The sequence below is a fragment of the Dasypus novemcinctus genome, chromosome X, assembly GCF_030445035.2.
Source record: "Dasypus novemcinctus isolate mDasNov1 chromosome X, mDasNov1.1.hap2, whole genome shotgun sequence".
NCBI lineage: Eukaryota > Metazoa > Chordata > Mammalia > Cingulata > Dasypodidae > Dasypus > Dasypus novemcinctus.
The window spans coordinates 145,857,562-145,929,650 of record NC_080704.1 but is presented as its reverse complement, the minus strand read 5'-3'; the positions used below and the strand labels follow the sequence as shown (position 1 = coordinate 145,929,650).

At 39.4% G+C, this 72,089-nt stretch overlaps 1 pseudogene; it reads left to right on the top strand.

The window, feature by feature from the left end:
* The first annotated feature begins 31,084 nt into the window (after positions 1 to 31,084).
* On the top strand, positions 31,085 to 32,517 carry LOC105745313 (bcl-2-like protein 13 pseudogene; annotated as a pseudogene).
* The last annotated feature ends 39,572 nt before the right edge of the window (positions 32,518 to 72,089 follow it).

The window sequence follows — 72,089 nt, the reverse complement described above, 5'->3', positions numbered from 1 at the left end:
GAAAGGAAAGAGGTCCCGAATAGTCAAAGACATATTGAAAAAGAAAAAAGAAATTGGAGGAATCACACTACCTGACTTCAAAACATACTACAAAGCTACAGTAGTGAAAATAGCATCATATTGGCATAAGGAGAGACACACAGACAAATGGAATTGAATTGAAAGTTCTGATATAGATCCTCATATATATAGCCATATAATATTTGATAAAGTCACTAAACCCTCTCAACTGGAAGAGAATGGCCTATTCAACAAATGGTGCCTGGAGAACTGGATATCCATATGTAGAAGAATGAAAGAGGATTACCATCTCACACCTTATACAAAGATCAACTCAAGATGGATCAAAGACCTAAATAGAAGAGCCAAGACCATAAAAACCTTGGAAAGCAGTGTAGGGAAACATCTACAAGACCTCGTAAAAGGAAATGGCTTCATGAATATCACACCAAAAGCATGAGCAGCAATGGAACAAATAGATAAATGGGACTTCCTCAAAATTAAAGCCTTCTGCACTTCAAAGGAGTTTGTCAAGAAAGTAAAACGGGAACCCACACAATGGGAGAAAATATTTGGCAACCATATATCTGATAATAGGCTTATAACTTGCATATATAAAGAACTCCTATATCTTGAAAATAAAAATATAAACAACCCATTTAAAAATGGGGAAAAGATTTAAGCAGACACTTCTCCAAAGAAGAAATACAAATGGTTGAAAAGCACATGAAAAATGCTCCAAATCTCTAGCTATGAGGGAAATGCAAATCAAAACTACAATGAGATACCATCTTACTCCCATAAGATTGGCAGCTATGAAAAAAACAGAAGAATACAAATGCTGGAGAGGATGTGAAGAAATGGGAACACTCATGCACTGCTGTTGGGAATGCAGAAGGAGCCAACCATTCTGGAAGACAGTTTGGCAGTTTCTCAAAAAACTAACCATAGATTTGCCATATGACCCAGCAATACCACTGCTTGGTATATATCCAGCAGAACTGAAAACAAGGACACAAACCGATATATGCACACCAATGTTCATAGCAGCATTGTTCACTATCGCCAAAAGTTGGAATCAACCCAAATGCCCATCAACAGATGAGTGGATCAATAAAATGTGGTATATACATACAATGGAATACTACTCAGCTTTAAGAAGAAATACACTACAAACACACGTGATAACATGGATAAATCTTGAGAACCTTATACTGAGTGAAGGAACCCAGGCATTGAAGGACAAATACTACATGACCTCAATGATATGAAATAAGAAAGCTGCCTCTGAGAGCTAGAGACTGGAAGATAGGCTTACAGGAAATTGGGGGGTGGAGGAAGGATGTGAGCTGACATCTGCAGGGGTGGAATCTATGATGAGCTGGCGGTAAGTATGAGCACAAAGAAGAGATAAAATGGGGCCAAGGGGTTACCTTTGGGTGGGGCTTTGTGGGTTTGAGGGGGGCTGGGGATGACAGATGGGTAATATTGCCCAAAAAATTGGGGGGAGGGAGGGGCAACATACGAATATAGGAGATTGTTAGGTGTTGGTTGAGAGTAAAATGCTGAGAAAACCATATCAAAATATAATTAGGAGGGTTACCTGTTTAGGATGCTTGGAGGGGATGGTCTGAAATGGGACGGACTCCTGGGGAGTTTCTGAGTGCTCATTTTGCCAGGGTGGGTTGTACCATTGGGTAGAGACCCAAGTAGTGAGAGTTGGGGTGGACACACGTCCTGGGGAGGGCTAATGCCATCAAATAGAAGGAACTGTATCTCTCAAGAGACAGGGTGGCTCCCAGGGCATTAAGGCAGTTGAGCAAGTCAGGACCTGAACACTGTTGCAAGTATCTCTGGATGTGGCTCCTCGGGAAATGGAGATTGGCTGTCACTGTGGGCCCCAATGGGAGGGGAAAATGGATGTTGAATGGATAAATGTGGGGGCAAGAGAGGAGTTTAGCGAAAGTACAAAAGGATGGATATAAAACATGTAATATTACACCAAAAACATATAGGGGATGACAGACTAATAATGTAAACCATAATGTAAAACATAGGATAACTAAAAAATTTAGAAAACTGTATAGCCTAAAGTATGGACCACACTGTAAGCACAGATGTCACTTTGTTTGAAAGCTATTGTCTCGGAGTCTGTACATCAGTTTCAGTAAATATGATATGAATAAGTTAAAAGATTATCACTGTGGAAGGGAAAAGGTTTTATGGTGGATGTGTGGGAGTACTGTATATTGTATATATGAATTACTGTGATCTAGGGCTCTTGCAAAGAGAATCTCAATAATTAGGAAAAAAAGAAAAGAAAAAGATAGGAAGTAGAATTTTTCCAAATCAATATGTATTCTATATCTAACCTTTAAACTCATCACTATATTCCATTTTCCTAGTAAGGGAACCTGGCATTATATTGGGCTTCACTTTTCAGGAAGTTTTGGATCACAGAGTGGTTCAACAATGGCAGCGGAGGAATACTGGTATGGGATGTTATTGACAGGCGATATATGGTTGACAGGGAGTTATACAGGGCATATGTCCAGGGTGCATGGAAATGTTTGGGTGTACTCATAGTGGAAACAGTTAAAAACAACAGCTGGGGGGGGAACTGGGTTACTGCCCGGTGGGGGGGACTCTGTCGTGGTCCCTAAGGGAGCAGTGGCAGTCCCCCAGGTGCAATGGTAAGGACCAGGAAGGAATGAGGGTCCAACAGTGAGCCCCTGATACTAATGACTATGCTTGTGAGCCTATACACCTGAAATAAGAACAAGGCCTAGAGCAGCACTGTGCCTAAGAGTTCCCTCCTGACAGCCTCCGCGTTACTCAAATGTGGCCAGTCTCCAAGCCAAACTCAGCATGTAAATGCAATGCTTTCCCCCCAGCATGGGACTTGACACCTGGGGATGAGCCTCCCTGGCACTGAGGGATCACTACCAAGTACCAGCTGATGACGTAACTAGAAAATGACCTTGAATTAAAGGTTCAACATGGACCAGCAGAATATCCCTGTCTCCATATAAAAGCAGGAGTTAAAGATGCTGTTTGACCTAAAGTAACTGGGAAATGGAAAAGACAAATGAGTTCATATGGCTATGAGTTTCTAAAAAAAGTTTCTGGAGGTTTTCAGAAGGATTGCCCTTATGCACACCTGAGCAGAGTCTCAGAGATAGATAAAGTAGATACAACCCCAGGTATTGGTCCTTTTGAGGGCTAAAGAGACCCACAGATTCTATGGTCATGACAGATGGGGTTCACTGCCATACCAGTTGGCCCTTCTTTGGTGTTGGTGTTTCTGCATGATGGAGCTGGACTCAGATGGGATCTCTTTTCACAAGAGTTTCATGCTACATTACTGGAATTGTAGTTGATGCTGGGGCTTAAGGTATATCTAGGGGATTTGAATCTCTGGACTGACAATATGGTAGCCAGACCCTGAGCCTCAACAGACTTCAGCTCCTACACTCTGATTTATTGGACTTACCCCACTCAGCTAACATGGAGTTGAAGAGTGTCAACCACCACACCATGGAGCCTAGAGTGCCTACAACTGAAAGCAGGAGGATTGCATCTAATATCCATGTGGAATCTAAACCCCCTCTTGACATAGATGTGGAATGGACTCAACCAAGCCAAGGTCCACAGGAAGGAGGAATACAGTAAGGATGCAGAGTGAACTTAATGATATTCTATTCATGAACTATTGTTAAAAATCGAGAAAATGTGGCATTGATGAGGAAAAAGTGGCCATGGTGGCTGCTGGGTGTGGGGAATGGGAGGAAGAGAAGAGATGTGGAGGCATTCTCGGGACTTGGATTTTTCCTGGGTGGTGCCCCAGGGACAATTGCCGGATGTTGTATGTCCTCCCATGGCCCACTGAATGGAACATGGGAAAGTGTGGGCTATGGTGTGGAACACTGTACATGGGGTGCAGCGAAGCCCAGAGATGAACTCACAAGACGCAATGGATGTGACATGATGATGGCGGAGAGTGTTACTGTGGGGGGAGTGGTGGGGTGGGGGTGGTGGGGGAGAATGGGGACCTCATATTTTTTTTAATGTAATATCTTTTAAAAAAATGAATAAATTGAGTAGAATTTGGAAAAATAAAATACTAAAAAAAAAGAAAAAAAGAAAAAGAGTGGTCTATTGAAGTCTCCAAATATTATTGTAGAGATATCTATTTCTCCCTTCAGTTTTTCCAGTGCATGCCTCATGTAATTCAGGGCATCCTGGTTAGGTGCATATGTATTTATGATTGCTCTTTCTTCCAGGTGAATTGTCGTTTTATTAATATATAATGTTCTTCCTTGTCTCTGATAACAGTTTTGCTTTTTATGTCTATGTCATCCAATATATTTATAGCTACTCCAACTTTTTTGGTTTCTGAAAGTATGGAACATCTGTTTCCAGGCTTTCGTTTTCAATGTTTCTGTATCCTTGGGTCTAAGATGAGTCTCCTCTAGACAGTATGTAGATGGCTCATATTTTCTTATCTATTTAGCCAGTCTGTGTCTTTTGGTTTGGGAGTTTAATCTATTAACATTCAATGTTATTAATGTAAAGGCAGTTTTACTTCACCCTTTTTGACCTTTGAGTTTTATCTGTCATATTTTGTTTTCACTATTTTTAAATACTTTTAGTTATTTTTACTAATAATCATTTCTAGACTCTCTTCTAAGCTTCTCTCTCCTGTCTTTTATTTTTAGACTGTAGCACTCCCTTTAGTATTTCCTGCAAAGGTGGTCTCTTGGGTACAAATTCTTTCAGTTTCTGTTTATTTGTGAATATTCTAAACTTGCCCTTATTTTTGAAAGAGAATGTTGTCAGATATAAGTTTCTTGGCTGGCAGTTTTTCTCTGTAGTATCTTAAATATATCATTCCACTGCCTTCTGGCCTCCATGGTTTCTGATGAGAAGTCAGCACTTAATCTATTAAGTACTCCTTGTATGTGATGCATTGTTTTTCTCTTGCTGCTCTCAAAATTTCCTCTTTGTCCTTGGCATCTGATGTTCTAATTAGTATGTCTCTCAGGGTAGGTCTATTTGGATTTATTTGGAAGTGAGTATGTTGTGCTTTTTGGAAATGGATATCTATGTCCTTCAATAGCGTGGGGACATTTTCTAACATTATTTCTTCAAATAATCCCTCTGCCCCTTTTCCCTTCTCTTCTCCTTCTGCACCACCCATGACCTGTATGTTTGCACATCTGCTGCCATCATTTAGTCTCCTGAGACACTGTTCAATTTTTTCCATTATTTCCTGTTCTTTTGTATGTTTGCTTTTGGAGGCTGTGCCTTCAAACTCACTGATCCTTTCTTCTGCTTTCTCATGCTGCTATTATATGCCCCCAGTGTATTTTTTATTTTATTTATTGTGTCTTTCATTTCCATAAGATCTGCTAATTTCTTATGTATGCTTTCAAATTCTTCTGTGTGCTCATCCAGTGTCTTCTAAATATCCAAAAACTCTTTTGCCATCTCATTGAATGTATTAAGGCAATTTGTTTGAATATTTATGATTAGTTGTCTCAACTCTTTTATGTCATCTAGAAGCTTCTCTTGTTCCTTTGACTGGACCATATTTTCCTGTTTCTTGGTATGTATTGTAATTTTTTGTTGGTAATTTGGTATCTTGCTTACAAGATGTATTCTTTCTAGGTGCATTTTCTCTCTTTTGTTTAGGAATTTCTTGTCTTTTCTCCCTTGCTGGTTGTATAGCAGTAAGGGAGCTCAGGATGTAGTTGGTACTGTAAGCTGTGGTGTCTGAAGCTGCCTGCATTGCCTCAGGAACCAATGAAGCTTCTGCCACTTCTTTACCAGTGGTAGGGATGGAACTGCAACAATGTGTAGAAATATAAGCCATGCATGCCAAGACTGTCTGTAGTTGCTTGGAGAGACTGAAGAAGATTTATGTCCCTTCCTCCCCTGCCTGGGATAGGAATGGAGATGCAGCTGTGGGCAGGAAACTAAGCCATGCAGTTCAAACCTGACCAAAGTTGCTCAAGTAGAGTGACCTAGCACTGGCCACCCTACTGCACTGGCATGGGTCGGGATGGACCCTCTTGAGTTTCCACAATCTAATCCATGTAGCTGAAAGTACCTTCAGTTGCTCTGAGAGGCTGATGGAGTACTGTCCCTTCTGCCTTTTAAGGAGAAGGAAATGGAACCAGAAGTGTCCAACAACCATCCCATGTGTGCTGAAACCACATGCAGTTGCTCAGAGAGGCTGAGGTAACACCAAGCCCCTCCTATCCTATGGAGGTCAAGCCACAGGTGCACTAAATCCTATCTATATAAGCCAAAAGTACCTGCCATTGCCTATAGAAGTTGAGGAAAGACCAGCCTCCTCGTATCCTATTGGGAGGTGGGTGTGTATCCACAGGTACATAACAGTCTAGTCTATGCAGGCAAAAATGTATGCTGTTGCCTCAGAGGCTAAGGAAACACAGCTCCCCTTCTATCCTATTAGGGGGGCAGGGATGGAGCCACAGGTGTCTGACTATTCAGTCTGCATGGGGCAAAAGCACCTGCAGTTGTCCAGAGAGACTGGGAAAACACTGCCCCCCTCTTGTCCTATTGGAGGTGGGGATGGATCTACTGGCACCCAAAAGTCCAGATCATGCAGGATAATTGTCTGCAGTTAAACAGAGAGGCTGAGGAAACACCAGCCTCCTCCTATCCTATGGGGGGAAAGGTGGCAATGAAATTAAAAGCACTAAAAGAATCATTCCATATTGTAGAAAACTGGCTTACCTATTTGTTGCTTCCTGTTATTGTAGATGATGTTGCAATTGCTTCCTGTTACTGTAGGTGTTACCTTATTGTAGATGTTGCAGTTGCTTCCTGTTATTGTAGATTATGTTACAGTTCTGATAGCAAATAGCAGATTGTTAGTTTCTAAATAAATACGATGTGGAAACTAGTGTTGAGGCTCTCAGTTCCAGAACCTGTGAGTCCCGTGGTCCCATCTTTACCTCCTCTCTTGTGTGTGTGTCTCTCTGTCCTTTATTTCTTTAAGTTATACTCTACCTTCCCTTCGTGCAGACCTATTGTGAGCTGATCGCAGAAATTCCATGTGGGCTGAAAGCATCTGGCATTGTCCAGAGAGGCTGAGGGAACACAGCTCCCCTTCTAGCCTATTGGGGTGCAGGAATGGAGCCCCAGGTGTCTGACTTATCCAGTCTGTGTTGTCCAAAAGTGCCCACAGTTGCCCAGAGAGGATTGTGCAGATACCCCTGCCTTCCTCCATGCCAGAGGTATGCCTGGGGTCTAGGCTAAAGCTGCAATCTGACCTGATTGGAAAAAAGCTAGTCCTTACCTCACTGTTATTTTCAATCAGCCCTACTTCCCCTTATGCCACAGGTGGAGTTTAAATGGCAGCTACCAGCCTCTTTCCAACTTGGACAGTTTCAAACTTTAACTGTCCTTATGATTATACTTTAGTCAGATGAGTCCATTAATAAGAAGCTGAAGTCAGTGCCCAACTGATTCTTCCTCCCCCAATTTTGGGGAATGGAGCTTCCAGCTCCAGCCATGGAATAGCTACTAAGGTGGCTTGTGAGGCCTTTGGTGGATGGGCACCTGCTTCCATTGTGGAGTGCTCTACTCATGAATCTTCAGTTGGGCATTTGGGCAGTTTCCTCCTTCCATTCTTTCAAGGATATTGCAGGGTGCTGTTCTGGTCTCCTAGCCTCCTAAACAGATGTTTTAGATAGCTCTGGATCAGTACTAACTGCCTCATAGGACAAGCTAACTCTTGGAGTGCCTTACTGTGCTGCCATTTTGCTCCACCCCACATCCTAATTTCCTGTTATCCATTTGATGATCTAGCCCTTCCTTTTAAATACTGTCCTAGATTCCCAAGACCCCCAAACTTTTTTCTGTCTCACCTCTGTCAAATCCTTCTCCGGAAGGTGCAGACCATTGGGAACTGCACCATCATAAAGAAAAAAAAGAATTGTGGTAGCTCTGAGAGCCACTGTTAGAAAGAGACCTCACTCAGTTAAAGGGATGAATCTCCACAGGAAAAATTTGGTTTCTACCAGTTAGTTAGAGCTTGGGGTGGAGTCAGGTGTGTGAGGAGACAGGATGGGGACATTTTGCTTCATTTCTGATGTACCTTGAGTTTGAATCTCAGCACATAAGAGGTATTTCTTTGCTTAGCACAATGTAAAGCACAGAGGCTTTGAAATCAAACAGACCTGGCTTATATACCAGATTTGTCACTTAATAGTTGTGAGACTTTAAACAAGTTCTGTAACCACTCTGTGCTACAATTTCCTGATCTATAAAATGTAAAAGAAAATACCCAGATCATCAGTTATTAGGATTAAATGAAATAATGTATATAAAGCTCTTTTCATGGGTGTTAGCACATAAGAGTGATCATTTAAGTATTTAGTATTTCACATCCAGCCTTATTCATGTCACCCATTTACTCAGAAAATGTCCATGATTCTCTACTGTTCTATAAAATCAAGTTCCCAGCTCTTACCTTGGCATTTACAGCTCTATGATATTGGACCTTAAGTTAAAATACTCAGAGTGCTTCAGACATTCTCTTGTCCATTCCATCTTCTTTTATTAGAGAAGCTGTGAGTTTAGGTAACAGTCATGCATAAAATATAGGATTCCTGTGTACCACCCCAACTCAACACCTTTCACTGATGTAGAATATTTGTTAATATTGATGATAGCACTTTAAAAAATAATTGTACTGTTTTAAACAGTTACCTATGTTACAATTGATGAAGATTATTAAAATAATTCTATCTATCATCCATTATGTATATTATGTATATTTTCCCCACATACCACCCTATTATTACTACCTTGTATTAGTATCATACATTTGTTATAATTCATGAAAGAAGATTTTTATACTTGTACTATTGATATAGTCCATTGTCTACCACAGGGTTCACTGTATTTTAGAGTCTTATGTTTTATCTTTTAATTTTTTTTTTGTTTTTGTTTTTTTTTTTAAAGATTTATTTTATTTATTTATTTAATTCCCCTCCCCTACCCCGGTTGTCTGTTCTCTGTGTGTATTTGCTGCGTCTTGTTTCTTTGTCCGCTTCTGTTGTCATCAGCGGCACGGGAAGTGTGGGCGGCGCCATTCCTGGGCAGGCTGCTCCCTCCTTCGCGCTGGGCGGCTCTCCTTATGGGCGCACTCCTTGCGCGTGGGGCTCCCCTACGCGGGGGACACCCCTGTGTAGCAGGGCACTCCTTGCGCGCATCAGCACTGCGCATGGGCCAGCTCCACACGGGTCAAGGAGGCCCGAGGCTTGAACCACGGACCTCCCATGTGGTAGACGGACGCCCTAACCACTGGGCCAAAGTCCGTTTCCCTCTTTTAATTTTTGTTCTAATAATATTTATATCCTAAAGTGATCCCTTCTACCCACATTCACCTATGCAGTTTAGTGCTGTTGATTACACCCACAATAATGTGCTTGCCATCACCACCACCCATCCCCAAACATTTACCATCAGACTAAACAGAAAATCTGTACAAGATAAGCATCAATTTCCCCTTCTCTAAATGCAATCTATCTCCTGGTAACCTATATTCTAGATTCTAAGTCTGAGTTTGATTGTTATAGTTAATTCATTACAGTGAATTTGCATATTTGTCCCTTTGTGTCTGGTTTATTTCACTCAACATAATGCCCTCAAGTTTCTTCCATGTTGTCACATGCATCAGGACTTCATTCCTTTTTACACCTGAATAATATTAAATTGTAAGTATATACCACATTTTATTTATCCATTCATTGGTTGGGGGACAGTTGGGTTGCTACCATCTTTTGGTAATTGTGCCTACTCTGCTATGAACATATATGTGAAAATATCTGTTGAAGTTCCTGCTTTCCATTCTTCTGAGTATATACCTAGTATTGGGGCTACTGGATCATATGGTAATTCTATACTTAATTTCCTGGGGAACTGGCAAAAAGCCTTCTAGAGGGGTGGCACCATTTTACATTACCATTAGAAATAAAGGAGTGTTCTTATTTCTCCACATCCTCTCCAACACTTGTAGTTTTCTGTTTGTTTTTTTGTAATAGTGGCCATTCTAGTAAGTATGAAATGAAATCTCATTGTGATTTTGAATTGCATTTCCCCAATAGCTAGTGATGTTGAGCATCTCTTCATGTGCTTTTTAGGCATTTGTATTTTCTCTTTGGAAAAATGTCTATTCAAGTCTTTTGCCCATTTTAAAATTTGGTTGTTTATCTTTTCATTGTTGAATTGTAAGATTTCTTTATATGTTCTGTATATTAAACCTTTAACAGATACATGGTTTCCAAATATTTTCTCCCACTAAGTAAGTTGAATTTCATTTTCTGGACAAATTTGTTTGCTCAAAAGTTTTCAGTTTTGAATAGGTCACATGTACAAAATTTTCTTTTGTTGCTTGTGCACTGGGTGTAAAGTCTAAGAAATCATTGCCTATCACAAGATCTTAAAGATCCTCCCCAAATTTTCTTCTAGGAATTTTATAATCCTGGCTCTTATAATTAGGTCTTTCATTCATTTTGAGTTCATTTTTTGTATATGGTGTGTGATAGGTGTCCTCGATCATTCTTTTGCATATAGATATTTGGTTTTCCCAGCACCATTTTTGGAAGAAAGTTTTCTCTCCCAGTTGAGTGGACTTTTATGCATTAGCAAATATCAATTGGCCATAGATGTGAGGGTCTATACCTGAAATTTCAATTCTATTATTTGGTCAGTATATCTATCTTTATTCCAGTTCCATGCTGTTTTCACCACTATAGCTAAGTAATACACTTTATAGTCAGGAAGTGTGAGACTTCCAATTTTGTTCTTCTTGTTCAAGATGTTTTTGGCTATTCTGGGCCCCTTACTAACCCAAATAAATTTGAAATTGGCTTTTCTTTTTCTGCAAAGTAGGCTGTTGAAATTTTGATAGGTATTGCATTGAATTTGTAAATCAATTTGGGTTGGGTGGAATTGACATATTAATGATATTTAGTCTTCCAATCCATGAACATGAAATATCCTTCTATTTATTTAGGACCTCTTTGGGTTCTTTTAGCAAAGTTTCATAGACTTCTGTGTATGAGCACTTTACATCCTTGGTTAAATTTATTCCTTGATATGTAATTATTTTAATTGCTATTGTAAATTAAATTTTTTTCTTGACTTCCTCCTCAGATTGCTCCTTACTAGTATAAAGAAATACTACTAATTTTAAGGGTTGATCTTGTATCTTGCCATTTTTTTGAACTCATGTATCAGTTCTATCAGCAATGTTGTAGATATTTTGGATTATATATATATATATCATTATATCATCTGCAAATAGGTAATATTTTACTTCTTTTCCAATTTGGATGCCTTTTGCTTAATTTTCTTGCCTTACTGCTTTAGCTACAACTTCTAGCACAATGTTAAATAACAGTGGTGACAGTGGGCATCTCTGTGTTGTTCTAGATATTAGAGTGAAAGCTATCTGTCTTTTACCATTGATTATTATTTTAGTTGTGGATTTTCAAATATGCCCTTTATCATGTTGAGGAAGTTTCCTTCTATTCCTATTTTTCTAAATTTGTTTTTATCAAAAATGTATGCTGATTTTGTCAAATACCTTTTTTCTGTCAATTGAGATGATCACATGGTTTTTCCACTTTAGTTTGTCAATGTGGTGTATTTTATTAATTTATTTTTAAATTTTAAACACCCTTCCATACCTGGGACAAAACCCACTTGATTATGGTATATAATACTTTTAATATGCTGTTAGATTCAAACTGAAAATATTTTGGTGAGGATGTTTGTATCTATAATCATTAGAGAAATTGGTTTGTAATTTTTTATCTGGCTTCAAATTTAGGGTGATGTTGGCCTGATAGAATGACTTAGGTAGGGTTCCCTCCTCTTTTATTTTTTGGAGAGTTGGAGGAAGATTGTTATTAATAAATCTTGGAATGACTGGTAGAATTCCCCCTGTGAAGCCATCTGGTTCTTGGCTTTTCTTTGATGGGAGGTTTTTTGTACTGATTCAATCTACTTTTAATTGGTCTAGTGAGGTCTACTATTTCTTCTAGAGACAATGTAGGTAGTATGTGTGTTCTAGGAATTTGTCCAATTCATCTTCATTGTCTAATTAGTTGGCAAAAATTCTTCATAGGATCCTCTTATGATTCTTTCATTTCTGTGTGGTTGGTAGTAATGTACCTGCTCTCATTTCTGATTTTATTTATATGCATCTTTTCTCTTATTCTTTTTGTCAGTCTAGTTAAAATTTTGTCAATTTTATTGGTATTCTCAAAGAACTAATTTTTGGTATTGTTAATTGCCTCTATAGCAATTCTCAGTTCTTTTATTTATGCTCTAATCTTTGTTATTTCTATCTTCTGCTTGATTTGGGATTAGTTTGCTGTTCTTTTTCTAGTTCTTCCAGGTGTACAGTTAGGTGTTTTATTTTAACTCTATCTTCTTTTGAAATGTAAGCTTTTAGGGTCATAAATTTCCCTCTCAGCACTGCCTTTGCTGCATCCCATAAGTTTTGATATATTGTCTTCATGTTTTCATTTATCTCAAGATATTTACTGATTTCTCTTGCAATTTCCTCTTTGATTCACTGATATTTTAGAGTATGCTGTTTAATCTCTATATATTTGTGAATGTTCCAGTTCACCTGTTATTGTTTTCCACCTTCATCCCTTTATGGTCAGAGAAAGTGGTTTGTATAATTTCAATCTTCTTAAATTTATTGAGTCTTGTTTTGTGACCCAACATGTGGTCTATCCAGGAGAATAATCTGTGCACACTTGAGAAGTATATATGTCGTGCTGTTTTGGGGTGCAGAATTCTGTTATGTCTGTTAGGTCTAGTTCACTTATCATATAAATCAAGTTCTCTGTTTCCTTGTCAGTCCTCAGTCTAGATCTCCTATCCAATGATGAGAGTTGTGTATTGAAATCTCCAACTATTGTTGTAGAGACATTTCTTTCTCCTTCAGTTTTGCTATTGTGTGACTCATATATTTTGGGGCAGCCTGGCTAGGTGGATAAATATTTATGATTGATATTTATTCCTAACAGACTGCCACTTTTATTAATATATGGTACCCTAATTTGTCTCTTATAACAGTTTTGCCTTTGAAGTCTATTTTGCCCAATATTAGTATAGCCACCTCAGCTCTTTTTTGGTGTCTGAATGCAATGAATATCTTTTTCCAACTTTTCACTTTCAATCTATTTTTGTCTTTGGGCCTGAGGTGTCTTTACAAACAGAACATAATTGGATCATATGTTTTTATCCATTTTGCTAATCTGTGTCTTTTCATCGTGGTGCTTAATCCATTAACATTCAATGTTATTACTGTAAAGGCATGTACTTCAGCCATTTTTTCCTTTTTTTTTTATATTTCAGCTTTTAATTACCTTTACTGATAATCTTCATTTCTATACTCTACTCCAAGCCTCTTTCTCTTATTTTTTCCTTTCATCCTGCAGAACTCCCTTTACTCTTTCTTGTATGACAGATCTCTCTTTCACAAACCCTCTCAGTTGCTGCGTACCTGTGAACACTTAAAACTCCCCCTCACTTTTTTAGCATTTATTTTTTATTGTATTTTTTTGAAGATACATAGATCACAAAAAATATTACATTAAAACATATAAGAGGTTCCCACACACCACACACCCTACTACCAAACTCCTCCTAAATCAACAGCTTCTTCATCATTGTGGCACATTCATAGCATTTGGTGAATATATTTTGGAGCACTGCTGCACCACATGGATTATAGTTTACTTTGTAGTTTAAACTCTCCCACAGTGCATTCAGTGGGTTGTAGCAGGAAATATAATGTCCAGCATCTATTCCTGCACTATCATTTAGGACAAATCCAAGTCCCCAAAACGCACCCATATCCCATCTCTTCTTCCCTCCCCCTTCCCTCAGCAAATACTGTTGCCATTTTCTACATATCAATGCTACAGTTTTTTCGATTACTAGTCACAATAATTCTATAGTAGAATAACATTAAGTCCACTATAATCCCTATTTTATTCCTCCATCCTGTGGACCCTGTGATGGTAATGTCTACTCCACATTCATTGAGAGGGATCTTAGATCTCATATGGCTGAAGGATGTGATTCTCCTGCTTAGAGTTGTAGGAATTCTTGGTTCGCTGGTATGGTGGTTGACATCTTCACCTCCCTGTTAGATGACCTGGGAAAGTCCAATGAATTGGAGAGTAGGAATTGCAACTCTTTTGAGGCTCAGGACCCGGGTGGAACATAGCCAGTCCAGAGATTTGAGTCTCTTGAGTATAAACAAACCCCAGTGCCAACCCATAGGTTCAGTAAAAGTGACAGAAGAGGCATATGTAGAAAGATTAAATCTGAGTCCAACTCCATTACACTCAGGAGCACAAATTCCAAAGTGGTACCATTGAAAAGGCACTGAACTCCAGAGACAACTGCCATGACCATAGAACTTGTGTGTCTACATTGCCCTCAGCAGCACCAGTAGTTGGGGTTGTATCTACTTTGGCTGTCTCTGGAATCCTGCTGAGGAGTGTGTAAGTGTGTCCTCTCTGATGACCTCCTGACACTTTTTTGAAGACTCTTAGCCATATAAACTAATTGTGTTTACCATTTCCCCCTTTTATTCAAGGCCTTCTTCTAGTTGCATCACCAATTAGTGATTGGTAGTAATCCCTTTGTGCCAGGGAGGCTCATCCCCAGAGGACATGTCCCATGCTTGGGGGAAGGTAATGCATTTACATGCTGAGTTTGTCTTAGAGATTGGCCACATTTAACCAACATGGAGGCTCTCAGGAGGTAACTCTTAGGCATCCTGCAGCTATAGGTCTAGTTGAAATTTCAGGCAAACAGACTCATAAGCATAGTCATCAGTATCAAGGTCTCATCATTGGATCATCTGTCTTCACTGGTCTTTGCTCTTGAATTTGGGGGATTGTTGCTGTTCCATTGGTGAATGTGAAACAGTTCCCCTGGCTAGGGACTCAGCACTCCCTCAGTTATCATTTGTAACTGTAACTACTATGAAAATACCCAATGACTATCTGAATATTTTTATCTACCCTATATATATGCCTTGGAGAACTCCCTCCCAACCATGTGTCACCCATCAATAACACTTCACATCAGCATTCTTCCCCTGCCATAGTTGAACCCCTCTGTGGTTTAAAACTTCTTAAAAAATGGAGCCTATTATATCACAAAATTCAATTAATGGGAAAATGAAATAGTAATGGTAGTTTTAAAGATTAGAAATAGAATACATAATAATTTAGAAAAAGTAAAATAAAGTAAAAATAAATTGGGGATATTGAAAAATGAAAAATATCATAATAATTTGTTTTTGGCATTTTGCCTTTCATCACTGTAATAGGTGTTGCCCTGTATGTACAGTGGCAGGGCAAATGCTTTCATTTCTTCCTCAGTATCTACATCCTTTTTTTTCTTCTAATTTTGAATTTTGTCTTCAAATAGTTTTAGATCACAGAGAAGTAACATATACAATATAAGGAACTTACAGTTATCCAACATCAAACACTTTTCCCCCTTCCCCAGAAATGATCTTTTTATAAGTTCTTGTTATTTTGCTGCAGCTGAAGTACAGATATTGAAACATAGCTATCAAACAAGTTTCCATTTTCATTTACATTATGGTTTGTATTTTAGGCTGTACAATTTTCTAAATTTTTAGGTACACTATGATTTACATTATGGTTTACATTTTAGCCTATAGACTTTTATACATATTTGGCGAAATTTTACATGTCATATATCCATCATTGTATGATCTTGTGGAACACTTCCATTGCTCGCCAGTTACCCCTGCTTTCAGCTATTCTATTCCTCACTACCCCTCCACTCAGGCTCTTTAGTGACAACCAATCTTCACTGCTTGAAGGACCATATTCAGAGATACTTGCAACAATGCTGAGGGCTTGACCTACTAGACCTACTAGACTGTCTTCCCACATTGGGAGAGAAACAATTCTCTCTGAGAACATCAGTCCTCCCCAGGATGTAGGTACACCTTCCCACTCATTGTATGGGTCTCCACCCAATGATATAACACACTATGAAAAGGTGAGCACTCATACACTCCCTAGAAGACTGCTCCTGGGCCAGGTGCTCATCTGTAAGTACCTTAAACAGGTAATCCTTCCTTATTATATTTTCTACAGTGTTTTCTCAACATTATAGTTTCAACCACATACATGACAATCTCCCATTTCAACTGTTCCCCACAACCCTACCCCCAATTTCTTCAGCCATCTGACCCATCCTCCAAACACTAGCCCCCCCTCAAGCCTGCAAAGCCCAACCTGATAGAATCCCTATACCCCTGGTTTATCCCTTCCCTGTACAAATACTCATCTCCACTTTATCATAGATTTCACTGATATAGGCATCAGCTCCCAAACTTCCTCTCCCCCACCCCATTTTCCTGTGAGCCTATCATCCAGTGTCTAACTCTCTGAGACAGTTTTGTTTGTTTATTACATAATAGTGAGGTCATGTTGTATTTGTCCTTCAATGCCTGACTTGCTTCATTCAACATAAGATCCTCAAGATTCATCCATGTTATCCCATGTGTATATATTGTGTTACTTCTTGTAACTGAGTAGTATTCCATTGCATGAATATACCACATTTTGTTTATCCCTTCATCTGTTGATGGGTAATTAGGTGGATTCCAACTTTTGGCAATAGTGAATAATACCACTATGAACATTTGTGTACATACATCGGTTTAGGTCTTTTTTTTCAGTTCTTTGGTGTATACACCCAGCAGTGGAATTTTTGGGTCATATGGCATATCTATAGCTCATTTTTTGAGATAACTGCTAAACTGTCCTCCAGAATGACTGGATACTTCTGCATTCCTACCAGCAGTGCATGAGTGTACCCATTCCTGCACATTCTCTCCAACACTTGTAGTTTCTGTTTTTTTCTTTTTTTTATAGCTGCCAGTCTTATGGGAATAAGATGGTATATCATCATAGTTTTGATTTGCATTTCCCTAATAGCTAGTGATTTTGAGCAACTTTTCTTGTGCTTTTTAGGCATTTGTGTTTCTTTGGAGGAGCATCTGTTCAAATCTATTGCCAATTTTTTAAATGGGTTTTTTTTTTTCTTTTTCTTTTTGAGATATAGGAGTTCTTTATATATGCAGGACATTTGTCTCCTATCAGATATATGGTTAACAAATATTTTCTCCCATTGGGTAGGCTCTCTTTTCACTTTCTTGACAAAGTCTGTTGAGGTGCAAAAGGCTTTAATTTTGAGGAGGTCCCATTTATCTATTTGTTCTTTTGCTGCTCGTGGTCTGGTTGTAAAGTTCTTTTTTTTTTTTTTAAAGATTTATTTATTTATTTAATTTCCCCCCCCTCCCCTGGTTGTTCTTGGTGTCTATTTGCTGCGTCTTGTTTCTTTGTCTGCTTTTGTTTCTTTGTCCGCTTCTGTTGTCGTCAGCGGCACAGGAAGTGTGGGCGGCGCCATTCCTGGGCAGGCTGCACTTTCTTTTCACGCTGGGCGGCTTTCCTCACAGGCGCACTCCTTGCGCGTGGGGGCTCCCCCACGCGGGGGACACCCTTGCGTGGCACGGCACTCCTTGCGCGCATCAGCACTGCGCATGGCCAGCTCCACACGGGTCAAGGAGGCCTGGGGTTTGAACCACGGACCTCCCATATGGTAGACGGACGCCCTAACCACTGGGCCAAAGTCTGTTTCCCTGGTTGTGAAGTTCTTTAAGCCATTTCCTACTACAAGTTCCTATAGATGTTTCCCTACATTGTTTTCCAAGGTCTTTGTCATCTTGACCCTTATATTTAGGGCATTGATCCATCTTGATTTGATTTTTGTATAAGGTGTGAGATAGTAATCCTCTTTCATTCTTTTGCATACGTATATCCAGTTCTCCAAGCTCCATTTGTTGAAAAGGCCATTCTCTACCAGTTGTGTATGCTTGGTGGCCTTGTCTTATATCAGATGACTGTATATATGAGGATCTGTATAACAACTCTCAGTTTGGTTCCACTGGTCAGTGTCTCTATCCTTGTGCCAATACCATGCCATTTTCACAATAGTAGCTTTGTAGTATGTTTGGAAGTCAGGTAGTGTGATTCCTCCAATTTCATCTTTCTTTTTCTATACATCTTTTGTCTATTTGGGACCTCTTTCATTTCCAAATAAATTTCATAATTATTTTTTCTAGCTCATTAAAAAATGTGTTGATTTTTATTGGGATTGCATTGAATCTGTAGATCTTTTTGGGTAGGGTAGACATTTAAATGATATTTAATCTTCCTATCCTTGAACAGGGAATATCCTTCCATTTATGTATGTCTTCCTTGAATTCCTTGAACAGTGTTGTGTAGTTTTCTGTGTATAAGTCTTTTGCATCTTTAGTTAAATTTATTCCTAGGTAATTGCTTTTTGTATTTACAATTGTAAATGGTATTTTTTTGAAGTCCATAACTTTTTTTCTCCTTCATTATTATTTTTAAATGTTACATTAAAAAATATGAGGTTCTCTTGTATCCCCACTCCTCCCACATCAACAATCCTGCCCACCACCTTGGCACACTCATTGACCTTGGCAAGTACACTCTGGAGCACTGCTGCACCACATGAATAACAGTCTACATTGTACTCTGCCCTCTCCCCAGTCCCCTCAGTGGGTTATGGCAGGATATATAATGTCCAGCATCTGTCCCTGCAACAACATTCAGGGCAACTCCAAGTCCCCAAAACACCCCCCCCCACACACACACACACATCTCTTCTTCCCTCTCCCTGCCCCCAGGCCATGGTGCCACTTTCTCCAAATCAATGCTACAATTTCTTCCATTACTAGTCAAAATAGTTCCATAGTAAAGTATCTGTAAGTCCACTCTAATCCATATTTTGTCCCTCCATTCTGTGAACCCTGGGATGGTGATGTCCACTCCACCTCTATATCAGGAGGGGACTTAGATTCCACATGGATGATGAATGCAATTCTCCTGCTTGCAGTTGTAGGCACTCTGGGTTCCCTACTGTGGTGGTGGACCATCTTCACCTCCCTGTTACCTGGCCTGGGTAAGTCCAATGAACCAGAGGGTAGGAGTTGCAAGACTGCTGAAGCTCAGGGCCCAGCTGGCACAGGGACGATCCAGAGATTCAAGTCTCCTGAGTATACACCAATCCTAGTGCCAACCACAGGTTCAATAAAAGTGACAGAAGAAGTAAGTGTAGGAAGGTCACCTTTGAGTCCAACTCAATCATACTCAGGAACGCAAATTCCCAAGTAGGGCCCACTAATATGGCACTGAATTCCAGAGTCATTTGCCATGACCATAGAACCTGTGTGTCTCCATAGCCCTCAGGAGGACCAGTACCTGAAGTTGTATCTACTTTGGCTGTCTCTGGGATGCTGCGAGATGTGTGTAAATGCAATCCCTCTAATGACCTCTTGATTGTTCTTTTGTTTTTGTCTTCTTGTGGCCTTTTTCCTTTCCAAATATATTTCATAGTTAGTTTTTCTAGTTAATTAAAAAATGAAGTGTTGATTTTTATTGAGATTGCATTGAATGTGCAGATCAATTTGGGTAGGATAGACATTTTAATGATATCTAGCCTCCCTGTCATGCACAGAGATTATTCTTCTATTTATTCAATTCTTCTTTGATTTCCTCTAACAGTGTTGTGTAGTTTTCTGTGTATAAGTCTTTTACATCTTTAGTTAAATTTATTCCTGGATATTTGATTTTTTAATTTACTATTGTAAATGTTATTTTTTCTTGATTTCCCCCTTAGATTGATCATTATTGATGTACAGAAATGCTACTGATTTTTATGCATTAAGTACCTCTTACCACTGCCTTCTCACTACATGGTTTCTGGTGAGAAATCGGTACTTAGTCTTATTGTGGTTCCTTTGTATGTGATGATTTGCTTTACTATTGCTGCTTTCGGGATTCTGTCTTTATCTTTGGCACTTGACATTCTTATTTCTTTGCACCCCAGAAATTTTCTATAGGGTATTTTCACATTGCAATACATTATGCTTCTTGGACATGTGTATTTTTTTCTTTCATAAAAAATGTCTGGCCATTAATTCCTCAAATATATTTTCTGCCCCTTTTTCCTTCTATTCTCCTTCTGGAAACCTTTAGTGCACATATTTGTGTGTTTCTTGCTGTCATTCAAATCCCTGACTCTTTGCTTAATTTTTTCTAATGTTTTCACTGTATTTTCTTTCTGTAAAATTTCAAATTTCCTGTCTTCTAATTTGCTGATACTTTCTTCTGCCTGTTCAACTCCAATTTATGTTTCTAGTATATTTTTAATCTCTACTATTGAGCCTTTCATTTCCACCATTTCTGTTATTTTTTATACTTTCAAAATTTTCTTTATCATTTCATATTTTCTTCTTAGTAATCATTATCTCTTTTGGCATATTTTCCTTCATCTCATTGAATTAGTTTAAGGGATTTGAGTGAACATCTTTGATTACTTGTTCCCAATTCTATGATTTCTCTGAAGTTTTCCTTTTTTTCTTTGACTGGGCCATACCTTCTCAATACTTATGATGGATTGCATTTTTTTTTTTTTGCTGTTGTCTATTAATCTGGTTATCTTCAATTTATGCTGAAAGTCAGTTTTTCCCTTTTGCCTATGGTTCTTTAGTTGACATTTATTAAGGCTCTTCTTTGACACTTGCATCAACTTTTTCTAGACCTTTGGAATAACCCATGTTTTACTGATCAGATTCTTTTTCAGCTTTTTTTTGTCTGATTCTTTCTCTGGGTGTTCAGTACAAAATTTAAGATTGCATTATTTGAGCAATTGTTTCACACCCAGGATGAAACCTCCTTTCTTCTGTCTCTTTTCCGTGAATATTGATCTGTTCTGTTTGTTTTTGTTTTATTGATACAGTTATTTAACACTCCTTTCATTATCTCTATCTGCTTTTGCCTGTATGGCAAATTGTGGGAAGCAAGTCACTTCAAAGAGAAGTTTCCCAATCCAGTATTTCTCAGCCAAAGTAGGGTCAGGGTCCCACCAGAGGGGCATAGATAAGTTCCAATATGCCCTGTGAGGGGAACAGGAAGGATGCCAAATCTCTTTGATGTCTCCACAAATCTGTGCTTTTCTGGCATGCTCAGCAGATGGCACTCTCCAGCAAACTGTTTCCCACAGCTCAAAGAAGGCACTGTGTCTTTTAATCTCAATTGCCTCTGCCCCTGTCAGGGGTGGGATTGAAACATTGGCTGCCACAGATGCTTTTATCTGGTATAGGTTGAGACAGTAGCTCAGAGCCATGACCCAGCAATCCAAATTTGCTAATAAAACACTTTGGTGAGTGTTCAAACTTGCCCACTATATTAGTCAGTCAAAAGGGTTGCTAATGCAAAGTACCAGAAATCTGCTGACTTTTATAAAGGGTATTTATTTGGGTAAAAGCTTACAGTTACAGGGCCCTAAAGAGTTCAACTCAAGGTTAGTTCCTCACCAAATATGTTGCCACATGTTGAAGCAAGATGGCAAGTAACATCTGCAAGGGTTCAACCTTTCTCTTTCCTCTAAGGCACCATGGGCCTAGCTTCTTACAATCTCAGTTGTAGGCTGGAGGGCTCATCTCTTTCCAGGCCTGCTCACCTGCTCAGGGATCTGGTCTCTGCAGCTGCAAACTATTAGGCAAATGATTCATCTCTCTTCATCGGACCTCTGCTGTGTCTATGGAGTAGTTTCTCTTCCTTTACGTTCTTATTTTGTGTGTGTCCATTTATATAACCCACCAAGGGGGCAGGGAATTAACCCTGAGTTACACCCTACTGACATGGTTGAATCAAAACCCTAATCTTAACATAATGCAATCAGAAACATTTCAGATGAATCTAATACAATCAAAGGGGATTACACCCAGAGGAACAGAGCAGTTTACAAACATGGTCTCTCTTTTTGGAATTCATAAATAGTCTCAAACTGCCACACCCACCCCTGTTTTGGGGAAGAGGACTTTTATTTCTCTTTCTGACAGCAGCAGACAGGGATTGGATCCCAGAGCAACCTCCCATAAGAGTAGGTGAATGGGTGCTGTTAGCCACTATGCAGAGGGAGTTACTCACATTTCTTTACTGTGGTTTATCAGCCTCTTCCTCCCATTCTTCCCTTGATACTGTTCAGTGTTCTACTCACCCCTGGGGGTCCCAGAAGAGTTGTTTCAAAGAGTTCCTGCCTTTTACTCACTGTTTTGAAGGAAGAACTAAGACTTAGAGCTCCTTACTCCAACATAGTCCCTGGAAGTTATGCCCCCATTCCTTCATTAAACTGTAGAGATTCAATTAGGGAAATGAGAAAGACTCTCCAGGAGAAAAGTGATATATGTATAAACAAAATAAAGCCAGTCCTTTTTGTAAAGATACATACAGAAATCTCAAAATAAGTCCTCTTCACTTTGGTCTAGGCAGGGATAGATTGTAGGGATATGCAGGGGAGTATTGGTAATCCACAGGCAAGGATAATGGGTTTTGGTCATGATTAAGAAATTAATGGCCAGAGAGAAGAAATCACACATCCCAACAGTAAAGGCCTTGAACTAGGTTCCTGCTGTCCTGACTTTGAATCAGATGGATTTTCAAGCAAGCTTTTATCTACTATACTACATTGACTCCTATTATCCTGGTTGGAATAGCCATGGGATTAAACAATACACATTTTCAGCAGTATCAAATTAGTAAAATTTAATTTCTCAGAACCACTTGAAATCCCATGAGCTAGTCTAAAGAAAGTGTTCACTTAAATAGGTAATTGTAGTTGAGGGACATGAGATATTGCAGAGATGGCAACACCAGATGGTACACAGCAATGGGAGGCAGCATGGGGGAAGTGAGCTTTTGGGGACCAGAGAGCCAGAAGGGGATGAAAATATGTCCTAAACAAGATTCTTATATATTTTAATCTTCCCTGTGTACTTCATTTGCCTTAGAGGAGAGCGGAGTGTGGGGAGTGCATGAATGTCTGAGATTCAGGGAAGTTGCCTTGAAATTTGCCACAGAAAGGCCACCCAATCTTGACCTCCATTAATTGACTGATGCTGAATTCTTCATTCAAACAAATTACACTTTGCATTTAAAATCACCACAGATGAGTCTTCTGTAAGCTGTGCTTCATAACTAATGAGTAATTCTTGCCTATGGATTTACCATTGGAGGGCATATGAGGTGTAGTCTATCAAATAATGGCATAGATCTTCAACTTGTTTCTATGATTTTTGTTGGTGAGTGAATTTGGCTACTCAGAGATTTCCCCATCATGGAATCTCACTAGATCTTGCCCTTGTTCCTAATCTTTAGCTTTGGATGTTGTGGCAAATTGGTATTGTTTATGAATTTCAAAAATAGATATTGGATTATATTTGTAAACTGGTTGGTTCCTCTGGGTATATTAGATTATATTGGATTCAGGTTTTACTTTTACTTGGTTAAATAAGGATTGAGGCTTTTATTGGGCCACCTCAGTATGATGTTGAGTCCCCGCCCCCTTGGTGGGTAGGAATTCATAGAGAAACTGCACCACAGAGAAGGGAGTTTGGAGTTTTGATCCTGGAGCCTGGGAAGTAAAAACATATAGAATCAGACACAAGAGGAAAGAGAGAAGTATCAAATGGACACAGTAGAGGCCCCAGGAAGAGAGATGAGCTGGCCTTGAGGAGTGAGCAGAGTTGTTGAACCTGGAGAGAAACAAGGCAGGAAGAGAGGAACCCAGGAAGCCAGAACCCTTGCATACGTCGGCAGTCATCATGCTCCAACATGTGGCAACAGACTTTGGTGAGGGAAGTAACTTATGCTTTATGGCCTGGTAACTGGGGGCTTCTACCCCAAATAAATACCCAATGTAAAAGCTAACAGATTTCTGGTATCTTGCATCAGTAACCCTTTTGCTGAGTAATACAGATGGCTTGTGCCCTGATACCTCAGTAGAGTTGCTATTTTTTAATTCCATGAAACTTAATCAGACAAAATTTTTGAAAGGCATTTCTAGGAAATAGAATAATCATTTTACCTGGTCAAGGGAGCACTTACTATCTCCAGATAGCCAAGAAACAAATTTAGGATGGCAGCTTCTGCATATTGGCAATAACACATAATACTTACTTGCTGTTAGGCTTTGATCAAGTCACTTCTCCTGAATCTAGTTTCCCTACATGAAATGGGGAATCATTTCCCTACTTCACAACATTGTGGTGTTGATTTAATAGGAAACCATATTAAAGTATGCTATAAATTATAAAGTACAGAAAGTGCTCTTAGGAGGAATAAATCCTATGCAAAGGTCAGAAATTAATGTTGAGAGTTAGAGTGTAGTGGTTTAAACCATTGGTTCTGGGATCAAACTACTTGAACTCAAATTTTGGTTCTGCCACTTATTAGCATGTTTAGGCATGCTAAACTCCCTGAGGGTCAATTTCCTCACCTGTAAAATTGGGGTATTAATAGAACATATTTCCACAAGATAGTTTTGAGGAGTAAATCGTTAATGAATATTAAGATTTTAGCACAGAACTTCTGGTGAAGATGGTAGAGTACAGAGTTCCAGGCTTCAGTCCTTCCACCAAAACAACTCTTAAACAGGCAGGATCTGTCTGAAACAACTATATTGAGACTCCTGAGGCCAGAAGAACACTCTACAGTATCCAGGGAAGAGTGGGAGGAAGAGCCTAACAAATTATGGTAAAGAATTATAAATTGCTTTTTACATTCAGCAGTGACAGGTGCCCATCCCCCTCTCTTGTGGCAGGCTACTGAAAGGACCAGCCCCTGGCTAGCTGCTGCTTACCAAAAAGGACTTAGAAATCCTCTTCCCCAAGAACAAGGTTGTGCATGGCTGATTATTGATCATGACTTTTAATCAGCAGATTTGAATTGCTGGGTCCTGTCTCTGAGGGCAGTCATTGTTTCAAACTTCCCTAGACAAAAGAAGCAGCAGTCATTGTTTGTACCCCACCCTGGGCAAAGGCAGCACCAGCTATGGTTTCAACTCTCCCTGCACAGGGGCAGAGGTGGTGGATATTTAAAGACACAGGGCTTTCTCAGAGCTGTAGGGCTAGTTAACTGAAGGGTTGCATTAGCTGGGATGGCCAGGAAAGCTCAGCTTTGGGGAGCCATTGGAGAAGTTTTTGGCATTCTTCCTGAAACCCTTAACAGGGCACTCTAGAGCCAGTCAGTACACCTTTATGGTCCCTAGCCCTGTTTTGTCTGGGAAAGACCAAATTTGGGAATCCCTCCCTGAGGTGACCCTCTTTCCAGAATTTATCCTCCAGTCAAAAACAGCTTCAGACAATGAAAAGAGTGCAAAAAATTATGGAGACCAATAGTTTGGGGCAAAGGCCTGATGGCTTCAGATGCCTAGGGGAGGGAGGTTTGCCTCCTGGAAAACAGAGGGGATGACCTAACTCCTGTCAACAAGGGACCTCCAAAACAAATAAGAAGCAAAAGCTCAGGACAAAACAGTGGCTCAGTAAGACAAGGAAAACCCTGCACACATCTTCTGCCTCATGTAGACCTTCCTAATAGGAGAACTGAAGCTCAAGAAAATCTGTCTTATCGGCAGCTGGTTACAAAACCAAGAAATGAATCATCCCATGGAATAAATCCCAGAGTTAGTATTTTAAAATATTAAATTGTACAGTGTATAAAAAAGAAGGATAAACAGCAGGAGATGATGGCACATCCAAAGGAAGAGGCTAAAATGCAGAAAATACCAATGAAGAAGACAAGAATGTGGATATACTAAACAAAGCCTTTAAAAATCATCTTAAAAATGCTCAAAGAGGGAATGAGCAAGATGGTGGCAGAGTAAGGAGCTCCTAGAATCAGCTCCTGCTACAGAGCAATTAGAAAACACCCAGAGCTCTCTGTAGCTAGATGAAGCACCTGTTTGGGGGCTTCAGGAGACCAGAAGAACATCCTACAACATCCTGGAAGGAGTGGAGGTAGAAGACTGCCCATCGGCAGAGAAGACTCATAAGTAGAGAGCTCCACACCCTGGAGGCTAGTGCCAATCCTTCCCTGGAAGCACAAATGGCCTCAGGGGCTATTCTGCAGCTGGAATTGAAAGCTCCACTTCCTCAAAACGTGGGGAGGAAGAGATGGTTGGGCACCAATTTCAGCTACTGATGTGTAAATTCAATGGGCTACAGTGTAATACTGAGAACAGCTAAAGGTTGAAACTGTCCAAGTCAGAAAGAGGCAGAGGAGGAAGGGGCATGAAGCTTCATCAGTCTCTCTGGACAACTACAGTCTAGGCCTACACTTGGATTATTCCACACAGCTGTGACACTGTCCCTGCCCCTGGCAAAGGAGAAAGTTGGAAGAAGTTTCATTGGTCCCTGGTGCAAAGAGGGCAGCTTGAGGCTCCACAGCTCACAGCACTGACTACATCCTTGGCTCCAACTGTACAACCACCAAGGGAGAAAGGATAGGAAGCCATAAATTAAAGAGAGAACCTGTACCCAGAAAAAATACTCTAGTATGCCAGATGCAAAGATACCAATAAAAAATTGCAATGCACACCAAGAAACAGGAAACTATGACCCCATTAAAGGAACAAGATAAGCCTCCAGATGACATAAAGGAGTTGAGAAAACTAATCATAGATGTTCAAACAAATCCCCTTAATACATTCAATGAGATAGCTAAAGTGATTAAGGATATTAACAAGATATTGGATAAGCACAAAGAAGAATTTGAAAGCATACATAGAAAAATAGCAGATCTTATGGGAATGAAAGGTACATTCAATGAAATTAAAAAAAACATTGGAATCATATAATAGCAGATTTGAGGAGGCAGAAGAAAGGATTGGTGAGCCTGAAGAAATGGCATCTGAAAGTGAGCATACAAGAGAACAGATGAAGAAAAGAGTGGAAAAAATTGAACAAGGTCTAAGGGAAGTAAAGGACAGCCAAAGACATGCAAATATATGGGTCATGGGTGTCCCAGAAGGAGAAGAGAAGGGAGAAGGGGCAGAAGGGATATTTGAAGAAATAACGGTAGAAAGTTTCCCAACCATATTGAAGGATGTAGATATTCTTTTCCAAGAAGCACAATGTGCTCCTATCTGAAAAAATCCAAATAGACCAACTCCAAGACACATACTAATCAGAATGTCAAATGCCAAAGACAAAGAGAGAATCCTGAGACCAGCAAGAGAAAAGCCATGTATAACATATAAGGGATATCAAATAAGATTAAGTGCTGATTTCTCACCAGAAACTATGGAGGCAAAAAGACAGTGGTCTGATATATTTAAGATACTACAAGAGAAAAAATTCCAGCCAAGAATACTATATCCAGCAAGACTGTCTTTTAAAACTGAGGGCAAAATTAGAATATTCACAGATAATCAGAAACTGAGATAATTTCTAAGCAAGAGACCAGATTTTCAGGAAATACTAAAGTGTGTGCTAGAGCCTGAGAAGAAAAGGCAGGAGAAAGGGGCCTGGAGGAGAGCCTAGAAATGAAGATTATATCAATAAAAGTAACTAAAAGTGTCAAAAGAGTGGTGAAAACAAAATATGACAGATAAAACTCAAATAGTCAGGAATAAACTTAACCAATTATGTAAAGCACTTGCATTCAGAAAACTGCAACTCAATGTTAAATCAAAAAAGCCCTAAATAACTGGAAGAACATCTCATGCTCATGGATTGGAAACTAAATATCATTAAGATGTCAATTCTACTCAAATTGATACACAGATTTAATACAATCCTGATAAAAATTCCACCAACATTAAAGAAAAAATTGAACATATGATCATTGAATTTATTTGGAAGAGTAAGTGATCCTGAATAACCAGAAACATCACAAAAGGAAAAGTGAACCCTCATCTCCAGACATTAAATCATAATGCCTACCAATAGTGGTAAAAACAGCATGGTAATGGCCTAAAGACATATAATAGACCAATGGAACCAAATTTATGGTTCAGAAACAGACCCTCACAGGTATGCTCACGTGGTTTTTAACTAGCCTATCAAACTCACACAGCTCGGGCAGAATAATCCATTCAAAAAATGGTGCCAAAAGAATTGGATATCCATAGCTGAGAGAAGGAAAGAGGACCCCTATCTCATACCTTATCCAAAAATTAACTTCAAATGGATCAAAAAATTAAAAATAAAAGCAATAACCATAAAACTTCTAGAAGAAATTATTGGAAAATATCTTCAAGACCTGGTGGTATGTGGTAGATTCTTAAAGGAGATAAGAGGAGGACTGAGTGGACTACTGATGTTTAATGTATGTAGAAATTTTAATTAGCTTTACTGTAATAGTGTGGAAATGTTTAGAGTGGATGATGACACACAGTGGGTAACAGCTAGTTTATAAATGGTGATGTGACTGAAAATGGTAGTCTAGTTATGTAAATGCCAATTGACAGAATGCTAGAGAATAATCTAGGAAATGGATAGCACAGTAAACAAAGAGGTGGATGAGAATTGTGGTTGATGGTACACATGCAAGAGTGTCCTTTGTTAACTAGAACAAATGTATATCACTACTGCAGGGTGTTGGGAATGTGGAGAAGTGTAGGAAAAATACAGCTGTAGAGACCTATGGACTGTGGTTATTAGTAATAATATAATATTCTTGCATCTATGTGAAAAATGTACTGTATTGATAATGAGGCAGTATGGAAAATATGAGCCAAATGTACACTATGGGCATGGTAACAATCAGATGATATTATTTTATCTGTAGCAAGTGACACACCACATTGCTAAAGGATATTGGGAAAATAGTGACTAAACAATATGACAGTCTACATAATGAGAGAGAAGAAACAAACAAACAAACAGAAGTACTGGAGTTGAAGACCACAATAAATGAAAAGGGAAATTCTTAGGAGGGTTTCAAGTATAGATTGTCACTGGCAGATAAAAGAGTCAGTGAACTTGAAAACAAGACACTTGAAATGAGTCAGGCCAAGGAGCAGAAAGACAAAACAAATATTAAAAGTGAAAATTGACAAAGACACTTCTAGGACACCATCAAGCACTCCAACACAGACTTTATGGACATCTGAGAAGGAGAAGAGAAAAAGGGGCAAAAGGAATAGTCGAAGAAATAATGACAGAGAACTTCCAAAACTTAGCAAAATATATGAATATACACATCAGAGAAGCTCAGAAAACAGGATAAACATGACTCAAATCAGAGTCTTACCAGCAAATCTGGAAGAATTAGGAAAAGAAGAGCAAATGAAAACAAAATCAAACAGGAGAAAATAAGTAACAAAGATTAACATGGAGATAAATGAAATAGAAAACAAACAATAGAGACAATCATCAAAACCAAATTTGGCTCTTTGTAATGATAAATAAAATAACACACTTTTATTAGACTGACAAAGAAAAAAAAGATAAAGGATACAAATAATGAAAATCAGAAATGAAAAGGGGGATATTACTGCGACCTGGCTGAAATAAAAAAAAAATACTATAAGTGGATACCATGAAAAAGTGTATGCCAATAAATTAAATAACCTAGATGAAATGAGGAGTGGGGTGAGGGGGGTGGGGGGATATATGGGGACCTCATTTTTTTAAATCTAACATTAAAAAAATAAATAAAGTGAAGGCAAAAAAAGAGAAGAAATAGAAGATCTAAACAAAGCAATTAACTTGTTTAAACATTAAAACAATAATCAAGAACATCCCATCAAAGAAAAGCCCAGGACAGATGGTTTCACCAGGGAATTCTACCCAACTTTCCAAAAAGACATAACTCCAATTATGCTCAAATTTTTCCCAAATTTTGAATAGGAAGAAACATACCATAACTCATTCTATGAGGCCAATATCATCCTCATACCATAACCAAATAAAGGCACCAGAGGAAAAAAAAACCAAAATTACAGAGCAATATCTTTTATGAATATAGTTGCAAAAATCATCAACAAAATGCTAGCAAAATGAATTCAAACACATATTAAAAGAATTATATACAACATGATCAAATGGGATTTATTTGGCATGCAAGGTTGGTTCAACGTAAGAAAATCACATCAAATTAACAGAATGAAATGGAAAAAACACATAACAATCTCAATGAAGGCAGAAAAGGCAATTGACAAAATACAGCAATCTTTCTTGATAAAACCATGTAGAACACTAGGAATAGAAGGAAAGTTAATCAACAGGGAAAAGGGCATATATGAAAAGTCCATAGCTAACATCATAGGAATGGTGAAAGACTAAAAGCTTTCCCTCCGAGATCAGAACAAGACAAGGATGCCCACCATCACCATTGTTATTCAACATTGTACTGTAAATTCTTGCCAGAGCAGTTAGGCAAGGAAAATAAATAAAAGCCATCCAAATTGGAATGGAAAAAAATAAAACTTTCCCCATTTGAAAATGATATGTTCCTATATACAGAAAATCCTGAAAAATACACAACAAAGCACCCAGAGGTAATAAATGAGTTCAGCAAAGTGGCAGGCTACAAGATCAACAGCCAAAAAAACCAGGAGTGTTTCTATACACAAGCAATGAACAAACAGAAAAAAAATCAAGAAAAACATTCCATTCACAATAGCAACAAAAAGAATCAAATATCTTGGAATAAACCTAACCAAAGATGTAAAGGACTTGTACACAGAAAACTAAAAAAATTGCTAAAATGATTTAAAGAAGGCCTAAAAAACAAAAAGACATTCCCTTTCTTGGATTGGAAGAGTAAATATTGTAAAAATGTCAATACTACCCAAAACCACTTATAGATTCAATGCAATTCCAATAAAAATTTGAACAACCTTATTTGCAGAAATGGAAAAACCAATTGTCAAATTTATATTGAAGGGTGATCTCACTCTCCATCATGGCGGTGGTAGATTAGGACCATGAATCTAAGCAGTCACCACTGCTGGGGCACCCTGTCGGAAGCAACTGATGCTGCCACTGCATCTTTCATCTCTTCTGAGGCAGCAGCCAGGGCTAGGGCCAGGTTTTGCACGTCTGTAAGTAGACTTGTTTGGAGCAGTGCCAGCCAACTCAATGTCATCCTCTACTGTTGTGCCGGTAGTATCTTACTGTGAAAAAAAGTATGCTGTTCTCAGCTACTTGGTACTCCTCTCAAGAGAGAAACTACAAGAGCAATATCTTTCCTCACCCCAAAGGGTTCAACCAGATGTAGTTTCACTATCTGTGAATTAAGACGATCTATTAAAAGTTAAAACTGAAATTGAAGAAGAGCTGAAATCCCTGGACAAAGAAATTTCTGAAGCCTTCCCCATCACAGGCTTTGACTGTCATCCCTCCCCAGTGCTCAGCTCTACTAACCCAGAAAGATCAATAGAAGACTGCATGGCCCATCTTGGAGAAAGAGTGTCAAAGGAACTGAAAGAGACTTTGCATAAAACTTTACAAATACTCCTCTGCCAATCAGTGACATATCAGGCACATTGGGAATAAACACTGGAGATTTCAGTTCCTGCCAGAAGCTGGAATAAGATTTTGGTACCTCTGGTTTTGCTACAACAAATGCTTTTGGAGTTTACCAAATGTGCTCAAGAATCTTTTAGTGCACTACTACAGTTTAACATGACATATCTGGAAGAGTATGCCGTGAAGTACAACATTCAGCAAGGTGGCTACTGTCTTTCATCTTGAGTGAGAGGAGGAAGAATACCCTGGGGTCATTGTAGAAGGCAGTAATGACACTTATATCCTGTCCAGTGCCAACTCTGGGTAAGTCATTCCCCCAGAGTCTCCAGCTGTGACCACAACATGTCAGTCAGAAAGCTTACCTGTTTCATTATCAGCCAGCCAGAGCTGACAAACAGAGAGTCTCGTAGTGTCCCTTGGTCTTGAGTTCTGGCAACAGACAGCAATGGATCCTGAAGAAGTAAAAAACTTAGATAGCAGTGGAGTTGGAAAGAAGAGTGAAAACAACTCTTCTAATTCTAACATTGTGTGTGTGGAAAAAGAAGAAATATTGGAGGGCATGGAAGAGGCTGCTATGGCTTCTGTAGTCCTGCCAACCAGTGAGCCACCAGAGGCATTCACTGAAACCTCAGCCGCCTTGCTTCCACTTATCACTGCCACTTCCTTGCTGGAGGAGATAGAAATGGATACAGAAAAGATTGCAGTTGAGAAAGCCAACCCTACCACATCTTTGCAGAACTTGATGAAGAAGAGGTGAAAGCAGCAACAAGAGAACCTATTGAACTTTAGGAGGTGCTAGTCCCTGGCATCCATAAAATCACTGCTGTGTGATTTTACTTATCAGGAAAGACATTCTTATGGCAGAGTCCTCCCATGCTGGAGAAGAGAAGGCCTACCCCCTGTCTGAGGGCAAGTCAGTTTTGCTGCTTGGAGGGGTTGCTGCAGTTGCCACCCTAGCTGTGGCAGTGAGGGTGGAACAGACTCTGAGAAAGAAATACCTCTTTCCAAAAGAGAAAGAAGAAACGAAGATTTTAAGGTTTTAGTGGTAGTGACTGGAATTTGAACCACCAGCCGCTGATGACATTTGTAGAACAATCAGATCATTGAGGACTTCTGCTAAGTAGGCCAGTGGATTTATTTATACATTAGTGCTTGAGGTAGAGGATGTTCCTTTTTGTCCTCTCTTTCTTAGGCCTGTAGTGTGAGGGCTACTCTCCCTTTATGTCTCAGCTGTCTCTCAGGTACTGCACTGCTCCTCTTCATCCCAGGTTCTGTCTAAGGTCCTGTGGCAGAGGGCTTGCTCTGTACTTCTATACTCAGATCCTTCAAATCTCCAAAAATTCAATTTTTTTGCTTTTTGTTTTTTTAAAGATACATAAATCACAAAAATGTTACAGTAAAAAATATAAGAGGTTCCCATATACCCCACACCCCACCCCCATCCCAAGGCTGCCACATCAACAACCTCTTTCATCATTGTGGTACATTCATTGCATTTGGTGAATACACTTTGGAGCACTGCTGCACTGAATGAATTATAGTTTACTTTGTAGTATACACTCTCCATCAGTCCATTCAGTGGGTTATGGCAGGATACTCCCAACAGTCCCACCTTGTAAAGATGCTTTATTTAGGAATCTTCTTAAAAATTAAGTAAATATAGAATAAAATGAATGAATAAAAGGAGTGAATAAAATCAATGAAATGAAAGAATGAAAATAATAAAATAAAACCTATGGTTCCCTGCCTATGAGTGCAAGGGCACATAAACCTGGTCAGAGAGATATTTGTCACATTTAGAAGCAGTAGGATGACATACCTGACCTCCCAATGTCTCCTCCAGCCCTGTGCATCTATGGTCACCGTCCTGACATTATAGTTACTTGCCAGCAGCATCTCTGTTGTTGGAAGATTGCCACCTAGGAGTCAGGACTGATATGTTTTCCCCAAACCTGGCCTCAGTCTCCCTAGTGGGTATCCAGATCCTAAGCACGTCACTTGCCATATGGTAAGGATTTCCATACATGGGCTTACAAAACCAATAGATTCATAACTCATAAATACAGAAAGGTTCTTAAATAGTATTGAAATAAAAACTGGGAAAACAGAGACTTGAATTTCAAGACTGAGACTACCCCTGAGATGCTATTTTGGCTTTCAGAATTCAAGGAGAGCAGCTTCTTTGCCCTAACTCTTCACAGAGATTAACCAAAATTATCCCAATCAGTACATGTTAGCTGTGTTAGTCTAAATTCCTTTCATCTGGCTTGATCCTACCCCTAAAGAAGTGGTGGAACTGTGTCCTTTGATGCTTGAGGGTCACAGGGTCACTAAGCAGGACACACATTTTTTTGTCTATGTTTTTAATATTACATTCAAATATATGAGGTCTTCATATACCCCCCACACCCCTTCACTCCACTCCTCCCCCCATAGCAACAATCTCCTTCATCATCATTAGACATTCTTTGCATTTGGTGAATACAACTCTGAGTACTGCTGCAACTCATGGTCAATGGTCCACATCATAGCCCACACTTTCCCACACCATCCAGTGGGCCATGGGAGGACATACAATGTCCGGTAACTGTCCCTGCAGCACCACGCATGACAACTCCAAGTCCCGAAAAGGCCTCCACATCTCATCACTTCCTCCCATTCCCCACACCCAGCAGCCACCACGGCCACTTTCTTCACACCAATGACACATTTTCTTCAATTACTAATCACAATAGTTCATGAATAGAATATCAGTAAGTCCACTCTAATCCATATTCTATTCCTCCATCCTGTGGACCTTGGGATGGTTGTATCCACTCCACATCTATATCAAGAGGGAGCTTAGATTCCAAATGGATGCTGGAAGCAATTCTCCTGCTTTCAGTTGTAGGCACTCTTGGCTCCATGGTGTGGTGTTTGACATTCTTTAACTCCATGTTAGCTGAGTAGGGTAAGTCCAATAAACCAGAGTGTAGGAGCTGAAGTCTGTTGAGGCTCAGGGCCTGACTATCATATGGTCAGTCCAGAGATTCAGATCCCCTGGGTATATATTAAACCCAAGCACCAACTACAGTTCTGGTAAAAGTAACAAGAGAGGCTTGTGAAAAAAGATCACATCTGAGTCCAGCTCCATCACACAGAAACAAAAATTCCAAAGAAGGGCCAACTGACATGGCATTGAACTCCATCTGCCATGACCATAGAACCTGTGGGTCTATGTAGTCCTCAGAAGAACCAATGCCTAGGGTTGTATCTACTTTATCTGTCTCTGGGACTCTGCTGAGGTGTGCATAAGGGCAAACCATCTGATAACCTCCTGGCTCTTTTTCAGAGACTCATAGCCATATAAACTCATTTGTCCTTTCCTTTTCCCCCTTGATTCCGGTCAAAAAGCATGTTTAACTCCTGGTATTATATGTAGACTGAGATATTCTGCTGGTCCGAGTTGACCCTTTTATTCAAGGTCATTTTCTAGGTACATCATCAGCTGGTACTTGGTAGTAATCCCTCAGTGCCAGGGAGGCTCATCCCCAGAAGTCATGTCCCACACTGGGGGGAAGGCAACGCATTTACATGCTGAGTTTGGCTTCGAGACTGGCCACATTTAAGCAACACAGAGGCTCTCAGGAGGTAACTCTTAGGCACCCTGCAGCTCTAATCCTTGTTCTTATTTCAGGTGCACAGGCTCACAAGCATAGTCATTAGTATCAAGGGCTCATTGTTGGACCTTCCTTTTTTTCTGTTCTTTGTCGTTGCACTTAGGGGATTGTTCCTATTCCTTTAGGGACTGTGATAGAGCTCCCCTGGCTAGGAACTCAGCACTCCCTCAGTTGTTTTTAATCGTATCCACTGTGAAAATTTCCAAACATTTTTATGGACTCTGGATATATGCCCTGGAGAACTCCCTCCCAATCATGTGTCCCCTGTCAATAACATCCCACACCAGTATTACTCTGCTGCCATTGTTGAACTTCTCTCTGATCCAAAACTTCCTGAAAAGTGAATCCCAATATATTGCCATTGCCATGTTCCCTTAATAGAAAAATGGAATATAGTGATGATTTTAAAGGTTAGATATAGAATACATATTAATTTGGGAAAATTATGGTAAAAATAAATTGGGGTATCAAAAAATTAAAAAATGTGAAAGGTTTGTTTCTGATGTTTTGCCTTCCATCACTGCAATAAGTGTTGCACTGTATGCAAATTGGCAAGGCAACTACTCCTGTCTTTTCCTCAGTGTCTATGTCCTATCTTTTTCTTCTCTTTTTTCTAGCTATTAAGCTTATCTTCACAAGAGTTTTAGATCACAGTAAATCATATATACAATACACAGTACTCCCACATATCCAACATAAAACCTTTTCCCTTCCACAGCAATAAAGTTTTTACATATTCATATTATCTTTACTGAAACTGATGTACAGATATTGAGACAATAGCTTTCAAATGAAGTAACATTTGTGTTTACATTGTGGTTTATATTTTAGACTATACAATTTTCTAAATTTTTAGTTATCTTATGTTTTACATTATGATTTACATTTTAGCCTATCAGCCCCTATATATTTTTGGTGTAATTTTACATGTCTTATATCCTACCTTGCGTACTCTTCTGAAACACTTCTATTGCCCATACAGTTACATTGGTTCCATCTATTCAATACCTCTTCCCCCGCCCCTTAGGGCCCACAGTGACAGTCAATCTTCATTGCTTGAAGGGCCATGTTCAGAGATACTTGCAACAGTGTTGATGGCTTGACATGCTCAACTGCCCTAATGCACTGGGAGCCACCATTTCTCTTGAAAGATACATTTCCTTCTATTTGATGGTATCAGTCCTCCCCAGGATGTGGGTATACTTTCTCCTTCATTATATGGGTCTCTATCCAAAGATATAACCCATTATGGCAAAATGAGCATTCACATATTCCCTAGGAGCCTGTCCTGCATCAGATTATCCCCTTTATTCATCTTAAACAGGTAAATTTCCTAATTATATTTTTGAAAAGTTTTTTTAGCATTAAACTCAACAAAATACCTGACAATCTCCTATGTTTGTATGTTGCAATATTACCCATCCTCCCATCCCTAGCCCCCCTCAAGTCTGCAAAGCCCCACCCAAATGTAACCCTATGCCTCCATTTTATCCCTTCCTTGTATAAATACTTACCTCCAACATATCATAGATTTCACCCTTGTAGGTGTCAGCTTACATCATTCCTCTACCCCGCAATTTCCTATAAGCCTATCATCCAGTCACTAGCTCTCTGAGGTAGCTTTGTTTGCTTATTTCATATCATTAAGGTCATGTAGTATTTATCCTTCAATGCCTGGGTTGCTTCATTCAACATAAGGTTCTCAAGATAACATAAGGTTATCACGTGTTTGTAGTATATTTGTTCTTAAAGCCGAGTAGTATTCCATTGTATGTATATACCACATTTTATTTATCCATTCATCACTTGATGGGCATTTGAGTTGATTCCAACTTTTAGCAATAGTCAACAATGCTGCTATGAACATTGGTGTGCATATATCTTTTTTTGGCCTTGTTTTCAGTTCTACTGAGTATATACCCAGCAGTGGAATTGCTGGGTCATATGACAAATCTAATGTTAGTTTTTTGAGAAACCGCCTGACTGTCCTGCAGAATGGTTGGATCCTTCTGCATTCCCACCAGCAGTGGATGAGTGTTCCCATTCCTCCACATCCTCTCCAGCATTTGTTGTCTTCTGTTTTTTTCACAGCTACCAATCTTATGGGTGTAAGATGGTATCTCATTGTAGTTTTGATTTACATTTCCCTGATAGCTAGAGATTTGGAGCATTTTTTCATGTGCTTTTTAACCATTTATATTTCTTCTTTGGAGAATTGTCTATTTAAATGTTTTCACCATTTTTCAAATGGGTTGTTTATATTTTTATTTTCAAGATATAGGAGTTATTTATATATGCAGGGTATAAGTTTCTTATTTGATATATGGTTACCAAATATTTTCTCCCATTGTGTAGGCTCTCTTCATTTTCTTGAAAAAGTTCTTTGAGGTTCAGAAGTCTTTAATTCTGAGGAGATCACATTTATCTATTTGTTCTTTTCCTTTTGTGCTTTTGGTGTGAAGTTCATGAAGCCATTTCCTATTACAAGGTGTTGTAGATGCTTCCCTACATGGCTTTCCAAAATCTTTATGGTCTTGGCTCTTATATTTAGATCTTACATTTAGATCTTATATTTGATCCATCTTGAGTTGATTTTTGTATAAGGTGTGAGATGGTAATCCTCTTTCATTCTTTTACATATGGATATCCAGTTCTCCAGGCACCATTTGTTGAATGGGCCATTCTCTCCCAGTTAAGAGGGTTTGGTGGCTTTATCGAATATTGTATGACTGTATATATGAGTATCTATATCAGAACTCTCAATTTGGTTCCATTGGTCTGTGTTTCTCTCCTTGTGCCAATACCATGATGTTTTCTCTACTGTAGCTTTGTAGTATGTTTTGAAGTCTGGTAGTGTGATTCCTTGAATTTCGTTTCTCTTTTTCAGTATGTCTTTGGCTATTTGGGTCTGGTTTCCTTTCCAAATAAATTTCATAGCTAGTTTTTCTAGTTCCTTAAAGAATGCTGTATTAATTTTTATTGGGATTGCATTGAATTTGTAGATCAGTTTTGGTAGGATAGACATCTTAATAATATTTAGTCTTCCTATCCATTTATTTAGATCTTCTTTGTTTTCCTTGAATGCTGTTGTGTAGTTCTCTGTGTATAAGTTTCTTACATTTTAGTTAAATTTATTCCTAGATATTTGAAGTTTTTATTTACTATTGTAAATGGTATTTGTTTCTTGATTTCCTCCTGAGCTTGCTCATTATTGGTGTTCAGAAATGCTACTGATTTTTGCACATTTATCTTATAAACTGCGACTTTACTAAACGCATTATGATTTCTAGAAGCTTCGTTGTAGACCTCTCAGGGTTTTCTATGTATAGGATCATGTCATCTGCAAATAATGAAATTTTGAATTCTTCCTTTCCAATTTGAATGCCTTTTATAACTGGTTCTTGTCTCAGTGCTTGAGCAAGTACTTCTAAGACAATGTTAAATAGAAGGGGTGAGAGTGGGCATCCTTGTCTTGTTCCTGATCTTAGAGGAAGGATTTTAGGATTTCGCCATTGTAAACAATGTTGGCTGTGGGTTTTTCATATATACTCTTTATCATGTTAAAAAAATTTCCTTTTATTCCAATCATTTGGAGTGTTTTTATCAAGAAAGTGTGCTGTATTTTGTCAAATGCTTTTTCTGCATCTATAGATATAATCATGTGATTTTTTTTTCCTTCCATCTGTTTATATGGTGTTTTACATTGATTGATTTTCTTATGTTGAACCATCCTTGCATACCCAGAATAATCCCATTGGTCATGGTATATAATTCATTTAATGTGTTGTTGAATATGTTTGGCACTTATTTTGTTGAGTATTTTTGCATCTAGGTTCATTAGAGAAATTGGTCTGTAATTTTTCTTCCTGTGGTGTCTTTGTTTGGCTTTGGTACTAGGGTATTTTGGCATCATAGAATGAGGTAGGTAATGTTCCTTCTGTTTCGATTTTTTGGAATTGGTGTTAGTTCTCTCCGGAATGTTTTGTAGAATTCACCTTGAAGCCATCTGGCCCTGGGTTCTTCTTAGTTTGGACATTTATTAATGACTGATTCTATCTCTTTACTTGTGATTGCTTTGTTGAGATATCAATTTCTTCTTTCGTCAATATAGGCTGCTTGTATGTTTCTAGGAATTTTTCCGTTTCCTCTGAATTGTCCTTTTTGTTGGAATATAGTTTTTCAAAGTACCCTCTTATGATAGTCTTTATTTCTGTGGGGCCAGTGGTGATATCTCCTTTCTCATTTCTTATTTTGTATTTTTGCATCTTCTCTCTTTTTTTCTTTGTTAGTCTAGCTAATGGTTTGTCAATTTTATTTATCTTCTCAAAATACCAGCTCTTGGTTTTGTTTATGTTTTCAAGTGCTTTCTTATTTTCTATTTCATTTAGTTCTGCTCTTATTTTTTTTAAGTCTGTCTTTCTTCTTCCTGTGGGGTTAATTTGTTGCTTTTTTACTAAGTCCTCCAAATGTGCAGTTAGTTTTTCAATTTTTGCTCTTTCTTCTTTTTTGATTTATGCATTTTATGGCTATAAATTTCCCTCTCAGGACTGCTTTTGCTGCAACCCATAAGTTTTGGTATGTTGTTTTATCATTTTCATTAGTTTCAAGGTAGTTATCAATTTCTTTTGAGATTTCCTCTTTCACCCACTGTTCTTCCTAGAGTGTGCTGTTTAGTTTCCATATCTTCATGTGAAATCTGGCCCTCTGGCCCTTGCAGATTTCAAGCTTCACTCCACTCTGATCAGAGATATTATTTTGTAGGAATACAAACTTTCTGAATTCATTGAGCCTTTCTTTGTGGCCAAGCATATGGTCTGTCTTGGAGAATGATCCATGTGCCCTTGAGAAAAATGTAAATATCTATATATGTCTATTAGATCCAGATCCTCTAATATACTGTTCAAGGTTTTTGCTTCTTTAGTGTTTCTCTTTTTAGGTGTTCTGTCCAAAGTTGATAGTGGTATATTAAAGTCCCCCACTATAATTGTAAAGGGATCTGTTCTTCCATTTAGTTTTTCCAGTGTTTGTCCGATGTATTTGGAGGCGCCCTTGTTAGGAGCAAAAATATTTATGATTGTTCATTCTTCTTGAGAGATCGCTGCTTTCACTAATATATAGTATCCTTCTTTGTCTCTCACAATTTTTTTTTTTTGCATTTAAAGTCTATTTTGTCTGATATTAATATAGCTACTCCTGCCTTTTTTTTGGTTATTGTTTGCTTGTAAGATTGTTTCCAACCATTCATTTTCAACCTTCATGAATCCCTGGGTCTAAGATGTGTTTCATGTAGACAGCATAAAGATGGGTCATATTTCCTTATCCAATCTCCCAGTCTGAATCTTTTGATACTTGAGTTTAATCCATTGACATTCAGTGTTATTACTTTCAAGGAATTATTTACGTTAGCCATATTTTGATTGGACTTTTGTTTGTCATATTTTTCCCCTTCTCTTTTTGACTTTTTTGTTGCTCTTCCACTCTCCTCCAACTCTGCCTGTCCTGTTTTTCCTTTCTTCCTGCAGAACTCCCTTTAGTATTTCTTGAAGGGGAGGGTTCTTGTTGGCATACTCTTTCAATTTCTGTTTATCTGTGAATATTTTGAACTCTCCATCATTTTTGAATGCTAGTTTAGCTGGGTAGAGTATTCTTGGCTGGAAATTTTTTTCTTTTAGTACCTTTACTATATTTTACCACTGCCTTCTTGCCTCCATGGTTTCAGATGAGAAATCAGCACTTAATCTTATGGAGCCTCCCTTGTATGTGATGGTTCTCTTTTCTCTTGCTGCTTTTAGAATTTTCTCTTTGTCTTGAGCATTGGATAATTTGACAAGTATACGTCTTGGGGTGGGCCTGTTGGGATTTACGATGTTTAGGATGCGTGTGCTTCCTGGACATGTACATCCACCTCTCTCAGTAGATTTGGTAAATTTTCAGCCATTATTTCCTCCAACATCCTTTTGTCCCCTTTCCCTTCTCTTGTCCTTCTGGGATTCCTATAATATGTATGTTTGTGCATTTTGCATTGTAATTAAGGTCCCTAATTCCTGGCTGGATTTTTTTCTATCTTTTTATCGATCCATTCTACTATCTGTTTGATTTCAGATGTACTGTCTTCCACGTCACTAATTCTCTCCTCTGCTTCTTCTAATCTGCTGCTATTTGCTTAGAGTGTATTTATGATTTCTTGAACTGTGGTGTTCATCCCCATCATATCTGTTATCTTTTTGTGTAAGTCTGAAATTTCCTCTCCAAGTGTTTTCTTCATATTGTTAATCTCTTCCTTTACTTCATTAAGTTGGTCTCTGATATATGTTTTGAGATCTTTAATTACTTGTCCAATGTTCTGCTCCCCTTTCTGGTTTTTAGTTTGTTCATTGGATTCAGCCATGTTTTCCTGATTATTGGTTTGGTTTGTTGTTTTTTGTTGCTGACTGGTCATCATTTTATCTTGACCGGTTTTATCAGTTCTTTAGCTTCTTTGTCTAGTCTTGGGGATTAATTAGTTCTTGTTCTTGCATAAGTGTTATGTCTTCTCTTTGTCACTTTGTTCTTCTTACTGTAATTTCTTGTTGCTGGCTAAGTTCACTTTGAAGGAAAATATTAGGTCCAGGGAAATAAAAATGTGTAAGAAAGAAAATGTGTAAAGTAGTGTTGGTAATATTTGTTAACAGAACAATAATGGGAGATCTGGGAGAATGGATATTAGACTCATATAAGTTGTGTAGTGTTATAGCAGTAAGTAGAGTACCTATAATGAGATAGTCAGCTGAATAGGGGAGAACTATAGTATGAATTAAAAGGCCTGTGTTTTCATGAGAGAGGGAAAGAGAAAAGAAAGACAATAATATCAAGAGTGGATAAAAGACAGAAAACAGAACAAAGGTGTTAGAAATTAAAAGTCAGACAAAAGCTATTGTCTCGGAATCTGTACATCAGTTTCAGGAAATGTGATATGAATAAGTTAAAAGATTATCGCTGTGGAAGGGAAAAGGTTTTATGGTGAATCTGGGGAAGTACTCTATATTGTATATATGAATTTAGGTGATCTAAGACTCTTGTGAAGCTGACATTATGTTGGGATTCACTTTACAGGAAGTTTTGGATCACAGAGTGGTTCAACAATGGCAGCGGAGGAATACTGATATAGGATGTTATTGACAGAATATATATGGTTGACAGGGAGTTATACAGGGCATATGCCCAGGGTATATAGTTATGTCTAGATATACTCATAGTGGAAACAATTAAAAACAACAGCTGGGGGGATAATGGGCCCCTGGCCAGGGGTCACTGTCGTGGACTCTGGGGAAGCAGTGACAGTCCCCCAGGTGCAACGGCAAGAACCAGGAAGGAAGGAGGGCCCAACAGTGGGCTCCTGATACTAATGGCTATGCTTTTGAGCCTATACACCTGCAATAAGAATAAGGCCTAGAGTAGCACTGTGCCTGGGAGTTTCCTCCTGACAGCCTTCATGTTACTCAAATGTGGCCACTCTCACAGCCAAACTCAGCATGTAGATGCAGTGCATTCCCCCCAGCGTGGGACATGACACCTGGGGATGAGCCTCCCTGGCACCGAGGGATCACTACCACATACCAGCTGAAGATGCAACTAGAAAATGACCTTGAATTAAAGGTTCAATACGGATCAGCAGAATATCCCTGTCTACATATAATAACATGACTTCAAAATGCTGTTTGACCTAATGTAAGGGGGAAATGGAAAGGAGAAATGAGAATATAAGGCTATGAGTCTCTAAAAAAGTCTGGAGGTTGTCAGAAGGAATGCCCTTATGCACAACTGAGCAGAGTCTAAGAGATAGATAAAGCAGATACAACCCCAGGTATTGGTTCTTTTGAGGAATAAAGAGACCCACGGGTTCTATGGTCATGGCAGATGGGGTTCACTACCATGGCAGATGGCCCTTCTTTGGAGCTGGTGTTTCTGCGTGATGGAATTGGACTCAGAGGGGATCTCTTTTCACAAGACTTGCATGCTACTTTATTGGAATTGTAGTTGGTGCTGGGGTCTTAGATATATTTAGGGGATTTGAATCTCTGGACTGATAATATGACACCCAGGCCCAGAGCCTCAACAGACTTCAGCTCCTACACTTTGATTTATTGGACTTACCCCACTCAGCTAACATAGAGTCGAAGAAGGTCAACCACCACACCATGGAGCCTAGAGTGTCTACAACTGAAAGCAGGAGGAGTGCATCCAGTATCCATGTGGAATCTAAGCCCCCACTTGACATAGATGTGCAATGGACACAACCAATCCAATGTCCACAGAGAAAATGTGGAATGGGTGTGGGAAGGGTAGCCATGGTGGCTGCTGGGTTTGGGGAATGGGAGGAAGAGATGAGATGTGGAGGCATTTTCAGGACATGGAGCTGTCCTGGGTGGTGCTTCACGGACAAATATGGGACATTGTAGATCCCCCCAGGGCCCACTGGATGGAACGTGGGAGAGTGTGGGCTATGATGTGGACCATTGACTATGGGGTGCAGTGATGCTCAGAGATGTACTTACCAGGTGCAAGGGATGTGTCACGATGATGGGAGAGAGTGTTGCTTTGGGGGGAGTGGGGGGTGGGGGTGGTGGGGTTGAATGGGACCTCATATTTTTTTAATGTAATTTTTAAATATAAATAAATAATTAAAAAAAAAGAATGAATCAATTTGGAATCTTCTAAAAATATTTCTTCTTTTACTCTTTCCAAATGGTTTTCCACTTTGGTATTTGCCATAACTTTATTTCAAATCTTAAGGCATAAGAAGTGTATTATTTTTCAGTGTGTCAATAACTGGGTGGGTTGGGGGGAAAATAAACCACATGTAAGATAATGGCTATAGTTAGTAGTAATGTTTTGGTGTTGCTTTTTCATAGTTTTTAACATTGGTTCACAACGATGCAAGATGTTGATGGTGGTGTAATGTAGGGGAGCCCTGTATGATGATACGCATGTTTGTTTTTTAGGTTCACAACTTTTACTATATACTTATTAATTATGGATATTCACATATGAACAATAAACTTCAATAAAACAAAAGTTAAAAAAAAAAGTCTGACAATTTGGGGGCCAAAGAAAGGGAGGTGGAATGTAAGAGATATAGTAGATGACAGAGGATAGCAAGATGTGGGAGAAAGGGGACAGTGTAGTTGGCCAAAATCAACTCACACAGAAAAGAGGAAATGGAGGATGAGGAAACACAGCAAATGTGAAGTGCTCCCTGCAGCACATATTATATAAAGAAAATAAAATAGAATAAGAAGAAAAAGAGAGAAAAGGAAAAAAAAGAGAAGAAAAAAGGAGACAGGCAAAGAAAAGGGAGGGAAACAAGCAAGAAAAAGAAAAGGAGAAAAAACTAAATCAATGAAAAAGGACCTTGGGGGATAAAATGTGAGAAAAGAGCAGGAGATAACACAATATTAGCAACCAAGACAAGAAAAAAAAGAAGAAAAAAAGCACAAACACCGAGGGCTAGGATAATCAAGGACCTCAGATGGACCTCAGGGTGCAGTGAATTCAGGGATAGGACGTCCATGATATTGCAGACTCAAGGTGTGTGAGTTTCTCGAGCGTGGGCCACCAGTATTTAGGGGGCACAGACCTGGGAACCATGCATCCGGTTAACAGCGGGCCTGGGAGCACTGCAGCGTAACACAGCCTTCAGGGTTCCCCGCCACTGGGTGCCAGACCTAGAGGGAGTGCCCCCGCCCACAAACTCTGACCTCTATGTCAGAAACCCAAAATTCCACCTCTCACAAAATCTCTTCTGTCACTGTCTTACCAAATCGACATCCAGACACCTCTTGCCCTGCAAGCCCCCGAAACAGCCTGTTGGGGGTGCCGCTGCACTACAAAGTGTTCAGGGGCTGCCGCAGACAGGCTGCCAGCCCTAAGTGGAAGGGTTCCTCCTAGAACTTCTGACCTCCATGTCAGAAACTGAAAATTCCACCTCTTGCAAGAATCTCTTCTGTCACTGTCTCACCAAATCGACGTCCAGACACCTCCTGTCCTGCAAGCCCCTGAAACAGCCCACTCAGGGTTTGGGAACTCCACACACAACAAAGATCCCAGGGATCACTGCAGCCTGGCCGCCAGCCCTAGGGTGAGGGGCTCCAGCCAGAACCTCTGACCTCTGAGTCAGAAACCCAAAATTCCACCTCTCTCAAGAATCTCCTTCATCACTGTCTCACCAAATCGACTTCCAGACACCTCCCGCCCTGCAAGCCCAAGAGACAGCCCGTTCAGTGCTTCAGAACTCCCCAGCACAGCAAAGCCTTAAGGAATCTCCGCTGCTGGGCCGCCAGCCCCAGGGGGAGGGTCCCACCCACAACCCCCACCTCCGTGAAAGAGACCCAAAATTCTACCTCTTCCAAGCATCTCCTTTGTCACTTTCCCACCAAATTGATGTACAATCACCTCCTGCCCTGAAAACACCTGAAACATCCCAGTCCAGCAGGACTCCAACCCTACTCAGTGGCTTCTTTGCAGGAGAGATTATAAGGTGCACTCACTCAGATGCCATCTTGCCCCACCCCACACATTCTTTTTTTTTTTTATTGACTTTGTAATAATATTACATTAAAAATATATATGTGAGGTCCCATTCAACCCCACCCCCCCACCCCCCTCTCCCCCCCCAACAACACTCATTCCCATCATCATGACACATACATTCATCTCAGATTTATCTTAGTAGTTGTAACAAATTACTTTTTAGATCCTGAAATTTGTAATAAAATTAATTTACCAAACCTGGTCACACACACACACAAATTATATTGAAGGGTAAGGGGCTTCAAAAGGCTAAAGCCATCTTGAAAAAGAAGAATGAGGTTGGAGTACTCATACTTTCTGATCATAGAACTTATTATGAAGCTGCATTAATCAAAGCATCATGGTACTGACAGAAAGACAGATATGTAGTCCAATGGAATTGAATTGAGAGCTCAGAAATCCACCTTCAGATTTATGGCTAACTGATTTTTGACAAGGGGGCCAAGAACACTCAATTGTGAAAGAATAGTCTCTTCAATAAATGGTTCTGAAAAAAACTGGATCTCCATTGCAAAAAAGAGGACCCCTCCCTAACACCATATATAAAAATCAACTCAAAATGGATCAAAGACCTAAATATAAGAGCTATAACTATCAAACTCTTAGAAGAAAGGGTAGGGAATCATCCTTAGAATCTTGTGTTAGGCAATAATTTCTTAGAGTTTACACTCAAAGCACAAGCAATAAAAGAAAAATAGATAAATGGGATGTCATTTAAATAAAACAAACAAAAATACCACACTTTTATTCCTAAATGGACTTTATTAAGAAAGTAAAAAGACAGCCTACACAGTGGGAGAAAATATTTGGAAACCACATATAAAATAAAACTTAAATATCTATTATATATAAAGAAATCCTTCAACTTAACAACAAAAAGACAAACAGCCTATAAAATTGTGCAGGGCAGAATGTAAACTATCATGCAAACTATACTCCACGGTTAGTAGCAATGGTTCAATATGTGTTCATCAATTGTAACAAATGTACCATACTAATGAAAGATGTTGTTAATGTGGGAAAATGTGGGAGGGTGGGGGTGGGGCATATGGGATATACCTATACTTTTTATGTAATGTTATATAATCTAAAGCTTATTAAAAATTAATTTAAAAAAGGACAAAAGACTCAAACAGACATCTCTCCAAAGAAGATGTACAAATGGCTGGAAAGCACATTGAAAGATGCTTTACATCATTTGCCATCAGGGAAATGCCAATCAAAACCACAATGAGATAACATTTAATGCCCTTTAGAATGGCTGTTATTTAAAAATCATAATCAACAAGTATTGGAGAGGATTCAGAGAAATAGGAACACTTGTTCATTGCTGTTGTTAATGCAAAATGGTCCAGATGTTATGGAAGACAATTTGGAGGTTCCTCAGAAAGCTAAGTAAAGAACTATCATATGACCCAGCAATCCCACTACTAGTTATATACTCAAAAGATTTGAAAGCAGGGGCATGAAGAGTTATATGTATATTGATGTTCATAGTGGAATCATTTACATTTGCCAAAAGATGGAAGCAACCTAAGTGTCCATCAACTGATGAATGCATAAATAAAATGTATTTAATACACACAATGATATATTATTCAGTCATTAAAAGGAATGAAGTCTTGATACATGAAACAGTATGGATTAACCTTGAAGACATCATATTGAGTGAAATTAACCATATACAAAAGGACAAATATTTTGTCATCACAATGATTTGAAACAATTAGAATATGCAAAATCATAGAATCAGAATCTAGAATATAGATTACCAGGGGAGGGGTGGACACAGGGAATGAGAAGTTAAGGTTTACAATGTAGAGGGTTCCTATTTGGAATGATGGAAATGTTTTGGTAATGAATGGTGGTGATGATAGCACAACTATGTTAACACAATTAACAGCAATGAAATATATATCTGAATATGATATAAGGGGAAATGTTAGATTGTATATGTTAGGATTAAAAAAAATGTTAAGTCCATTGAACTATACTACACAGTGAACCTTAAGTTAAATGATGGACTTTATTTAATAGTAAATGTGGCAGTTTGAAATTATTTTCTGAATCCTAAAGAAAGAAATATCATGTTTGTAAAGTAATCTATTCCTCTGGGTGTGAAATCCTTTGATGGCATTAAATCCAGTTGAAAGGACTTTAATTAGATTACTTGATAAAACAGATTTAGGGCTTTTGAATGGACTACATCAGTGAGGCAATGACTCGGGTTGAGTCTCCATCCCCTTACTGGGTCTGATATAAACAAAAACACAGAGACTGACTCAGACAGACATAGGAAGAGGAAGCCACCATGTTTGATTATACCATGTAAGAGAGAGGACTACAGGATCACTTAAGCACAAAGTTCCAAGAAGCTGGTCTGATGGAGTAGTTCAAGAGGAGATGGTGGGAAGCAGACTTTGCCCAGTGGTTAGGGCATCCCCCTTCCACATGGGAGGTCCACGGTTCAAAATCTGGGCCTCCTTGACCTGTGTGGAGCTGGCCCACGCACAGTGCTGATGCGCGCAAGGAGTGCCGTGCCATGCAGTGGTGATCCCTGCATAGGGGAGCCCCACGGGCAAGGAGTACGCACTGTAAGAAGAGCTGCCCAGCATGAAAGAAAGCGTAGGCTGCCCAGGAATGGCACTGCACACACGGAGAGCTGACACAACAAGATGATGCAACAAAAAGAAACACAAATTCCCGTGCCACTGACAACAACAGAAGTGGACAAAGAAGAAGACACAGCAAATAGACACAGAAAACAAACAACTGGGGCAGGGGGTGGGAAGGGGAGAGAAATAAATAAATAAATAAATCATAAAAAAAAAAGAGGAGATGGTGAGCTCAGTGGGGAAGGTTGAAACCTAGGCAGATAGCGGTGGCCATCTTGCTTCACCATGTGACAACATGCCAGGATCTACAGTAGCTGACTTTGGTAAGAAAGCATCTCTGATGGTGCCTTGGTTTGGATGTTTCATGGCCCTGGAATCGTAAGCTTTTACCCCAAATAAATATCCTTTATAAAAGCCAAAGCATTTCTGGTACTTTGCATCAGCAGCCCTTTGGCAAACAGAAAACGTACAATTATAAAAATATTCTATGATCAATTGTAAGAAATGTTCCATACTAATGCAAGTTGTTGTTGGTGGGGTGGTGTATGGGAATCCTGCATTTTATGCATGATCATTCTGTACACCCACACAACTTCTCGAATAAAGAAAAAAAATTAAAAAGTAAAAGATTTATGCACAGTATCTGACACATAGTAAGATGTTATTATTTATTATACAAAATAGGAAAACAGTAAAAATTCCTTACACTGTGAAGCTATGATCATCTTGCACACACCTGGTCTCACTTTATTCTTAAACAACTTTGTGAGGGCAGCAGGGCAAGCATCATCAGCACCATTTTACAGAGAAGTTGATTCCTTCAAGGACCCTCAATAAGTAGGTGGTAGGTCTTTGATTAAAAGCCAGATCTTTATTCTGAAATTGTCTGGAAAGATGGCAGTCTAGATGGGTAGAGCTTTCTGGCTAGGGACGTTTGTGCAGTGCCTTATGCCTCCTTATAGACAAAAGCCTTCCTCCACTGCTTATGTTTCAGGCCCTGTGCTGCCCTATGAAATATTATCAGATTATTTAACAGGTCACCAGTGGGGGCAAAGAAGGCTTCTTCACTTCCTTTCTTTGTTGGGTAACATTTGAATTGAATCCCCTCATTCCTGTTCTTGTTATTTCTAAAATACATTTCATCATGAATTAAAATGCAGTTTCTATCTAATATAATTTAAGAAAATCACTGTCTATTGTACTCTGAAAGCCTTTCCCACGCCTATTTCTTATATAAGTATGTCTTTTTTTTTTAAACTTTGTTAATCACAGCAGATATCTTTTGTCACTTGGGGACCCAATCTGTATTAATGAATATGGATTGGACTCTTCCTAAATGTTCTCTGAACACTTCACAATTTTCAGGAGGGTAATTGATTTCAATCAACTTCTTTAGTGCACTGTCTATACTCTTGAAAGCTTTAATTTTCAAGTTCAATATTTGCATGCTCATACCCTCCAGAGTGATTCAGTTGGATCCTGTTTCAATCCTTCAATTCTAAGCAGTCACCAGCTTGTAGTATATTTATCATACACTCATCGATTTTTTAGTCTGACTACTTTAAAGCACAACCCATATACAAATATCTAAGTTTTCTGAAAAGCAAAATTACAAGAACACTTTTTAACTTAAAATATAAACAACTTGACTTTAGTGAAAAATGTATTTAAATGTTTCCCATGCCTTTAGTTGTGTAATAGAGTCTAGGGCAAGAAATTAAGGTCAGGGGTTACATGTTTACTATGGACAGTTAGTCAAAGAGAAAACAGCTCAAAATTGAGAGGAGCTCATTGGGAAGATAAGACTTCATTTACAAAAATTCTGCTTTACTTTAAGTCCTATAAATGCAGATACCAAAGGAAAGTATATTTGGATACATTTCCACATAATACCTAGGTTTTTATCATTATGAAGCTTTTCCCTTACTCATAATTTTTTTTTTCATAAATGGTTTTCTATGCCCAAGTTCACATTTGAAGGTCTGTGGTGGCTTACTGCATTTCTGTGGAATTTGGGAGAGCCTAATTTTATTCTGCACTTGATAGTTTATCATTAGTTCTGCCTCTGAAGATTCAAATCTCCTTATCAGATTTTTTTGGGAATATATAAATTGAGGATATAGACACTTTCATCATTACTTTTCAGTTACAATTAACTTAACTGATGTTTTTATTATGATTCTTTCACCCAGAATAATGAAAAAGCCTGACTGAAACTTCCTGTCTTTTCTCCCCACTTTAACCCATCACACAGACTTTTCCCAGAATAAGGTGTCATTCCTTTGTTAGATTTTCAGTGACTCCCTGTTCCCTATGGACTAGAATGCAGGATGACCCTAAAATCTGTTTTTTAACATACATTTCCAATTCTACTTGCTATTACAGATTCATATACCATATATTCCAGTCAGACAAACTATTTAAATACCTTGAATCTTCTCTGTATTTGTACATACCTGTCTACTTATGCTGCTCCTTCAACCAGCAATGCCTTTCTTACCATCTCTCCGTATCTGTGTTTTTTGTGTCTGCATTTGTTAGGCTCATGTATAAAAGAGACCGTATCTTAGTGTGGCTTAGAAGTTCATTTTTCTCTAATGTAACAGTCCTGCATTTCAGTGCATATTTCAGAATGGCCAGTGGCTCTGTTCCTCATGGTCATTCAGGAACTCAGACGCTTTATATTGGCAAGTCAACAAGTTATTGCTCTACCTTCCCCTAAGGCAGGGGTTCTTAACCAAGGGTCCATGAACCCCCAAAGGGTCTTTGGAAAGATTTCAGGGGGTCAATGAGCTTGAGTTGAAAAAAAATTAACTTATTATCTTCATTTTTTCTGACCTCTAACTGAAACCCACCAATTCCTTTACTTATGAATGTATGCAATAAGTAACAGTAGTATTAATTTCATATCATGTTACAGTTGTTGTATATCTTGAAAAATCGCTTATGCTCATGCATTCTTCAAAATTATGGTAGTTGTTAGACGTGACACTAGTTGAGTATCATAAAAATGTCACTACATTCTGAGAAAGGGTTCATGGTTTTCACCTGACTGGCAAAGGGGTTTGTGGAACAGAAAAGGTTAAGAACCCCTGCCCTAGGGTGTAGTCCTCATCAAAATGGTTCAGGTGGTTACTTATCCAGGTTCCAGCTGCAGGAAGAGGAAAGAGTGGATGAAGCATGTCCACTGTCTTAAGGCCCAGGTCTGGAAGTAGCTCATCCCCTTCTGCTCACATTCCATTGGAAGTAAATCAGCCACACAATCACAAATAAATGAGGAGGAAGCAAGGAAATGTAGTCTAAGCACACATATGGAAGAAGGGAAGAACACATTTTGGTGGCCAACTGGAAGTTTATGTCAAAATCTGGCTCACAGAGGGGAGGGTCTGATGCAGGACGGGCTCCTGGGCAATGTCTAAATGCTCATTCTGCCAGAGTGGGTTACACCATGGGGTAGAAACCCAAGTAGTGAGAGTGGGGGTGGACCCACATCCTGGGGAGGACTAATGCCATCAAATAGAGGGAACTGTATCCCTCGAAAGAAAGGGTGGCTCCCAGGGCATTGGGGCAGTTGAGCAAGTTAGACCCTGAACACTATTCCATCTATATGTGGAAGTGGCTCCTCGGGAAACGGAGGCTGGCTGTCACTGTGGGCACCAAGGTGGAAGGGAAAATGGACGTTAAATGTGTGTAACCAAGGTAAATGGGGGGTAAGAGAGGAGTTTCGTGAGAGTACACAAGGATGGATATAAAACATGTAATATTACACCATAACATATAGGAGATGACAGACTGATAATGTAAACCATAATGTAAAACATAGGTTAACTAAGAATGTAAAAAACTGTGTATCCTAAAGTATGCACCACAATGTAAGCACAAATGTCACCTTGTTTGAAAGCTATTGTCTCAGACTCTGTACATTACGTTAAGTAAATATGATGTGAATAGGGTGTAAGAGTATCGCTGTGGAAGGGAAAGGTTTTGTGGTGGATGTAAGGGAGTGCTATATTATATATATATGCATTGCTGTGGTCTAGGGCTCCTGTGAAGAGAAACTCAATAATTAGGGGGGGGGGAAAGATAGGATGTAGAATTTTTTCCAAGTCAACACGTATTCTTTATATAACCTTTAAACCCATCGCTATATGCCATTTCCTAGTAAGGGACCCTGACATTATATTGGGCTTCAAATTTCAGGGAGTTCTGGATCAAAGAGTGGTTCAACAAAGGCAATGGAGGAATACTGGTATGGGATACCACTGACAGGGGATATATGGCTGAGAGGGAGCTGTACAGAACATATGTCCAGGGTGCATGGCAATGTTTGGATATACTCATAGTGGCAACAATTAAAAACCACAGCAGGGGGGGTACTGGGTTCCTGGCCAGTGGTGCTCTGTCGTGGTCCCTAGGGGAGCAGCGACAGTCTCCCAGGTGCAGTGGCGGGGACCGGGAGGGAGTGAGGGTTCAACAGTGAGCCCCTGATGCTAATGACTATGCTTGTGAGCTGATAAGCCTAAAATAAGAACAAGGCCTAGAGCAGCATTGTGCCTGGGAATTTCCTCCTGTCAGCCTTCATGTTACTCAAATGTGGCCAGTCTCGAAGCCAAACTCAGCATGTAAATGCAATGCCTTCCCCCCAGCGTGGGACATGACACCCGGGGATGAGCCTCCCTGGCACCGAGGGACCACTATCAACTACCAACTGATGATGCAACTGGAAAATGACCTCATACGGAAGGTTCAACGCGGATCAGCGGAATATCCCTGTCTACATAAAATAACATGACTTTAAAATGCTGTTTGACCTAATGTAAGGGGGAAATGGAAAGGAGAAATGAGTTTATATGGCTACGAGTCTCTAAAAAAGAGTCTGGAGGCTGTCAGAAGGATTGCCCTTATGCACAACTGAGCAGAGTCTGAGAGACAGATAAAGCAGATACAACCCCCAGATATCGGTTCCTTCGAGGGCTAAAGAGACCCATGGGAGTTATGGTCATGGCCGATGGGGTTAACTACCAGGTCAGATGGCCCCTCTTTGGAACTGGTGTTTATGTGTGATGAATCTGGACTCAGATGGGGTCTCTCTTCATAAGACTTTCATGCTAATGTGCTGGAGGTGCAGTTAGTGTCGGGGTTTAAGATATATTTAGGGGATTTGAATCTCTGGACTGACAATGTGATAGCCAGGTCCTGAGCCTCAACAGACTCCAGCACCTACAATCTGACTTATTGGGCTCACCACACTCAGCTAAGATGGAGTTGAAGAAGGACAACCACCACACCATGGAGCCTAGAGTGATTACAACTGAAAGTGGGAGGATTGCATCCAGCATCCATGTGGAATCTGAGCCTCCTCTTGACATAGAGGTGCAATGGACACAACCAATCCAATGTCCACATAGAAAAGGTGGCATTGGATTGGGAAAAGTGGACATGATGGCTGATGGGTATGGGGAAAGGCAGGAAGAGATGAGAGGTGGAGGCGTCTTTGGGGCATGGAGCTGCCCTGGATGGTGCTTCAGGGGCAATCACTGGACATTGTAAATCCTCACAGGGCCCACTGGATGAAATGGGGGAGAGTGTGGGCCATGGTGTGGACCGTTGACCATGGGGTGCGGGGGTGCCCAGAGATGTACTTGCCAAATGCAATGGATCTGTCATGATGATGGGAGGGAGTGTTGCTGGGGGGGGGGGGGGAGAGGTGGGGTGGGGGTGGTAGGGTTCAATGGGACCTCATATATATATTTTTTTAATGTAATATTATTACAAAGTCAATAAAAAAATAAATAAATAAAAAAACAAAAAAAAAACATAAAAAACAAAATCTGGCTCACATGCTTCTGTCTTCAGGACTTTCCTGTCCTCCTCAGCTGGAAGTTATTTCTCCTTGTTCTGAACTACTGTAGACCAGGGCTTTTCAAATGATAACGTATATAAGAATCATCTGTAACTCTTATTTAACTACAGCATCTGAATCAGTGGGGCAGGGTGAGGGCCTGAGATTCTGCATTTCTAACAAGCACTGAGCTGATACCCATGCCCTGGTATATGGAACACACTTTGATTAACCATGTTATAGCCCATTTTCTGGTTTTATTTTTTCTTGTGTAATGTAGATTTTCCTGCTTTATATTAGCTATTCATGTACATATTTTAAACTCCTTATTATACAATTAACTCTTATAGCAGATTTTGGATCTCTTTGTCCTCTGTCTCTCACACTGCCTCCCTCCAGCACCAAGAATTGCACCTTGTACACCTAAAGGTACCCAATATTTGAATAATTGGTGATCAGCTTCAACTAATTGGGAATGTTGAATATACACTTTTTAAAGAATTGTATTTTTATTTTTTAAATTTTTTCTTATGAATACATTTAATTGTATTTTTTGAAGATACATAGATTACAAAAAATTTACATTAATAAATATAAGGGGTTCTCATATACCCCACCCTCCACCCCTCCACTACTCCACATCAACAACCTCTTTCATCACTGTTGCACATTCATTGCATTTGGCTAGTACATTTTGGAGCACTACTGAACCACATGGATAATAGTTTACATTCTCCCAGTATTTTCAGTGGGTAGTGGCAGGATATATAATGTCCAGCATCTGTCCTTGCAATATCATTTGGGACAACTCCAAGACCCCAAAATGCCCCCACATCAATCTGTTCTTCCCTCTCCCTGTCCTCAGCAACTACCATGGCCACTTTCTCCCCATCAATGCTATAATTTCATCCCTTACTAGTCACAATAGTTCTATAGTAGAATACCAGTAAGTCCACTCTAATCCATACTCTATTCCTCCATCCTGTGGACCCTGGGATGGTTATGTCCACCCCATCTCTGTATCGAGAGGGGTCTTAGATTCCACATGGCTGTTGGTTGGGATTCTCCTGCTTGCAGTTGTAGGCACTTTCTGTTCATTGGTGTGGTGGTTGACTATCTTCACCTTCCTGTTAACTGACCTGGGTAAGACCAATGAACCAGAGAGTAGGAGTTGCAACTTTGCTGAGGCTCAGGGTCCAGCTGCGCCATGGCCAGTCCAGAAATTCATGTCTTCTGAGTATACAACAACCCTAGCACCAACCACAGGTTCAGTAAAAGTGACAGAAGAGACATGTAAAAAGGTCACATCTGTGTCCAACTCCATCACACTCAGGAGCACAAATTCCAAAGTAGGGCCCTCTGACATGGCACAGAACTCTAAATCTATCTTCCATGACCATATCCCTGTGGATCTCCATAGCCTTCAGGAGAACCAGCACCTAGGGTTGTATTTACTTCATCTCTCTCTGGGGTCCTACTGAGGTGTGCATTAGTGTGACCCCTCTGATGACCTCTCAACTCTTTTTGGAAGACTCTAAGCCATATAAATTTATTTGTCTTTGCCATATGTACTCCTATGCTGGACTTGGAGCTCCCACCTTCCAAAAAGGCCCAGAGACAGTTTGTAAAGCTCTATGCTTTGGAACCCAGGGCTGGCTTCCCTTCATATCTCAGAATGTTCCTGAGAGGCCCCAGCTACTGGTATTTACAAGAGTCACTCTAATGGTAAGATGTATCAAGCATAGCACAGAAGATCAAACTCAAAAATGAACAAGTTCGGTTTATAATAACTCATAACTTTATTCCCTTTCTATATTATTTGAAATTATATTTTAGATATACACCATTATTTCCACCACCAAACTGAAATCTCCTTGAATTTTCCAACCATTCCTTACTTATTTCTCCATTTCCCATTAATGCCTGGCACAGCGCCTTCTAAATACAGGTTTAATGAATTGAAATATGCTTGCATCCGGAAAATGACTAAGGATGGGAAAATAACAGAATCAGGAAAACAGAAACCCTCCTTCTCTTTGCAGATTCTCTGCTCAGTCATCAACTTAATGAACCAGGACACACCAAGAACTACATAACAAGATGTGTGACAAGTTATACAAGATACAATGCATTGCGATCTAGAACAAACAAAAAAGCAAAAGATATTGAAAGATAACTTAAAAAGCTTTGAAACTAAATTTGAGATTCAACTCTAGGGCCTAGTAACTTGAGGCAGGGCTATATAGCAGAAAGAGCACAGATTTTGAAGAGTATGACCTTGAGCAAGTTACTTAACCTCTGCAAGACTCCATTTCCATTTGTAAAATGGCAGAATATTTATAGAACCTACCTCGTAGGGTTTTTGAAGATTAATTAAATTAATATTTGTAATATACTTAGAAAAATGTCTGATAATAATAAGCACTAATACATTTTAGCAACTATTTCTATAAAGATTAAGTTAAATTAAATGAAATGAAGCATGTATAGCAGGGGTTACAGTTTGTGTATAATTTGAGCTCAGACATGTTTGGGTATGTATTAGTCAGGGTTCTCCAGAGAATGTGTATATATATATATATATATATTTTTTTTTTTAGTATATAATGAGATATAGGAATTGACTCATGCAACTGTGTGGGGAGGTTGGCAAGTCTGAATTCTGTAGAGCATGCCTCAAGTTGGTAACAAAATGGTGGCATTTAATTCCCCAGGAGAAGTCTTAAATTGGGAACTCTGATGAAGATGACAATGAATTTCCCATTAGAAAGTGGCTAGCTGAAGTAGAGATAGAAATTCTTCCTGACTGCTGAAATTATCAGTTTTCCCTTTAAGCCCTGGTGGGGAGTATTTCAACACAGAAATTGGCGAAAGTTACAAATCAAGGCCTGATTTACAGTTTTGTTGATTGTCTAGACTTAGAAAATTGGTGGAGAAAATGTTAATAATGCCCATTAAACTTAAGTATGCCCCGATTTGTTACTAACACACAAAAAAGGATGTGATCATCCACTTGAAAAAACTGTTATCCAATTCAAAAAAGGACTTTTTCACACCATTGTTGAATGAGTGAAGTTCCAATATGCATCTTTCTTGTTTTACTTTTGACTTACGCATTAATATAAATGAAAACAACCAAAATTTATGTCAGAACTGTATTCATTCATCAATACAATCACAAGGGCTAGGGATACACAAGTTAAACAAAAATCAACAAAAGTATTCTGTGAGAATGTACTAACTATAAAGGATTTACAATAAAGAGTAATACATATTATTTTTCAAATTATATATACATTTATACATAAAAATGCACATTTTTGAGGGTATGAATTGGTTAAGCATTTACCAGCAAACCACAAGTTCCTCTTCTCTTTGGTCTGAGGATGCCTATATATACACACACAGAAACTTATATGTGCACACATGTGCATGCACACATACATGCACATACCCATCCATACCCATATATGTTTGTGTGTATACAAATATGTGTGTGTGTGTGTGTGTATCAGCAGTTGCTACAATCCTAGTTCATTGCTTAGGTTTCTCCAAGTGACAAGGTTTTCTGGGCAACTGGTCCAGCTTGAGAATAAAAATAAGAAAGGAGGAACTGTGTGAGGTAAACTGAGCAGAAGCTGAAGAATGAGCATGAGATACCTATGGAATATCAAAGGAATCAGGACCAAACTTCACACACATTAAGCAGTTTTGGCTAATTTTGGTTCTAGCTTTCACTCTGCTTTCCCCACCTGGACCAATCACAAGGAAGCCATTCATTTTCATTCATCCTTGTCTTCCAAGTTACTGTAAACACAGTCAACTTGCAGAAGCTTGTGTTGGCAGCAGATTGTTCTATTAAATTGAGGGAAGCATTTTTTTAGCTATATGTTCAAGAACTTGGAAAGAAGGTGAAATACAAAAGTGAATAATGTAGTATACTTATGAATATTTTGATTACTGCTCCCTGCCAGCTTTACCATAGCTAATGGAGAGAGGACTCCAGCTATTATAAAAGATGGCTCAGGGAACTTAACATCAGCCTGGCTGAAACTTGACTTTCAGAGAAGCTTTTGTCAGTTCTTAGAGAACATTACTGCTGTTATGTTAGTCCTTCCTGCTGTTCTTGATCTAATTATTGCTAAAGAATTAGCAGCCAACATCCGTCCCTAACACAGCCATGATTTCATAGTATGCATATTAATTCTACAAGAAACACTTTCATTTCTGTCCTGATTTTGAGTATAGGAAAGGAGTTCTATTGTTTACTTTTGGCATTTTAACAATTGCATGTGTGTTATAATAGGGAATGGAAAGGAAAAATGACCAAGACAATAAAGTCATAAAATGTCAGAGTTCAAGGCAATAGGGTAGTGGAGTCAACGTAAAATGGTTCACAAGAGCCAACTGTGGCCATCTCTTCCAAACATCACATTTAGTGAGGAAATGTTGATAGCTTTAAATTGGCCTTGATGGGAGTATTTACACCATGGGAAATTGACAAACACTACAAACAAGGTTTTGTTTTTTGTCTTTTTTCCAGAGAGCTGATTATCCAGAGAACTGGCTCAAAGGGTCCTGAGTCATCAGCAAACATAACCCCCTGGAGAATACTAAAAAGGTCAAATGGGTTTTGGACATTGAAAGAAAAGCCAAAAGGTGTGAGTTTATAAGGGAACTGGGTGTTAGAGAAACCTTTCCCGTCTACCGTCCCCTCAGGACTTGCCTCTTATTCCCCATTCTTGGCCTTGCACTGTAGTGTGTCTGTGAGAGAGGGGCAGGAGAGCAGTTGCCATAAATACTCCCCCAAGTGGAGAACCACTTATAGAGCTAGGCATACCCAGGAATGAAAATACAACTTCCTCTGCCTTTATTTTCAGTCCGTAGAGGGACTAAAACCCAAACGGTCACAGATACCTGCCTGGTGGCAAGGAGAGCAAAACTGCAGTATACCTCAGTGCCATGGTCTCTGTTTACAAATTAGCTACACATAATTCACTCACCTGCTGCTCCAAATGGCTAGGCTGGACTCAAGTGGCAATTTCCAAGAAACAGAGGAATTAAGTGATCAAGTTTATCCACACCCACTTCCTTGAGCCCTCTCATTTTCCCTGGGTCATTCAAATGCCCATGCGCAGTGCTCAGGCGCGCAAGGACTGCCGTGCCACACAGGGGTGCCCCTGTGTAGGGGACACGCACAAGGAGTGCACCCCATAAGGAGAGCCGCCCAGCGCGAAAGAAAGTGCAGCCTGCCCAGGAATGGGGCCGCCCACACACGGAGAGCTGACACAACAAGATGACGCAACTAAAAGAAACACAGATTCCCATGTCGCTGACAACAGCAGAAGCGGACAAAGAAGACGCAGCAAATGGACACAGAGAACAGACAACCAGGGTGGGGGGGGAGGGGAGAGAAATAAATAAATCTTTTTTAAAAATGCTCATAAAAGCTCCTGTATTGCTTCTGTCACTGTTCTTCAATAATTAGAGTTTAAAACAGCTCAAGAAATAAGCTATTAATGCTGTATCATAATCATCTAGCACTCATTATGTGTACTGCCTTCAAAAATCTAGCCTGACTCTGCACTCTCACTGTAATTTTCCTTTTCAGGCAGACTTAGAGAAGACATTTTCAACTGCAAATTTTCAGAGGGCCTATTATGTACTAATGATATTTAGATGTAGTCACTTAAAGTGATACATAGATGAATAGTACATGGACCTTGCCCTCAAACAATTTACAACTAGCCAAAGAAGACATACATATATTATTATACATTATAGGACAGAATGAAATTGGTTCTAAATAGGAATAGAGACACAGAGATGTTTGGCATCTGGAAAGATGAGGGGACTTATAATGAAAACTATTAACTGATGTTTAATTAGCATTTACCATGTGCCAGATTGCATGATAAGCCTTTTACATAAATCACCTCATTTAATCCTCACAACACTCAAGTATGATACGTAGCATCATCCCTATTTTATGGCTGAAAATAAAATCAAAGCATAAACAGGTTAACTAATTAATCTGAAATCATACAGCTAGTTAAATGTTGGAATGGGGTCTATTCCAGGTCTTTATGACTCAAGATTTCAAGGCTTTGAAGCTGGAATGAAGTACCATATTCTTTTATAAGAATATGGGGAAAATTTTTATCACTTTAAGGGGTAGCACTAGAATTAATTCATTTATTCTTTTTTTTTAAGATAAATAGATCACAAAAAAGTTACATTAAAAAATATGAGGTTCCCATATACCCCACACCCCACCCCTCCACTCCTCCCACATCAACAATGTGCTTGCTATGTCCAAGCACTTTTCTATACAAGTGAAGAAAGCAGGCAAATTTTCCTGCCTTTATAGAGATTATGTTTTAATGAAAGATAACTCCTAGTGGGGAGAAAACAGCATGTATTAGGATAAATAATTTAATATATGCAGAAGATGATAAAGTCCATCTGATAAAGATCACCAGGAACACCCCTGTAATCTGACAAAGTTTGGATTACAAAGTGCAAGAAAGCCTGCACACCAGAGGAACCATCCAGCAACTCACCAAATAAAAGAAGTGACAGGGATATTTTGAATTTGGGGGAAGAGTAGAGTATAGGTAAATTTAAATAAAGCAATGTTTTCATAGCCTTAAAGCAAAGGAGGACTGCATGGAAAAGGGGTCAACATCAGGCCTGGGCTGACAAGCAGATTGAAGGTCCCATTTCCTTGGAAACTATGAAGTTAAGATAAATGTAGAATATTGAAAACCGCTTATCTGAAGCTCTGCACCTGAGTTAGAAATCAAGGCTGCTTCCAGGCAGAAGTGGAATGTTCCATTGTTACTAATATTATTTCGTGCAGCATAGTTTCTGACAGTCTAAGATTTAGGAGAACAAGATTTCTCAGGACTATATGTTTTTGTCCATTAACAAAAGAACCTAAGTTTTTCCGGTACACAAAGGTGATCCCCAACCCTAAATACCTGAATGCTAACTGGCAACAAGCAAACAGAAGAATGAAGTGGCTGCTCTGTCAGTATGGATTGGAAAGAATTTAGAAAGAATTTAGGGTTCTCAAGGCAATATGGGAGGGAGGGGTCAGGAGCTGAGATGTAAAGGTCATAGTGAATGGAATGAGTAAATTTGTATAAGCCCTTGGACAAAGTGGTAATAATTTGACTCTGCCAAACATACTTGATAACATCTACTGAGCTCATGCATGCTGAGAGAGAGTGTGAAGGAGATACAGTGGTTAGGTTTCATACCAAGTAAATATAGATTAGGGCAGGGACAGCATACCTTGGAAGGAGCCCAGGAAACATATGAACCTCCACTGGCAGTGAAAAATATTTTTGGGATTTGTTTGAATTCCACCAGCCGTGAAGTAATTCCACATCTTAGATCACATGGTTAGGGAAAGTCCAAGTTGATAAAAGATTCAGGGCAAATCAAAGAAGTATTACTTCAACCCATAAGGAATAAGTTTAGAGAAAAAATTTCCTTGAGAAGCAGATTCCTGGATTCAAGCTCCACCTCTATTAGTCAACAACTGCCAAATACATAAAAACTAAGGAGAAGTCACCAGGGCCAAAAAGTAAGCAGTCAAGGCAAGCTTGAAATTAAGAATTAAGAACACCAAGATGGTTAGCACAGCACTTTTCCATGTACTTCTTCCTCAGGAAGGGAGGTGTTCCATGGGATGCTCTGGCCTGATCCTACAGGTGAAAGTAGGATAGTCGCTTGCATCTGGTCAATGGAAGCATGTGTCTACCTTTGTGTTATGCTGGGAATATGGAGAAGGAGCTACAGCTACAGGTAATAAGAGCCACCTGTATGCAGTGTGATAAATATCACTGTAAACCTGACTGTTTAAAAGAAAATCTCAACATCTTGTCATCTTAAAAATATACAACCTAAATATGACTGGCTGAACCATTAAAAATCATCAAGTGAATTTAGAGTTAATTCCGGGCAAGAAATCACAAATGAACTGGAGCTAGATTTCAACCTAGCAAGACACATCTGGCCTTCAATATTTTACTTGTTTCCCAGAGAGACTTTAAAAATTATTAACTAACTTTCCAACATTTAAGAAAGTGGGAGCCATCGTTAAAAAACAAACAGATTCCCTGCTTCTATTAGAGAATCAGAGGATCTATTAAGATTTGGTCCACACTTCCATATGTCAAAAGTAGTCTAGAGGAGAGTAGCCTTCTTTTAGGTGGGAAATGTAATTCCATTTTCCTGCAGTTGCTACCATTCCCAAATGTCTCAAACCCAGCCTGCTTCACTTATTTTTTTTTTTAATATTTATTTATTATTATTACTTTTAATTACATTAAAAAAAATATATGAGGTCCCATTCAACCCCACCGCCCCCGCCCCCCACTCCCCCCACAGCAACACTCTCTCCCATCATCGTGATACATCCATTGCACCTGGTAAGTTCATCTCTGAGCATCACTGCACCCCATAGTCAATGGTCCACATCATAGCCCAGACTCTCTCACGTTCCATCCAGTGGGCCCTGGGGGGATCTACAGTGTCCCGTAATTGTCCGTGAAGCACTATCCAGGACAACTCCACGTCCCGAAAATGCCTCCACATCTCATCTCTTCCTCCCGTTCCCCACACCCAGCAGCCCCCATGGCTACCGTTCCCACACCCATTCCACATTTTCTCTGTGGACATTGGATTGGTTGTTTTATTACCTGGCAGATTACTAGAGGAGTTCGAAATTCCTGCCTGAAGGCATGGTTGTTATTCAAGGTGCTTCACTGGAAAAAAATAGTGAATATATTCTTTCTGTTCACTCATAAACTCAAACTGTGGTTTGGGGAACTTTTTTTCCAAACTATAATATTGGGTTTTGTGAGACTTTTTTTCTGGGTTGTGCAAAGGAACATGTATCGCCTTGCCCCAGGTTCCCTTCTTTGTTCACTGAATCAACGTCAGTTTGCTGTCTTCATTTGGTTGTCAGAATTTGTTAAGAAGGACAGTGTGACCTTAGGGGCAAGAGGACCCCTAAAAGTGGAAAAAAAAGCCATTAACAAATCAATCCTAAAGTGATTTATTTCCAAGCAGTAGATAGCAAGGAGGCAGTATATATTTATCATTTGGACAAGGCCTTAATAAAGATAAATTCAGTGTTTGAGTTTCTCCAAGGAAGTGGCTTTAACTTCCGACATATGCCAAAATGTACTTCACAGCTAGTAAGGCAGTATTCACATATGCTTTGCAAAGTGGGTAAAATTAGGAAGCTGGATAGGAGTGATAGGTTTGTCCACATTTACATGTGCAATGGATGGTCTGTAAAATCAGGGGGCTTTGAGACCAAGAAGTAAGGTCAAGAGTTAAAATCAAGGAGATTCCTAAAGCCAATAATTAATGTATACTCCTTACAAAGTCTATATCAAGACTGTTTAGATGCAGCATGAAGTGCAAATAAACAGAATGGCAGTCTTTCATCCATGTGATTAATAAAATGATTGCTGAATTTCATTTTTAGTGTCTCTTGTCTGCATTTGTATAAACTCTATATTCATAAAAAATGTGTTAACAGACTGCCTTCATTGTCCAAATCACTTCTGAAACTGTACCTTGGACTCTCTCATTTGGGAGTCAGCATCTGGACTAGGGTGAGGAAAGCAAGGCATTCAGGGCACAAAATTCAAGGAGGAACTCAATCTCAGAGCTGCACAAGTACAAGGTCAGCGCCTGCTAATGAATGCCTCCTTAAGGTTTGTTGCCTAGGTGCCTAGTTTCTCTCATCCTAGTTCCTGATCTGTTGTAAATATTTTCATTCTTGAATTGTGATGCTTTACAATCTCCCTTAGGGAATAGGAAGGCCAAAAAATGAGGAAGGCTTACAAAACCAAATGCAAATATGTGTAATAGCAATTTATGAGGACACCCTGCCAAGATAATACAGTAAACTCGTATAAAGCCAGAGTAAAGAAAGAGAAGAGTCAGTCTAAATTAGTGGCCTGTCTGAATATCTTTTTCTCCATTTCAAATCCTAGCAATGGAACTAAGAGCTACTTCCAAGGAGAAAGCCTATCAGGTAAAAAGTGAAGGATCCCAACTCTGGAATTTTGTGATTTGTAATTGGTGCATTAGTTAATTGTATTGTATTAGCTCCCATTGGGGCTGATAGAGACAAACTCATTTCTTCAACTTGGCTAAGAGTCTCTAAAACCTTGATCACATGATTCATTTGTTTTTGAAATCTTCCGTACAGGCCTTAGACCTGTCACATATACAACAAAATCAAAGAGGATAATAGTTCACGCAGGATGGAGGAATGAGGCAGGAGACCTCAGCTCTCCTAATTTTGCTCTCTATTACTCAGGATAGATTACAAAGTACCTATTTAAAATCCTGGCCTACTTCATCCCCTCTTCCTTATTCTACTCCAAATCTGAAGTCCCAGATCATAACTACATATGCCATGACTAAGAAAAAAAATGGCCAAAATAGTGCCAAGTTGAGAATAGACATTCTCATTCAGGTAGTTGGAACCTAACTTGAAACTTCCCAAAAGGAAGATCATTGAGTGCTTCTAGGTGGAACAAAACAACCACCTCTTCAATAAAATAGATCAAACTGGCTAGTGAAGATTTTTAAGTACAAAATCACTCCTGTTAAACAAAGAGGCTTTCTAGAAATGAATTCCAAACTTAGGGATTAACATTTCCTTTGAAATAGTTACAGTATATGGAAGGGAAAAGTTCTTGATAAAATGTGGTTTCTATTTGTTGACTTCTACTGAGCTCAGCTCGCTGGTAGGTTCTCCCTTAGTTTGGTTGGGCTATATGGGTGTAGCATTTGTACCAGACCATTTCCAAACAAGAAATTGCAGTACACATGGTCCAGAACCTGGTATATTAGTGTTGCCTTAATGAATTTATATGGATAAGAGTCTTAAAAAATGAATCGAGCAGTCATTAGAGGGGTCATGTATATGAACGCCTCAGCAGGATCCCATAGACAGCAAAAGTAGATACAACCCCAGGTACTGGTGTTCCTGAGGACTAGAGAGACCCACAGGTTCTATGGTCATGGCAGATGGCTCAAGTTCAGTGCCTTGTCAGTGGGCCCTACTTTGGAATTTGTGTTCCTGTGTGTGATGGAGTAGGGCTCAGATGTGACCTTTCTACACATGCCTCTTCTGTCACTTTTACTGAACCTGTGATTGGCGCTGAGGTTGATATACACTCAGGAGACATGAATCTCTGGACTGGCCATGTGACAGCTGGACTCTGAGCCTCAGCAGAGTTGCAACTCCTACTCTTCAGTTTTTTGGACTTACCCAGGTCAACTAACAGGGAAGTGAAGATGGCCAACCACCACACCAGGGAACCAAAAATGCCTAGTTGCTGAGCCATGTTTGTATATATTTTTAAACCTTTTCTAGAGTTCCAATTTTGTAATTTAACTTGCCATATATTTTTTGAGCAACTACTATGAAAACTACATAATATTTTTGTGGTTAAAATTGCATTTAATGGCTAATTCTTAGGTGTGATTAATTTGACTATTATGAAATGATTAGAGTACAATTAAGTGTTAAATTTCATAGTATCGATGATAAGTGCAATAGTATTTTAAGAGGTCAGTTTGCACTTGGGGTGGCTGGAGATGAAGGAGGGAGAAGGCTTTTCAGGCAGGATGGGATAACATTGCAAGGAATGGGTTTGAGAAGAGGGTGAGAATGGAGCAATAAGCAGATTTACCTGGCTAGCATAGTGGTTTTTAAGTTTCTATATAATTATGATTAGAACCTCCCAAATCCTGTGGCCACAGCCCTTCCTGCTGCTTCTGTCAAGGAGTATCTCTAGCACAGAAGGTGCATTGTTCCTCAAACCAACTATATGACTTTGGAATCATTTCTCTCCATTTTACAAATGAGGAAACGAGGCTTAGAGATACAAAGAATATTGCCCAAACTCACATAGCTAGTTAGAAGTAGAACTGGGTGATGAACCCAGGCAATCTGACTCCAGAGACTGATCTTAATGACTGATTTGCTTGGAAAGTTCAACTACTTTCCAGTCCCTTGTCTCCACTCGGAATTCTTCTCCCCTGTAAATTAAGTTGAACCATATATTTGAGAGGCTTCCTTTTATTCTTATTGCCTATGGCCTAGACCAGAAGCAAACCAATTAGCCACTTTGATTCTTTTTTCTAGGGCCCAACTTTAGTTTTGGCCCTCAGTGTCTTCATTACTTTGGCAAAATGCAGCACAGAACAACAACATGAAGGAAAGAAAGGAGAGACAGTCCTCCTAAAATCTAAGGCAGATCTGGCCTTTATGTTAATATTTGCTAGACTTGTATACTCTGGGACCAACCATGATCCTGTTGGACCTTACACAGAATAAGGGTCCCTCCCATTAGATGCTTGAAGAGGAAGACTTAGTTACGAGAGAGAAGCAATTAAAAGTATTGTTTTCAGGCAGCAGGCAGGGCATGGGGCCTGGGCCTAGCTGTACTTAGCTGCTGCCACAACCCCTCCACAGTGCCCCACCCTCCACTGCCACCAGAGGAAGTGAGGAACTGCAGTGTTCTAAGAACCTCTGCATCTGGGCTGCATGGACATCAGCATCTTTGACCTTTCTACACACGCCTCTTCTGTCACTTTTACTGAGCCTGTGGTTGGAGCTAGGGTTGGTGTATATTCAGGAGACATGAATCTCTGGACTGGCCATGTGCCAGTTGGACCCTGAGCCTCAGCCGAGTTGCAAATCCTGGTTTGTTGGTCTTACCCAGATCAGCTAACAGGGAGGTGAAGTTGGTCAACTACCACACCAGTGAACAGAAAGTGCCTACAACTGCAAGCAGGAGAATCCCAACCAACAGCCATGTGGAATCTAAGCCCCCTCTTGATACCATCCCAGGGTCCACAGGATTTTGGAGGAATAGAGTATGGATTAGAGTGGACATACCGATATTCTATTATAGAACTATTATGACTAGTAATGGAAGAAATTGTAGCATTGATATGGAGAAAGTGGCCATGGTAGTTGCTGAGGGCAGGGAGAGGGAAGAAGAGATGTGCTGTCGGGGCATTTTTGTTACTTGGAGTTGTCCTAAATGATATCGCAGGGACAGATGCTGGACATTATATATTCTGCCATAACCAACTGAATGTACTGGGGGAGAGTGATAACTACAATGAAAACTCATATCCATGTGGTGCAGCAGTGTTCCAAAATGTATTCACCAAATGCAAGGAATGGGCCACGATGATGAAAGAAGTTTTTGATGTGGGAGGAGTGTTATAGGGAGGTGTGGAGTATATGGGAACCTCTTATATTTTTCCAATGTAAATTTATTTTGTAATCTATGTATCATCAAAAAATACAATTAAAAAAATGATGGAACTTCACAAACCTATTGAGGGAGATGCATGTACATGTCCAGAAAGCACAAGGCACCCCAAATAGCATAAATCCCAACAGGCCTACCCCAAGACATACACTTGTCAAATTATCCAATGCTCAAGACAAAGAGAAAATACTACAAACAGCAAGAGAAAAGAGAATCATCATATACAAAGGAGACTCCAAAAGATTAAGTGCTGATCTCTCATCTGAAACCACGTAGGAAAGAAGGCAATATATGATATAGTCAAGGTACTAAAAGAAAACAAATTCCAACCAAGAATACTCTATCCAGCAAAATTAGCATTGAAAAATGATGGAGAGTTCAAAATATTCAAAGATAAACAGAAACTAAGAGTATACCAAAAAGAATCCTGCCCTTCAAGAAACACTAAAGGGAGTTCTGCAGGAAGAAAGAAAGAAACAGGAGAGACAGAGTTGGAAGAGAGTGTAAGAGCAACCAAAGAGACAAAAGAGAAAAAAAAATCGAACAAAATATGACAAACACAAATCCAAAGAAAATATGGCTAATATAAGTAATTACTTGAAAATAATAACACCGAATGTCAACAGATTAAACTCACCTGTCAAGAGACTCAGACTGGAATAATGGATAAGGAAATATGACCCATCTATATGCTGTCTACTAAAAACACATCTTAGATATAGGGATTCAAGGAAGTTGAAAGTGAATGGCTGGACAACAATCTTATAAGGAAACAATAAACAAAAAAGGGCAGGAATAGCTATATTAATATCAGACAAAATAGACTTTAAGTGCAAAACAATTGTGAGAGACAAAGGAGGACACTACATATTAGTGAAAGGGATAATCTTTCAAGAAAAAAGAACATTCGTAAACATTTATGCTCCTAACAAGGGTGCCTCCAAACATGAGGCAAACACTGGAAAAACTAAGTGAAGGAATAGATGCCTCTACAATTAAAGTGGGGGACTTTAATACAGCATTATCAACTTTGGACAGAACATCTCAAAAGAGAATCAAAGGAAACAAAGACTTTGAACACTATATTAGAGGATCTAGACCTAATACACATATACAGAACATTACACCCAAATACAATAGGATATACATTCTTCTCAAGTGCATATGGACCATACTCCAAGACAGACCACATGCTAGTCCATAAAGAAAGTCTCAATGAATTCAGAAAGATTGAAATCATACAAAATAATTTCTCTGGACCACAGTGGAATGAAGCTGGAAATCTGCAAAGGCCAGAGATGTAGATTTGGCAACAAGATATGGAAGTTAAACAACACAGTCTTAGAAAAACAGTGCATCAAGGAGGAAATCTCAACAGAAATCAATAACTACCTTGATTCCATCTATTCAATACCTCTTTCCCCCTCCCTTCAGGGCCCACACTGACAGTAAATCTTCAAAAAGAGCCAGGAGGTTATCAGAGGGGTTGCAGATGAATTGATAAGTAAAATGTGGTATATACATACAATGAAATACTACTCAGCAAGGTCCAACAATGAACCCTTGATACTAATGATTATGCTTGTAAGCATGTGCACCTGAAATAAGAACAAGGCCTAGAGCTGCAGGGTGCCAAAGAGTTACCTCCTGAGAACCTCCATGTTGTTCAAAGGTGGCCAGTCTCGAAGCCAAACTCAGCATGTAAATGTGCTGCCTTCCCCCAAGCATGGGACATGACTCCCAGGGATGAGCCTCCATGGCACTGAGGGATTACTACCAAGTACCAGCTGATGATGTAACTAGAAAATGACCTTGAACAAAAGGGTCAACACGGACCAGCAGAATATCTCAGTCTAAATATAATACCAGGAGTTAAAAATGCTTTTTGACCTGAACAAAAGGGGGAAAGGAAAGGACAAATGAGTTTATATGGCTATAAGTCCCCCAAAAGAGCTGGGAGATTATCAGAGGGGTTGCCCTTATGCACAATTGAGCAGAGTCCCAGAGACAGATAAAGTAGATACAACCCCGGGTATTGGTTCTTCTGAGGGCAACAGAGACTCACAGGTTCTATGGTCATGGCAGATGCAGTTCAGTGCCATGTCAGTTCGCCCTATTTTGGAGTTTGTGCTTCTGTGTGATGGAGCTGGACACAGATGTGATCTTTGTCCACAAGCCTCTTCAGTTACTTTTACCGAACCTGTAGTTGGTGCTGGGGTTTAATGTATACCCAGGGGACCTGAATCTCAGGACTGACCATGTGATAGACAGGTCCTGAGCCTCAACAGACTTGCAACTCCTACACTCTGGTTTATGGGACTTACCTCACTCAGCTAACATGGAGGTGAAGAAGGTCAACCACCACACCATGGAGCCAAGAGTGCCTACAACTGGAAGCAGAATTGCATCCAGCATCCATGTAGAATCTAAGCGCCCTCTTGATATAGATGTGGAGTGGACACAACCACTCTAAGGTCCACTGGATGGAGGAATAGAGTATGGATTAGAGTGGACTTATTGATATTCTATTCATGAACTATTGTGATTAGTAATCAAAGAAAATGTGGCATTGATGTGGAGAAAGTGGCCATGGTAGCTGCTGGGGATAGGAAGTGGGAGGAAGAGATGTGATGTGGGAGCATTTTCGGGGGTTGGAGTTGTCCTGGGTCGTGCTGCAGTGATAGTTACCGGACATTTTATGTCCTCCCTTGGCCCACTGGCTGGACTGTGGGAGAGTGTGGGCTATGGTGTGAACCATTGACCGCCAGGTGCAGCGGTGCTCAGAGATGTATTCACCAAATGCAATGAATGTCTCATGATGAGGGAGGAGGTTGTTGTTATGGGGGGAGGAGTGTGGTGAGGGGGGCGGGGGTATATGGGGACTTCATATTTTTTAATGTAACATAAAAAAATAAAGACAAAAAAAGAAATACTAACAAAAAAAAAAGAGGCAATACAATACAAACACATGTGATAACATTGATGAATCTTGAGGACCTTATGTTGAGTGAAGTAAGCCAGGCATTGAAGCACAAATACTGCATGACCTCTCTGATATGATATAAGTAAGCCAAGCTGTCTCAGAGAGCTAAAGACTGGATGATAGCCTTAAATGATATTAGTGAGAAAGGAAGATTGTGATCTGACACATGGGTGAAATTTATGGTTAGCTGGAGGTAAGTATTTGTACAGGGAAGGGATAAAATAGGTGCATAGGGATACCTTTGTGTGGGGCTTCGTGGGCTTGAGGGGGGCTAAGGATGGGATGATGGGTCAGATGGCCCAAGAAATTGGAAGTAGGATGAGGGGAACATTTGCACATAGGAAATTGTCAGGTATGGTTGAAACTACAATGTTGAGGAAACTCTTTAGAAAATATAATAAGGAATGTTACCTGTTTAAGATGCTTAAGGGGGGACATCTGACACAGGGCAGGTTTCTAGGGAGTGTGTGAGTACTCATTTTGTCATGTTGGGTTTTATCATTGGGTGGAGACCCATACAAAGAGAACGAAGGTAGACCCACATTCTGGGGAGGACTGATGTTCTCCAACAGAGGGAATTGAGTATTTCGAGAGAATTGGTGCCTCCAAATGGGTTAGAGCAGTCGAGTATGTTAAGCCCTCAACATTGTTGAAAGTATCTGTGAATATGGTCCTTCAAGTAATGAAGAATGATTTTCACTGTGGGCCCTGAGGGGAGGGGGAGAGAAGTATTGAAGAGATGGAACCGGGGTAACCTTGGGACAATGGAAGTGTTCCACAGAATCATGCAATGATGGATATCGGACATGTTAAATTACACCAAAAATGTATAAAAGTGTATAGGCTAAAATGTAAATGATAATGCAAACATAAGATAACTCAAAATTTAGAAAATTGTATAGTCTAAAATATAAACCATAATGTAAACCCAAATGGAACCATGTTTGAGAGCTATTTTTCAGTATCTGTACATCACCTGCACCAAAAATATTATAAACATACAAAAAGATCACTGCTGGGGAAGGGACAAAGTGTTTGATGTTGGATATGTGGGAGTACCCTATATTGTATATGTGAATTACTGTGATCTAAACCTTTTGTGAAGACAAACTTTATAATTAGGAAAAAAAAAAAGAAATGATGTAGACACTGAGGAAGAAATTAAAGATATTTCCTTGCCACTGTACATACAGGGCAACAGCTATCGCAGTGATGAAAGGTAAAATGTCAAAAACCAAGCTTTTTCATTTTGTCATATTTTGACAGCCCAGTTTGTTTTTACTTTATTTAATTTTTCTAAATTATTATGTATTCTATATCGAACCTTTAAATTCAACACTATATTCCATTTTACTATTAATGGAACTTGGCAATATATTAGGCTTCATTTTTGAAGAAGTTTTGGACCACAGAGAGGTTCAACTATGACAGGAGAGGAACACTGGTGTGGGGTGTTATTGATGGGTGGCACATGGTTGGGAGGGAGTTCTTCATGGCATGTAAAGCTAAACTCAGCATGTAAATGCATAACTTTCCCCCAGCATGGAACATGACTCCTGGGGATGAGCCTCCCTTGCACCGAGGGATTACTACCAAGCACCAGCTGATGATGTAAC